Raw genomic sequence first — 72,089 nt, forward strand, 5'->3', positions numbered from 1 at the left:
CTGGGAATGGAACCAGGACCACCGAAGCAGAGCATGCTGAACTTAACCACCGGCCACCGGCCCAGCCCCCTCCCATTTCTTTTAAGACATAATTTCTTGTGTTTATTCACTCTAGTCTTCATTTTTGAAATGACCATTTTCATTTATTTCTGATCTTTCCTGGGTTTTTCTTATCTCTCTTTTTGAATCTTTTTTCAAATCACTTCATTTCAGAGTTTTTCTCATTGTAATCTATCTTTTATAGTTTCTGTCATTTTCTTTTAGCTCATTCTGGAATATTATGATGGCTATAGTTTTCATTTCTTTTTCGGATATGTTTTTCTGGTGTGCTTTCATTGTCCATAGAGTCATTATTCTTCTCTCATTCTCTTTATTTATTTATTTATTTATTTATTTATTTATTTGAGGAAGATTAGCTCTGAGCTAACTACTGCCAATCCTCCTCCTTTTGCTGAGGAAGACTGGCCCTGAGCTAACATTCATGCCCATCTTCCTCTACTTTATGTGTGGGACGCCTACCACAGCATGGCTTGCCAAGTGGTGCCATGTCCGCACCCGGGATCCGAACAGGCAAACCCCGGGCCACTGAATTGGAACGTGCGAACTTAACCGCTGTGCCACTGGGCTGGCCCCTCGTTCTCTTATTTAACAAAAACTGTTTGATTTTTTTTACTGTATTATTTAGAAAAAATAATTAGAAGATATTGGACTAGGAGTAAAAGTTTTAGTCCTACCACTTAAATGAAGTGAAATAAAAAGATGGTGGTAATAAATACAAGTACTATAGAAAATAAGTTAAGCAGAGAAGGAAGATGAGGGATAGTTCATGCTGCAAATTTAAATGAAGTGGCTAGAGAGGGTGACCTTCGAACAAAGCTCTGAAAGGCTTTGACGGGTGGGCCTGTGGCTATCACGGGAAAGTGCTGTAGGCTGAGAAGAGCCAGTGCAGAGCTCTGAGGGGTGTGCGCTTGGAGCAGAGGGAAGAGGAAGAAAAGTCAGGAGAAAAAGTCAGAAAGACATGGGGGTGGGAGTAAGGTTGGGGGCAGAGTAGGAGGGGATCTGGGAGCTCATTGTAAGGATTTTAGCTTCTTTGAGTGAGATGGTGAGACGCTGGGGGTTTTTTTGAGTAAAGTAAAATGGTTTGACAACATTTAGGGTCTTTCTGCAGCTGGCTGAGAATGGTCTGTATGTGGCAAAAGCAAGAAGGTCTCTTAAGAGGCTTTTTAAATAACCCATATATGGCCCAGGGTTCATGGGTTCGGATCCCGGGTGCGGCCCTACATACCGCTTATCAAGCCATGCTGTGGCAGGCATCCCACATATAAAGTAGAGGAAGATGGGCGTGGATGTTAGCTCAGGGCCAGTCTTCCTCAGCAAAAAGAGGAGGATTGGCAGCAGATGTTAGCTCAGGGCGAATCTTCCTCAGGGAAAAACAAAAAGGTCACATCCAACCTGTGAGGCAGGTAGAGTATCTTTTCCATTTTGCAGATGAGGAAATTAAATAACCCAGGTAATACCATGCAACTAGGTGATGACAAACCTCCCTGCTGGTTCAATTGCCCCATCCTACACTCTAAGGAATGTTACCTTCAAAACAGAAGATAGAATCAGTTTAAGCTCTGAGTTGACTCAGAAACAAACAATAGTTTTCTTCATAGAAAGCACAGTTTTGTTTTTGTTTTTGTTTTTTTTTTGGTCCTTAGAATAGATCCCATTAAAGATGTATAGGAAATTTGTGTTCAAAAGCTTCAGAATCTAGAAACTTAAACCATACCCCAAATGTAATGTAAGATGTAACTAAGAAAGACATTACAGTCCTGATATGAAAACTATCAGAAGGAACTAATGAAAAACTTTTTTCTTATTTTAAAAGTCCTTTATGTTCATGGTAAACACTCTCAATAATATAGGAGGGTCTAAATTTTTTAAAACAGCTTTGTGTGTATTCTCCCAGAAATGTTATGTGTGTGTATATAAACATTCTATAATGCATATAATATTATATATATTCTATGATATGTAAATTCTACACTCTGCATAATCTATATGTCATTGTCCCACCAATGGCATCACAGATTTCATACATACCTGCTACCATCTGCATAATCTCAGAGATGTCTCCTCTTTGCAGACAACCTGTCCTTGCCCAGACCTCATAGACTTTAGACCTTTGACTTCCTCACCCCCAAGGACCTATTTTCTTCCACCTCATCCAGCCACCCCAAAATCATTCTTTTGAACCCCACACTCTGACCTCAACTGCTACTGACTTCTACCTTAGTTGCTACTTCTCTTTTTGGTTTACATCTTTCCAAATGTTGTTAAGCTCTACGTTCATCCACTCTCTTCTCTTGCTTTCTTTGTTCTTGTGGCTTTGTACTTGTTTTATTCCTTTATTGCCATTTTGGTAGAGTTTCAGGAGGATACCACGTGGTCAGAGCATTCATCCTTTCATAATATTTTCTCTTCTCCTGGGTATTTCCCCGGTTTTCTGCCTTCTTTGCCAGCGACTTCTATTCCATTTGTCCTCAAAGGGCTCCCCAGGACTCTTCCCTGATCCCTTTCTCTGGTCTCCATGGGCGATGCCAACCTTTACCTACAGCATCTACAGTTGAAAACTTCCAAATCCATGTCTCAGTCGCAGACGCCTCCTCAGAACTTTACCTTTTAATGGCGCACATGCAACATGTCCAACACTAGTCTTTGATTTTCTTGCTTTTCCCTTAGGTAGAACTGCCATCCTCCAGTTGCTCAAGCCAGAAACCTGGGAGTTTTCATCGGTTCCTGCTTCTCTCTTACGTCCTATAGCTAAGCCCTCAGCAAGTGTCATTGGAAATCCCCCCACAACATATCTAAGAATGGATGGCTTCTTTCCATTTCCACCTCCCCTCTCTAGTCCACATCACTGTCACCGCTCACCTACATCAGTGGAATGCAGCCTTTTATGATTTGTATCCTGTGAGAAAAAGAAACTTGAGCATGCACCTCCAATGTATTTATATTTTTATATAATGTTTATATTTTATTTTATATTTTATGCTATTTACTTTATATTTGATGTATTTATATTTTTATTTAATGTTTATTTATTATATACATGTGCTATTGTGCTAACATGTATATTGTAAAACATGTACAAAAAGATATTTAAAAGGATAAGATTCGAGGGCCAGCCCCGTGGCTGAGTGGTTAAGTTCACGTGCTCTGGTTTGGTGGCCCAGGGTTCGGATCCTGGGCGCAGACATGGCACGGCTCATTAGGCCATGTTGAGGTGGCGTCCCACATGCCGCAACTAGAAGGACCCACAACTAAAATATACAACTATGTACTGGGGGGATTTGGGGAGAAAAAAAAGCAGAAAAAAAAAAAAGAAGAAGATTGGCTACAGTTGTTAGCTCAGGTGCCAATCTTTAAAAATAAAATAAAATAAAAGGGTAAGATTAGAATATAACATTATTTTAAAAGTAATTCTTTAAATGTAATAATCATATAAAAACTTCTGCTCCATGAGAGAAAGGTGTTTGAATATGGTTCTTTATTTTTGGAAATGTTGGTTTAACACTTTGTGATAAAGCAATTTGAAAGATCAGTCCTAAGTTGAGTGTGTCTCAACGCTGGGCTTGACCGTCATGCTGAGAAAGACACGCCACAAGGCTCACTGCTCAGTATCCAAAATTCGCATATGGTGAGGTTTGCTGTTAATTATAGTGGACATAAATCCTTATCTCAAAGTTTTCTTGATAATTTTGAATTTTTTGGCTTACTCCAAATAAGACCTGCTTAGATCACCGTTGTTTTTGCCTCCTTATGTGGCTGATTAAGAGCTCATACTGGGTGGAGGAGAAGTGCTCTGGTATGTTCTTGCTCCCTTGTGCTTGGGTTAAGAGTATTATCCTCAGTCAGATGTTTCTTTACAGGATTTTCTTTTAAAGCCGCTTGTCCATTTTGTGAGGATTGGTTTTAGAAAGCTGCTAATATAATCGGTGAGGCTACCTAACAGGGCACACACAACCTGAGATGCATGGCCACAAGTTCCATGTGAGCAAAAGTGGAAGGCCCTGTCCCAGTGTGGCACTTGGCTGTCTGAGGACCGGACCATGTGAGCAGTCAATGACAATTCACATATGAAATTTTGGTAAAGCTTTATTTTTTTTTAAGACAAAATTAGTAGAAATTTTCTAGTAGCAGTTTCCACACCAAATGGGACGTCTTGCTCCCCTCCTACGCCAGGAGTGTGCATCTCACTTTGGAAATGACCAGTCTGGGCCCCTGCTTCCTCTCTTGCTCAGGCCATCAGTATGGATAGAGTGAAGACTGATTGTAAGAATGTGGTTGCTAAGGCAAATAGGGCAAAGAATAAAAAGCCGTTTGTTTGAAGTCAAGAAGTACACGCATATCATCAAACTTGCTGATAAATTCAGGTTCCAGTGGGGCAGTGTTGAGGTAGGGTAACCAGAACTCCCACTACCCACTGCCCATGGTGTCCAGATGGTACAGGGATTTGGGCGAGGGATGAAGGGATGCCTTTGCTGTCAGTCAAGGTCAGAGTGCTTCGCAATGTGACCCAGGCAGGGGGGAGGGTGTATATAAGGTAATGTGATAAAAGGAATAAGACTTCTTTGTGTAGATCAGATGTGGGGCTTCAGAAGAACATGCATCCCTAGGTATGGAGGTGTGTTTGATTTTGTGCCTGAGAGAAAGCCAGCATGGAATGGAAGTCTCGTCTCACTGGCATCCTAGGATCCAGAGCTCACCCCTTTTTCAAGTAGGGGGATGGGAGAAACAAGCAAGGCCTGAGCTTACCTTTCCTCTTTGTGAGCCAGCAGAAATGGGGTTAAGGGCTCAAGAGAAGATGCTGATTTTCAGTAGAAGGCAAGGATGCAAAATTTGCAAGACACAAGAAAGAAGGGGATAGGAATTCCATTATTTTTGTTAGGAGGATTGGTTTGCTCTGGGTAAAGGAGGGTGTAGTGGGGAAGGAGGGACAGAAAATAGGGAGAGGTGGGGCCACCTGGTGCCCGAGTGGTTTAGTTCACGCGCTCTGCTTCAGCAGCCCAGAGTTTCAGTTCGGATCCTGGGCACAGACCTAGCACTGTTCATCCAGCCATGCTGAGGTGGTGTCCCACATGCCACAACTAGAAGGACCCACAACTAAAATATACAACTATGTACTGGAGGGCTTTGGGGAGAAGAAGGAAAAATAAAAAATAAAAAATAAATAAAATCTTTAAAAAAAAAGAAAAGAAAAGAAAATAGGGAGAGGTTAAAGAGGGGACTTTGGGAAATAAGGAGACAAGAGTTGAAGGAGAACCAGCCTTTACATCCTTGCCTTTGTGCATCCCAGAGAATGGGACCTAGGCCCTGATTATCCGTTCTGTTCTCCTTTGCTCAGAAAAGAAGTTTTTAAACCTTTTCAGGGGCTCAGTGTGTATGTGTTTTCCCAATAAGGAGGTAATCTATAGACACTTGCCAAAATTCCTTAGTTAGGCCTAATTCAGTTCTTTTTCTCTCTCTCTCTCTCTCTCTTTTTTTTTTTTTTGCTGAGGAAGATCAGCCCTGAGCTAACATCTTCCTCCACTTTATATGTGGGTCACTGCCACAACATAACTGTTGAATGGTATAGGTCCACACCTGGGATCTGAACCTGCAAATCTGGGCTGCTGAAGAGGAGCATGCCGAACTTAACCACTACGCCACAGGACCAGCCTAATCTTTTTTTTTTTTTCTCTAAATAATATGGTGGAATTTTCAGGACAGCATGAGATCTAGAGACCAATCAAAGGACTATTCAGTTGCCCTGGCTTCTCTTCACAAAATATATTACATAATGTTCAGATATTACCACCTGGTTTCTACCCTCTGCAGTAAGATCTTTTATCTTCAAATATCTGAGCAAATGTGGCTCCTTACTCGAACACATACACACCTTGCAGGTGGTGGGCACAGCAAACACTTGGCTTCAGAAAGGAGAGGCTCCTGACCCTTTGTGTGTGTACTCCTGGGGCAGAACAATCAACCACCAGGACATTAGTCATAACTCATCTCCTCCCTGAAGCTGATTCGACAGGCAGGTTCTTTTCTACTCTCCAGGTGCATCAGGAAGCAGTGTGCTGACTTGGTTTTAGACAGAGTGTTTCCACATAACTTTGTAATTGTAAGGAATCTCTCTGAGAAAGGTCCCCCCAGATCCTGGGGTGACTTATTAGAGATCAATAATTTATAGCCATAATGTGCTAATCCCATTTGTATCCCTAGAGGGAAGAAAAATGTTGATTATATGGAAGGTGTAGGGACTTCAGGCCTGTGTAGAATTGACCCAGAATTGCCCCTCCCTGCCCCAGGGTCATCTGATGGGGCACAGCTCCCTCCTTGTGGACACCTGGGGATCAAGGAATAGCTGGACACCCACAGATGGTGTTCCCATTGGACAAACAGGGAGCTGATACTCCTCAGACTGGCTAAAGGACAAGCTTTCACATTCAGAAGGGGGATTTGCTGGGTGACATAGGGGCTTGAGATGGCTAACATTTCTCTTAAGCGTCTTGATTCTAAGTGTGATGTGGAGGAAGGGAAGAGAGGCAATGCTATAGAATATAATTGTGATAACACTTGTCCGAGTATAACTGTATTATGGTATTACGATTACTACATTTCAACTGCTGTTACAGCGAGCATTTCAATTACACAAAAAAGTATTCCTTAAAATAGAGGATGGTTTTATCTACCTATTTGGAACTGACCACAGCTGACTAGGAGAATCCATGTCTTACAAAGATGAGTGAGAGAGACGATAAGTGAGAAGAGGAGAGAAAGCAAGAAAAGAAGAAAAGAAGTGGAAGTAAAACACCACCTTTGATCAAGGCATTCTGTAGTTCAGGGCTGAGCAGAAAGCAGTCAAAAGATCTAAGAAAACTGACAGTAAGGGGCAAAAGAGTTCAAAGTGCAAACTGTCGGGAATCTAGGAACTCAAAAAATGGGGATAAATTCTGGATGAACTCCAGCTGATTTCCAGAAGAAAAACCAGTTAACAAAGCTCTGAATCTGAAACTCTGGGTACGACAATTCAATTATATCCCGAAAAGGAAGCAGAAAGGTTCCTAAACAGTTGTGCTGTTCATTATATCTCCTGTAACAGACGTTGTTTGGTTAGACTCCAAACCAACAGTTTCAATTCAGTAGTCCATATCCCAACACATTTCTAAGGCAATAATTTTCTCACTGGCAAGTGACACTCCAGCCGTCCGGAGCTACTGCACGGCCTCGACAAACCTTGCACCCCTCGTCTCTGTGGCTGCGTGCTACTCCCCCCGCCAGGACCTCCCCCTTCTTCCCCTGCCCGAGTCCAGGGGTCTGTGCATCTTCCCTCCTGCCACTCCCTGAAGGGGTCTTTCTACACCTTTTACCTTAGTATTTGGACAGGTGACAGGCCTGACTGTCCAGCGTCACACACACTCGCCAGCTCGGAACCTCTCTTTGTTCTGTGGTAACTGATTGTGATGATGTACCCTTGAAGGCATGACTCAGCAATATAGGAAGCGCTCAGGCTGTATTTTTGAGTGAATGATTAATGAATAGATCTATAATAATCAAGCACGGCATGTTTCAGTAAACATCTCAAAGTATGTCTCTAAGAATAACTTTTTCCTGACACCATTACTTTAACCTTTATATGAATGTAACCCAAGAATATTTACTACCAACTTTCCAATTTCAGCAGTCTTCTTTAAAGTTTTACTGGGGGCTTTTAATTCTTTCATTTCAACTAGAGAGCTAGCCTATAAATAATCTATACAAAATAATCAGAATGCCCCACAATACATACTAATTCAGTCAGTCAGCAAGAACTTAATCTGGGTACTGAGAATACGTCGGCAAACATAAAGAGCCTCTACCCTCATGGAACTTACATTCTAGTGCAGGGAAATAAGCAGTATAAAAACTACATGCCAGCCGATTAATAAAGAAAAATAAGCAAGGAAAGACGGTAAAGAGTGACTGGGGAGAGTTTGCCTAGAGTCAGGGAAGGTCTTTCTGATAAGGGGACACTTGAGCAAAGACATGAAGAAAGTTAGGTGTGTGGATACTGGGAAGGGCAACTCAGACACATGAACAGCAAGTACAGTGACCCTGAGGTGGGAGTGAGCCTAGGAGTCTGAAGAACTACAAGGAAGCCAGTGAGGCCAGAGCAATGAGAGATGGGGAGAGTTGTAAGAACAAGGTCAGACAGGGAGCAGAGCGCAGAGCCCATGGAGCCTTCCAGGCCAAGAGAAGACTTTGCATTTTATTCTGAATGAGATGGGGAGCACCAGGAGGGTTGCGAACTGAAGAAGGACTTGTGTTTTAAATGGTCACTCTGGCTGTTGCATAGGAGACCAGTGAGGAGGCAGTTCCAATAATCCGAGTGAGATGATGGTGGCTTGGACCAGAGTCGCAGTGGAGGAGATAATGAGAAATATTTGCATTCCAGATATATTTTAAAATTAAAAGGATTTTAGGGGCCGGCCACGTGGCACAGTGCTTAAGGGCACACGTTCCACTTCGGTGGCCGGGGGTTCACCAGTTCGGATCCCGGGTGCGGACATGGCACCACTTGGCACGCCATGCTGTGGTAGGTGTCCCACATATAAAGTAGAGGAAGATGGGCACAGATGTGAGCTCAGGGCCAGTCTTCCTCAGCAAAAAGAAGAGGATTGGCAGCAGTTAGCTCAGGGCTAATCTTCCTCTAAATAAATAAATAAATAAATAAAATTAAAGGATTTTAGTGTAGAGTGTGAAAGAAATTGATTGAGTCCAAGGATGAAGTTTCTGGCTTGAGCAACAGGACAATGGAGTTGCCACTTACTGAACTGGGGAAGATTTGGGAGCAAATGGGTTTGGGGAGTTAGCAGACACTATTGATGCCCTGTCCTGCCTCCCGTAGGCCTACTTCTGAATTTGGAACTTGGTGGACAGTTCCTCCCTCATCCCTCTATTTCTCTGTCTCGGGGATTTCTCCATTGTGGAGAATTATTCAGCCTGGCTGTAGAGCAGCCTGGAAGTACTGGGAACCTAGATCCCCCAGGGATCTCTCTACCGGTAGGAATGGGGAGGGAGTTATTGGATAAATAACCCAGCTTCTCTCTTCCTGGGTGGGACAACTCTGAGACGCCTTCTACAAGATTCCTACCAGGGTATCCAGCAGGACTGAGCTTCAATTGCCCACAGTAGTAACTTGTTCCTTAAAACACCCTTTATTAACTTTTCTCCCTTCTTTCTTGCTTCCCCTATTTCTTTGCTTGTACTTCCTGGGCTAACCTCTTGTATAAGTTTTCTTTTGCTGTATAACAAACTGCCCCACAATTTGGTGGCTTGAAACAACGGTGATTTTTGCTGATGATTCTGTGGGTCAGCAATTTGGGCTGGACTCAGCTGGCGATTCTTCTGCTGGCCTTGCCTGGGGTCACTTAGTGGCTACAATCGTCTGGCAGCTTGACTGAAGCTGGATGGTTTAAGACGACCTCCGCTGATAGATGGTATGTGCTAGCTGTCAGCTGGTTGATTTAAGAGGCTTCAGAGCGAATGGCTCATCTGCTCCCCATGCCCTCTCATCCCCACTAGGCCAGACTGGGACTCTCCACATGGCAGCCTCTAGCGGGCAAAAGTGGAAGCCACAAAGCATCATGAGGCTTGGGGTAAGAAGTCTCACAGCGTCACTTCTACCACATTCTTTTGGTCAAAGCAAGTCACAATGCCAGACCAGATTCAAAGGGTGAAGAGATATATCCCACTTTTGATGGGAGGGATGTCGAGGTCACATTGCAGAGGGGCAGGCATACAGGAAGCGAAGAAAGTTTAGGCCATCTTTGCAAACAGTTGACTCATCTTCCCTACTCCCCTGCTAACCAGGGCTCTAGGACCTTGTCTCAGAGTCGGCTCCCGGAGGAATCTAAACCAAGATGGGGTGGGTGGGAATCAAAGCTCTGGTTTGGACATGCAAAGTTTGAGAAGCTTATTGGAGAAACTCAAGAGGAGATTTTAAATTAGCAGTTGGATACATGAGTCTGGAATTCAGAACAGAGGTCTAGGCTAGAGATACTAAATTTGGGAGTCATTGAAATATATATATATTTTAAAGTCACGGACCTGCCTAAGAGCGCATAGGGAAGGTGTGTAGAGAGAGAAGAGGTGAGAAGACCTAGTCCTGGGCCACTTCAGTGTTGAGAGGTCACGGAGACGGGGAGGGACCAGCAAAGGACACTGAGGAGGAGCAGCCAGTGAGGTCCTGGAGTGACAGTGGTGTCTTGGAGGCCAAGGAAAGAGTGTTTCCAAGAAGAGTGATGAATAGTGACAGGGAAGAGCATTCCATATACTCTCTGTGTAAAGTGACTTGGGGATCATTGTTTCATATGTGTATTTTATATCCATCTTCATTATTTTCTCATTAATTCACTTACAAGAATTATTTTACAACTCAAACATAGAGATAAGTAGAACACTTACCTTTGGGGCAGGTCTGTAAACATGGAGTTGAGAAGGAAGCCAAGGAAAGGCAACAGCCGGCAGAGTTCGCACAGTAACAAGTTTAACTAGTCTCTGCAGCCCTGGGGAGATATTCACGATTTTTATAGAGTTTAGTCCTAGATACAGGAGTTACCATGGGCCCTACATGGGAACTAGAGGGTCAAGCCATTTTAAAGTTCATATTAAAAGAAAGTCAACATTATATTGCTTGTTTACAATTAGCTTGTGATCTGGTACTATCCACCCCACTCAAATCCATTCTGTTAATTGCTATTCACACCTCATTTTAAGAATAACAATTTACTTTTCCCCTCCAAGTCTTCCCAAACCTGTTCTTGTCATGCATTCCAGATCTAATAATGCTATAATTTCCTGACTAGTACATTCTATGCCTAAAAGAAAGAAAAAGAGCTCACCTTAAATCCCAGGTTCAGAGCATAGTCAGAAAAATTTTTTCCATTGTCTGTAAACAATCACTAAGGAGCTTTAAATATGTTTACTGTTAATAACTGAAATTCAAACTACTTCTTTTGAAAAGACAAGGCAATTTCCCTTCTCCCTCCTTTCAGTGATTGCCAGATGGTGGCGGCCACACGGCTGCCCTCTTCCTTTACTGAGCTCCTGGGGATCACCTCCCAAATAAACACTTGCACCCAAATCATTGTCTCAGGGTCTGCTTTTGGGGGAGCCCAAACCAAGACAGTGCTCTGAGTACCTGGAACATCTCACAGCCCTGGGCCAGCACTGCCCCTGGCTACAAACGGTGTCACCCAGAGGCAGCTCACCCTTTCATGGCCACGTGTCCCCCAACTTTGGACAGCCCTCTCTGGGGTTGGCCAAGTAGGCATCTGAGTTTGCAATCCTGCACATGTAAGACAAAGGCAAGGGGAGTTATCTCTTTTTTACATTTTCAAGCAGTGAGAGAAGAGACGTAAGGAAGAGACATATTTTACAACTTCAGAACCATAGTACAATCTATGCAGTGCATGTAAATGAAAAAGCTAAATATAAAAACAAAAAAATACTTCCTTTCATAAGTATCTCATAATCCATCATTTTTTCTTTTTCTAGTTTTTTCTCTTCCTGATTCTTTTTTTTCTCAAGTTGGAGTTTCAAGAGTTTCATTTCAAGAACTAACTTGCTTTGCTTAAATTTTGTTCTCTGGGCTTTTGTTACCTCATTAGCTTGAAAGCTTTCAGGAGGATGTTTAATCCTTCAACTTCAATTAGCAAGTTCTCCTGGAAGAAAGAACACACCACTGTCATTTCTAAATTAATTCCACAACCTTGCAAAATTTGATTTCCATAAAAGCATGTGAAAATCATCTTAGATAATTTAGGCAGCAATTTCATCTGACAAATGTGAGATTTGGTTCTTTCAAATGAAAAGATGTGTAAGGCAAAATTGCTTTCATGTGAAAAATATCACACATGATTTAAACTTTTTAATATCAATTACTCATTAAATCTTTCCCTAGATTTACTTCTGAATAAAATCTGAGAATTAGTATTAAATTTTCAAGACCATTAGCCCTTTATCTGATGTTAAGGCATGGTTAATGGTCCCATTCCCCAGGTGCTTAAAATGAACATTTCACAATGACAGTGATAGAATAATAGGGGGCAACTGCAGTTGCTGCCACATCTGAAGCCTGCTCATTGTAAAGTAATGCCAGATTCTTAAACTGGGACTAAAAAATAATGTGAGTTTTTAAATAGAACCTCAACATGCATTTACGTAAGTGGTGATGGCTCCTTCAAAAGAATGGTTCTCAACATATTTTGAGCCACTGTGGATCAAAACATGCTTAGAACCATCCCTCTGGATTGAAATTGATTTCTGAGCCCAGGGTGTAATCTTTTGAGTGTCTCAATAATGCCAAATATTTCTTCTTTGAGAACAGGTTAATTTGTTTAAAAACTGACAAAAGTAATTTGATAACAAGTCTAGTGAAAAAGATAGGTGATCGAACTAGCAGCATTGGTTTAGCAAAAAAAGCCTAGCAGTAAAATAATGAGACTGGTGTTCTTGCCTTGCTCAGAAACCGGCTTGGAGACGAGTCCGAAGTACTCAGTGTTTTGGACAGTGCAGTAGCATCATTGGCAGCTGCAGCTCCATGAGGGCAGGGCCTCTGACCATTTTGCCACTTACTGTCCCCCAGTATCTACCATAGTGACTAGTGCACAGTGGGTGCTCAATAAACATTAGTTGAATGAATGAATAAATGTGTAAATTCACAGAGTACTAATTCAAAGTACCTGACATTTCTTGAATGCATATATTTGAAATAGTTGTTTTTAAAAGAAAATAATTTCCATAACTTGCAAATATAACAATAATCTGCTAGTTTATAGGAAATGCTCCAAGCTACTCAATTTTATTTCTTTTGACATAATACCATCTTCTAGATATAGTCCATTTTGCAAAATAAAACATCACTTTCACAGCGATTATGTTGGATGGGGAAGACACCATCACTCCCACTCTAGAGATTAGAACACTGGGATGCTGAACAGTTCAGTAGTTTGTCCAACATTAGTGTTATTCATTAGAATATTTCTGGCCACTAATAATAGAAATCCTAAGTTATACTGACTAATGCCCTTTCCTGACCAAACTACTGGGAAAGGGGAGGGGGTTACTCGTGGTGCTGGGGATGGAGTTGGCTGTTCCTGAGGTACTGGGGCTGTATGGGGCAGGGTGGATGCCTGAGCAAGACTGGAGTGTTACTGGCAAAGAGGAGGGTGGCAGTGGATCCTGGCTAGGTACTGTGTCCCCCACAGTCACCAACTAATAACTGGAAGAATTGGCACTCAAACCCAGCTCTCCTGAAATCACATGCAGTACTTTTGTTTTAAGGGGACATGCTGTAACGAACAGTTCATTTTACAGCAAGTTTTTAGGGATTAACAAATTTTACCCAGAGAATATATTAGCAGTTTTATTCCGGTTGAAAGTTAAATTTGATTTATATCTTATGTATTTTAATTCAGTTTAATACAGTTCACAAAGAGTTGTGGGGAGGATGCAAATTATACAAGTTTTTGTTTGTTGTTTTGTTTCTTCATTTAAAGTTGCATCACATTCCTAGAGTCCTTCTGGTAGCACTATTCTAAGTCCCTTATTAACATTATTTAAGAGACTGCAGAATGTATTCCAGTAATTTTTGAAGTGGTGTTATTTAATATTTCCTCAAAGAGAAGAATTAATGTTTCCTAAGTGAGCTTCTACACTAAATCCCCTGAGAAATTCCGGAGTTCAATAAATATCAGATTTAGAATTAGCATCCTTAAGATACATATGATGCCAGTGTGGCAGATATTGCAAGTGGCTTGCCCAGTAGCCATTCTCCCTATTGTCTTTACTCACAGAATTCAATTCTATTCTGAGCATAGAGTGTCCAGTTAAAATATTGAACTCTCAGCCTCTCTTGAAGTTGTGGGTACCATATAACATGGTTCTAGCCAATTCTCAATTCTGTAAACAGTGGCTTGTGGTAGCTTCTGGGGACATGACCATTGCCCATCCCCTCTTCTTGCTGCCTGACCCATGGATATGATGCTTGCCACTATGAAGATGAAAGAAATATCCTAAAGATGGAGAACCAGGGAGCTAGGAGGAACCAGGGCCCTTGATGACTTCTTTGAACAGCTGCAGCAGACTGGACTGCCCACCTTTCAACTCTTACCTTGGGAAAAAGAAATCCCTATTTGGTAAAGCCACTACAGTTAGATTTCTGTTTACATGCATCCAGATGCAATGCCTGACTGACACCTTCAGCATTTCCATTTTTTTGCATTCTTTAAAGCTCCAATAGGACCATTACTACAAAAAATCCTCCCCTGCCTAATCTGCTGATTTTTTTTGCGGGGTGAGGAGGATTTGCCCTGAACTAACATCTCTTGCCAATCTTCCTCTTTTTTCTGCTTGAGGAAGTTTAGCCCTGAGCTAACATCTATGCTAATCCTCCTCTATCTTTTGTATATGGGATGCCTCCACAGCATGGCTGATGAGTGGAGTAGGTCTACACCTGGGATTCTAACTTTAGCCACTCGGCCACAGGGCAGCCCCTACCTTACTGAATACAATTCATTCTTCTATGACATGTGTTTCTGTGCCAACAGTTAGCTCATATGCAACTGGCGTATAGGGTAATGAGGACAGCATTACACAGAAGTCACATTTGTTTATATGCTATTTTTCACAGCATATTAATATTTCAAAGCAACATATGAAGGTCTTAAGGGAAACCTGAAGATCCTGCAGAAATGCCTGCCTTTTGTGCAAGCGTTAGCAATTTAGTGACTTTAAGAACCACCAATCTTTCTGCAATGTTAAGCTATCTGGCAAGAGGCAACTGAAGGGCAGCTGAAGAAGCTGGGCATACATATGATTCATTTAGCTCCAGAAAACATTTTTCCTCCAGCAAAGATGATCTCTAATTCTGTCATGTTTCCACATCTCAAGGAGGCAGCGTGAGCCGCAGGATTGGCGCTGTAAAGGCTGACAGGCGATGAAGGTGGGTGCAGCTGCACGTCCAGATTGAACGTGCTAATATTTTTAGCAGAATTATTATTGTTTTTATTAGCTCTCTGGTTACAACATTGCAGAGAATTTAAGAAGTTTGCACCAGGTCTATTTTCCCCCTAAGTCTAGTTGATTTTAGGGCGTGATTTTGTAAAATTCAATTTTTAAAAAAGGAATGCATATATCCACTGAAGCAGAAATGTCTGATTCTTAGAAACAGATATTAACCCTTGCCAGGTGCCACTAATAGTCTGGGTATATAAAAAAATCGTCTCATTAGAACTTAAAAAAATGCAGTGAGCAAAGGAAATAATACTATGACATGAATAGCATAGCCGCAGAGAAAAGTCTTGTGCATAGTAGTGTTTTCTATATAAAGAAAATCATATTCACACCTTTGCAAGTAACCATATGTTCTATTTACAATGAATTCTGGAAACAAATAACCCCACAGAGCAAGTCTTTTCGAGTTCCTGTCTCCCTAAATAGTCTCTAAACAAAGCAACCAAACCTGGGCTGAGCAGAATCTCTCCTGAACCTCTACTGTGTCAGGATGAACAACAACACTACTTGTTTAAAGACAATGCCGCTAACAGCCTGTGGAAGTCCAAGCTCCACTCCCACTAAAAGAGACCACCTAACACCATCCACCCATACAACCAAACAACTCACTGAAAAATGAGAGCCTGGAAGAAGAAAAGCGTGAGAAGAAAGGCAGATATGTGAAACCTCCCTTTTTCTTTTAACTAGATAAAGTTCAGAAAATGTATGATCACTTATAAATTATTTGTAGAGAACTAGATATAATTTTTTCCCCTCCTGTTTCAGCCAAGTCCTAACCAAAAAGGTCCCTTGTGATCTGGCTCCTGCCCTGCCCATGCCCACCTCTCTGATCTAATTTCCCATAGTTCCACTGTTACACATTCCACTCCAAAGCCACGCTGGCCTTTTTGCCGTTCCTCCTGTTCCTCCAATACACCAAGCCCTTTGCCAACACAGGGTCTTTGCATATGCCTTTCCCTCTGCCTGGAACACTCTTTCCCCAGATAGTCACCAGACTTGCTCTTTCACCTCATTCAGTCCTCTGTTCAAGTGTCGCCTCCTCAGAGAAGCCATTCCTAACCCCCACATCTAAAATGGTGCCACCTTGCATTCCCAGTCTCTACCCCCTTACTCCGTTTTTCCCACATAGCATTCTTCATTACTAGACATTGTGTAATATACTTATTTGCTTATTTATTGTCTCTCCTCCACTAGAAGGTAAGCTCCACAAGTGCAGAAGTGTTGTCCATTTTGTTCACTGCTGGATCCTAGGGTCGAGAAGAGTGGCTACCATATATCATTCAAAACTATTTACAGAGCATCTGCCACGTGGCAGGCACTGTTCTAGAGGCTGAGTACAGTAGTGAACAAAACAGAAAAATCTCTGCCCAATGGAACTTACGTGTTAGTGACATATAGTAGGTGTTTGATAAATACTCGTTGAACGAATTCTCAGCATTATAACCAAAATCCACTAAAATAAACATTTTGCTCCACTAGCTCATTATAATGGATGTTAATAAAACTCTAGTTGTATTAGTTTCCTGTGGCTGTGTAACAAATTACCACCAACTGAGTGGCTCAAAACGACAGAAACGTATTCTCTCATAGTTCTGGAGGCCAGACGTACGAAACCAGTAACATGGGGCCAAATTCAAGGGGTCAGCAGGGCCCTCGTCCTCTGGAGGCTCTGGGGGAGAACCCATTTCTTGCCTCTTCCCACTTCTGGTGGCTGCTGGCATTCCTTGGCTTGTGGCAACATCACTCCAGTCTCTGCCTCCACCTTCACATCACCTTCTCCTCTGTCTATGTCAAATCTCTATTGGCCTCCCTCTTATAAGGATGTATGTGATGGCATTTAGGGCCCGCCGGATAATCCAGGGTAAGCTCCCCGTCTGAAAAGAAATCTGAAACAAATCACATCTGTGAAGACCCTTTTTCCAAATAAGGTAACATTTACAGGTTCCCGGGATTAGACCTGATATCTTTGGGGGCCATCATTCAGCCCACTGAACTAATTTCTTGTAGCTGGAGGGAGGTTCTTACCAGGAGATTACCAGGAGGTATCTTTTTCTTTCTGCTTTTGTCCTCGCCTCCCTTTGGAAAATACGTTTATTTCTGGAAAACTAAGACAGGTGATGACTCTTTTTTTCGTATATAACAATAGAATTATATTTTCCAAAGAATCAGTTTAATAGTATTTGTGACTCATTCAAAAAAGTGTTTGATTGTCTTCCATCAAGAAACTCCCACAAAATTAAGTTAATGAGCAGCGGAGGTGGCAAAGCAATATTTGAGAAGAAATTGTTTTATAGCTTGTACCATGAGATCCCATCATGATTTGCAGACTGAATATAAAATCCTTACAATTCATTACTCAAAAACATTATCTCCATCCACAGCACAAAACCAGTCTCTGACTGCAGGGTCCTTGCCAATGTCAGTGAACAGAGTAGTGTCCAACTTCACAGGTATTGCTGGAGCCCCACAGTCTTTGGGATGTCTGGGAGTCCCTACAACGAAGGGACGAATTGGCATCATTACCAATAAGGTCATTTTAATGCTATTAAGCCTTTCTGAAATTTGGTTTGGAGGCCTAGAATTTAAACTTGTGTTGCTTTTTCCCTCTTAAAAGGAAAAAAGTATTCTATAACTTTATTCGAATAAAGTATTTTTCACAGCTTCTTTAGTGGGAAAGGATATTCTTTGTTTAGCGGGATTTATTTAAATTTGGCCAAATTTAACCTTCATGTAAATTCACACTTATCTTTTCCTAGTAATATTTTACTCTTGCAAAAAATCTCATTATTAAGTAGTATATTCTATTGAGAAAGTCATGTCTAAGAAAAGAAAGATTTGAATGATTCTCATGAGTCTTATTTCATTTATAATGGATTCAGGGGAATCATTTAATTTTATTTCTTGCATTAGTATTTTTAAAAGACAATTGTGAGAGTAAATCGTGAATTTCTCCTTTCTCAGAAAGCTTAGTTTTAAAGGAAGGCTTTGATTCTGATTTAGCTCATAAGATTGACAGCATACATATTTTTTCTTGGGAATTGAAAATGCTTCAAATGTGCTATTTCACTTATTCATACAACATTTATTTTTTGAGCACCCATGCACTGTACTAGGCCCTGGGGATGCAAAAGTAAAGAATACCCAACCCCTGCCCTCAGGAAGCCTGTAGTGTAAAGGGCATGGTGACAAAGACATGGTTTCTCACAAACAGAGTGATGGTGCTCTGCTGGGGCTGGCAGGGAGCCTGAAGGTGGAGCAGAGCCCTGCCAGCCTTCAGGAGGCCAGGTACCCCTTGTGAAAGGAAGCTGAAGTCTAAAGAATGGGTAAAAGTCAGCCAGTTGCTCAAACAAAGAGACTGCATTTTGTGTGTGTGTGTGTGTGTGTGCGTGTGTGTACGAAGCCCAAGAAATGAGAAAGGATAGCGCTTAGGAAATGGAGGTGGTTTAACATGGCAAGAACCGAGAGTGACAGGGAAGGGTTAAAAGAAGAGGTGAGGCCAGCCTCTGAGTGACCCCTAAGCTTATTAAAATCTGGACTTCAAAAACCATTGAAGGATTTTAAAGAAGGGCAGTGGTATGCTCAGATCTGCGTTTTATGATGATCATTCTAGTTGCAGGGAGAGAATGGATTGCAGGTTGGCAAGACTGGAGGCAGAGACCTGTCAGGATGCAAGGAGAGAGGTCCAGGGGACAGTGTAGTTACCTGATCTGGAGCTCAGTAAGGAAGTTGACAGATTTGAAAAATAATTTCCCCTAGCAACATTCTTAAACAACGAAATTACTTTCACGGAGCTGTGACAAATTTTAGTGGTTTAGTGGAATGAGTTTTCAAATCTCTTGCTTATAAGCCTAGTTTTATATCTATAAGAACAGGCTTGAAAACAGCTTTCTGTAATTTTATTCCTAAGGTCATCTGACACTAGCCTGAATAAGTAAACCTAACCTGTCCACAGAGTATAGAAACATATCAAAGCTGTTCTGATCCCAACAGCTGTAGTATTGAAGTAGCCAACATTATCACCACTGGCGCTTCTCTTGGCTCTCAGAACCAGTAGGTGAATTCACCTGCTCTTATCTCAGCTTGTCCTGTTGCCCACTCTCACACCGGCTATCACCTGGCCTGAAGGGCCACATGAAGGTCGCAGGACACACCTCAGGAATGGAAAGGTCAGAGAACCCACTTCTCTGGAGTCATAACACACATTCCTCTGCCTTCACCTGGAGCAAGAAAGGGCGACTCCTTTGATGGCATGATCTGATTTCCACCGCTGAGAAGCAGTTACCCAAAAGGCAAGTATTCAACTGCACTTCCTCTCTTCTCCAGCAGGTGGCAATGAGTAAGTGACAAAACTCCAAAGGGAACCACATAGCCAAAGCCAGAAGGGGACTGAATATTTAAATTTCTTAATACCAACTTTAAAAATATTTAAATTTTGTTTAAATTGGCATAAGATCGGGGGGGCCTATAAAAGGTCCTTATAATTACAAACAATTGTAGCAGAAGAAGGCATCTTAAAATTTTAATAAAAACAAAACCCTAAATTGTATGGCTTTTTGCATAAAAAGATGATGATACTGACCAGTGCCAGTGGTGAAACAGACAGAATAGTCTGCAGATGACCCAAGGAGATCACACTAGGTTACCTGGACAATGAACCACCTGTGACCAATGGCCTTCCTATTTCTTCCAAATTCAGTGTCCCATGGCACGGATGGCTTTCTCCCTCCTAGTAGAAGGGGTTGCAACTTCCCATGGACACCCAAGAAGTCCAGATACAGGCAGCTGGCTCTCTCAGATAACTCCTGACAGTTGACATCTAAATCCAGACAGCCTGATATAGTTCGTGTGGACCCCACTGACAAGGATGTTCACAACTTTGATCTTGAAGAGAGAGCAAAAGGGAAGAGGATGTCCCTTTGCTGGAATGCTCACTTATGACATGTCCAAGAGAGTACCCTGGACCCAGTATGTCCCCTGTGCCTTCTTTTACAGACCCTTGGCTTGTAACTTTCCCAGTAAAGCCTGTTCCTTTGTCTATGATGCTGTGAATCTGCCTGAGCCCTGTTGCACGACAACATATGCTTTAAGTTGCTTTCCAGATGGCAAGCATTCCTTGTGCCTTCCATGGCCTCACCACTGTAATCTCTCTGGGGATCAACAATATATAAAGTGAGACAGAAATCTTTCTAATTAGAAGAAGGAAGTAAAACCATGATCTGTTTTCTAGTGGAATGTCTTTAAAGAGCTTAAAAAACAGTTAGGATTTGGTGTGAGACTTAAGAAATGTATAATTTTCATTTCTCTGTTCCTATCTATGGAACACTATGGGTTTAATTGATTTATAAAATATACCCTGTCATTTTCTGCCCTACACATCTGTGGAAAGTCAAGTTAGCTGAATACCCCCTTTTCTGTGGATTTGATGAAGGTACTGAGGCCGAGATCAGCTAGAGGAAAGGAAGTCCTACACTGTGATATCCACTTTTAGTCTTCAATGCTTCAAAATAAAAGTGTAAAAGACCTTATCAATCATACAACAATAACAAAATGTCATGACTTCACAGCGCCTTGTGATATGTTTGTATAAGCAAAACCTTTTATCTTTGGCCTACTCAACTAATGACTGCAAAATGGAAAGATAATAGCTCTCTACGTTAAATTAGGAGAATCGCTATTGTGTCAATGTGTAAAAATGATTATTCTCTTGAATATGATCAAGATATTGTGTTTGTGAGGGTTTGAGGGCTCAACTTATTTTTTTGTCACACCATGTAACTAAATTCCATAAGTTGCTGCTGATTATCTTAACACTTAAAACTACACAAAATATTTAACTTTTAAAAAATTTTCTAAAACTCCTCATACTATAAGTTTAATTGCTCACTTTTTCAGAAAAAGATATTAGACTTTCAGACAGAGTAATTATTGAAAACCCCAACATAGTTCCAGTTGAATAAAGATAACCTACCTAAATACAAAAAAACCCCACCAAATATACAAACTAAAACAATTAAAGCTATGAATTTTAGTAATAATTTTAAGAAGTAAATTAACAGCTACCTGTTTGCATACATAAAGGCAATTATTTTCTTTTCTTTATTTACTTGTTATTTGACTTACAAATGGAACCCTACTGTTTTATAACGTGCTTTTTCCACTTAACAATATATCTTAGCCATCTTTCCATCTCATTCTTTTAAAAGACTATGTAGGATCCCAATATGTGAATATCATTATGTGAACCAATTCCATTTTTATAGATATTTGCATATTATGAACAATGCTGCAATAAATAACCTGTATATTTATCTTTGTGCCCTTGAATGATTATTTGTATAAGGTCAATTGCTAGAGGTAAAATTGCTGAGTCAAACAGCATGAATGTTTCGATTTTAATAGATATTGGCAAATAGTCCATCCAAAATGTTGAAGCACTATATATTCTTGTATAAACACTCTATCAGGGTAAGGCAGTGATTTTCAGACTTTTGTTACGTGGGAACTCTTTCTTTAAAGGAAATTCTTTTCAGAATCCAGAATGTAAAGCAGAAAAGGAGCTTCGGTTTTGGTGGAAGCTGATACAGGGGTGGGAAGCCTGCAGCTCTGCCCACATGGCCCTCACCTTAGCCTGTGTGGCAGCTCCATGTGGCCTCCTGCAGCACAATACAATATAGGCAGTTCCTTCCTTTCAAACATAATGTGTCCTCAACATATTTGACTGTCTGAAGGTAGAACTATCATGACATAAGACCTAAAAGTTATTATAAAATCCCTAATTACACCTCAATTTCAGACAGAATTTTCAGTAATTTAGCCCTAGCACTTTATATGTGTTTTTTCATTGGTTTCTTTTCCTTTACAATGAGCATCTGATTATGGCTAAATTCTGTTCCTTTTAGATAGTCAAATGATTTCCATCTTGTCTTAATTGTAGTAAGGATATGAAATCTAACCTTACTATCACTGGAATCAGCACTTTCATTTTTGTTTCCCTTTATTTTAATAAGAGAAGGGCAAAAATGCAATAAAATATTCAAATATTTACATAAACTCATCAACAAAGTTAGTGACTGTCAAAACTGAACTGAAACTCTTGGCTGTATCACCATATAATATTTCAAAATATTAACTCATTAACTGATAGATAAGAACTGGAACTGAAGGAAAGATGGCTTGGGGTATGACTGTATAATACATAGAAGGGCAGATGGTAAAAATGTGAAGACCCACCTACATGTCATTGCAATCAGTGACTCCAGTCAGTGGTTTAGAAGCCTATTTTTAATTTTTTCTTAATAGTTTTATCAGACTTTAACAAGTCCATCGTTCCCAGGGAAGCAATGGCAGAAGAGTGCGCAGGTAAAGAATACACAAATGTCCCCTAGGCTAGGCAGCCATTTGTACTGGTAATCTCCCACAACTAGATGTTCCTCTCAGAGCTCACTCCAGATCCAAGCTTCTGTGAGATTCCTCGACATGCAGGCCTCGGCTTCCCCTGATTTTCCAAGAGAATGCTGGTCTTTTTCTTCCTCTCTAAACCTTTTCACTTTGATTCTGATTTTTGTCAGACTGAAGAGAAATCATCCAAGGTTTATTTCAAGGTCATTTCACATAGGCATAATTAGGCTTATTATTTTTAGCCAACCAGGTATTGTCCCCCTTTTCATAATTATATGCTTCTTAAAATCAACCAGAAATCCTGGCTCTTAGAGACAAGGACAGAAGACATTCAACTATCTAAAAGGAGCAGATCTTTAGCCTCAATCAGACGCTTATTGTGAAGGAAGAAAAACCTCAGTAGAAAACGCACAGAATGCTAGAATGATTTTATTCATTGATTCAACAAATATATGAGTCTCTGTGAAGCAATGTGCTAGTTGCTAAGGGAATACAAAATATATAAACCGTCATCACTACCCTGAGTTTACGATCTCACTGGGGCAACTAGGCATATACACCAAAAAAGTTACATGATACTATAAGGTAGTTTATGAATAAAATGTGAACTGCGTGGTACAAATTACAGACTCACCCTTTCATGTTCTCAGTTCATTAACCTCATTATGATTTCACGTCCTTGTACTCACTCTAGACCACATGTCCAGCCACTTTAATTACATCAGCATCTCAGAATCCTTTGCCCATTGGATCTTTCCTATCTGCCTTGTCAATCTCCAATGCTGGATAAACTCCACTGTCTGCTTTCTCAGCTTACTCTCGCAGGGTGCTAAGCATAGCTGGAGAGAATTACGTTCTTTGCTTTACCCGATTCTCTACACGATATCTCACAGTAGCTCTTTCAATTTTTCCTACTCTGGAGCTCCTCATCCCAGAGGCTCCTTCATCTCAGCGGGTGACCTGACTTCCTTTGCTGCAGGAATCAAGGAAGTCTGGCTTGATTTCACCTTCCGTCCTTCCAATCTGAAATTTTGTCTGATCTGCACTCTTCCTTTCTAAAAATAACTTCTCCAACCTTTCTTGATGATCCTCTTCCCTACAAACTTTCTCCAGAATTTGAGCTAACCATGATTTCCCCTCCCCTGTCAGATCTGCACTCTCAGTCTCCACTGGCTCCTTCGTCTCAACCCACAAACATGTTTAAGACTGCCCTTCCCACACCTTCTGCATTAGTTATTACTGCATAACAAATTACCTCAAAATTTAGCAGATTAAAATAACACACACTTATCTCACAGTTTCTGTAGGCAGGAATACACAATCAGCTTAGTTGGTGGTCATTCTGGCTCTGGGTCTCTCATGAGTCTGCAATGAAGATGTCAACCAGAGCTTGACCTGGGGCTGCAGAATCCACTTCCAAGCCTGAGTTTCCTCACAACATGGCAGCTGGCTTCCCCCAGAGCAAATGACCCAAGAAAGCAAGGAAGAAGGAAGCCCTGATGCCTGTTATGACCTAGGCTCAGAAGTGGCACACCATCACTTCTGCCTTATTCTATTTGCTGGAAGCGAATCACTAAATCCAGCCCACATGCAAAGGAGCAGAATTAGTCTCCACCTCTTAAAGAAAGGAATTTCAAAAAAGGTATGGATGTATTTTAAACCTACCACATCCCTCACACCATTTTTCAAGACTGCTAGATCTTCAAACTACGTTGGTACTTTCTTACTCCTTTCAATGCCCTCTTCTCAAAATGGTGAACTATTCCCTTCCCTTCCTTTATCACCACCCAGTGTTCAGCTGTTGACAGTCCAGATGATTTTCACTTAACTGAACACTACTGCTTTTGAGCATCGTATCCAAATTAACCTGGCATTCAAGGCCCTACAAAATCTGGCCCCACAGCCTACCTTTTCATTTTATCTCCCCCAGTTTCCCTTACACCTGAGCTGGCTGGACTTCTCATTCTCCAAGCATGCCATCTGCTTTCCCACCTCTGTGTCTTTGCTCATATGGTTTCCCTCACCAGAGAGGCCCTCTCCTCACTTTCTCATTGTTCAACACCCAGTTCAAATCCAACTTCATCCAAGATTTCCTGATTTTCTCAACCAGAAACATCCTCTGCACTCCCAGAGCACATTGTCAACTTTACTGTCATCATCCCATTTTACACCATTATTGTATTGTATAGTACATCTTTGTATTCCTTCCAGCACCCCAGCAATACCTGGCTCATACTAAGTCCTTAATCTTTTTTGAATGAATAAATTTACCTAAATCATTAAGATTTAATTTTACTCTCATCAAAAGGCAAATTAAAGTCCCCATAATCTCTAACTCTATTAGATTAATATATTGAGCTAAGGGAAATTGCAGAATGGTCTCCGCTAAAGAAGAATACAGTCTTTTTTTCTATTATTTGAACAATTTTAATGGAGTGACTCAAATTAAATCACGATTATTCTCCAAAAAGGTTTGCTTCTGAGATATGTTTGCATATAGTATTTTTACAATTCCTGGTCAACATGAAATTTCCATGGAAACAGATCACACACAGTGGAGAAGAAAGGAATTGAATTGTGTTTGAGCTGCGTTTTGTCATCTCCATGGAGCTATTTGTGCTAAATATTTTAGTGCACAGGGAAACTATAATTTAAAATCACCTAAGAAAAGACATAATATTTAATGCTTTTAAAAAATGATATCTCCTATTCATTTTAAAGATTTTTATTAATATGTGGAAATAATGGAAAAAGTTTGAATATTTCTCAAATCATACATTAATATCAGCAAATAAAATACTCTTTTGCCTCTTTGCTAGTGCAGAAAAAAGAAAGAAATTCAATGCTGACCATGGAAAGGGTAGTGTTCCTGCTTTTGGTCTGGGTAAAACAGTTTCTTCTGGATATCATTCAGCGTCTAGTCTAGATCTGTTGTCTAGAAATGAGCTATCTAACAATTTTGATTTCAAATATGACTAACCAAATAGGAACAGTTTGTTTAAAATACATGTATAGAAACTCAAAGACGAAAATATTTTTCACTCACTAAATAGTACTATGATTTGAGAAATGTATTCTTTCCCTAAGCATTGTAAAAACTTACCAGGAACTTAAAATCCTAGAAATACTTTATCTTGAAGATTATCTTTTTCTAATCCATCTTTGGAGTATGAGTCTATCTTTGTAAATAAAAAATCTTAGTCATCTATTCAAAGAACTCAAAATGTTCAGTGAGCATCGGAAGCACTTCAGGATTTTCTTTAAATTCTCATGTACCGAACATCAACTGTTGAGTTTTACATTTCAGCAAATATAATCAGAACAAACATAACATAGAAAAAAAGAAAAGAATTACAAAAGCTGTACACCCTGTCCGTTGAAAATGTGCACATAAGCTATTAACATAAAGAGGTTACATCACACTTATATGTTCCACAATCATAACAATTGTTGGTTTTTAATATTAGCAAAAGAAAGCATTGGTGGAGGGCAGTTTAAATGTATCAGTAACATACTCAGCTTGTTCTTTATAGACCAACTCTCTACACCAAAATTTACCTTGCAAAAAAGGATCACATCTCTTACTCTGTCAGGGGCAAAAACTGTGAAAAAGCAAGAAGGTGAAAGTCATAAAAGCAGTAGAAAGGTGCCAATGGAGTATCTCTTACATATGGCCAGTTTTAATTCTTTTCTGATAGTTATACTCCAGTGAAAATTTGAATGAAGCCTCTACCTAGTTGGGCAGAATAAGGCTGAGTGACAATACCCTGTCAGATAGGTTTGCTGCGTGCTCTGTTACTTTCCCCAGTTGAGCGAGCGCTGCCTCCTAAGGCTACGATTCTGTTGCCTCACAGGCCTTTGTAGGACTGCCTATACCGTCAACTAAATTACTGGCAACCATGCGCAAAGGAGTAAGAGCTCCAGTTATAGGCTTTGTCTCACTTACAGGAACCAGCTTTCCTTTTCTGGAGCATCTGGGGCTTTGATTGAAATAAACAGCAGCTCAGAGGTTATTACACTTTGACTCTTCCACAGGGAATGTGAGTTTAGTGGACAGAGGGCCATACGCCCAAAAGAAAGGAAAGCCTAAAATCCAAGACGTGATGACAGAGGCAAAAAGAGGATGAAAAAGCCAAAATACTCAGGCCTGGAACGTGACACTTTGATTAAGTTTAATGAGAATCTACACACCATAGATAATCTATTTTTCTCTTCAGATTCACTCTCCAGCCTACTCTGTGCCTGAGAGGCTGACCAGTATGGACTACATCATTAGGCTCTCTTGCCCTCCAGCTTCTAGTTCAGCAAATGTGGAGGAGGGCTGGTACTGGTAGGAACTTGGTAAGAGAATGAGGAAGGGATGCTTGTTTCCCTGGCTCTCAACCGGCCACATAGCCATAGGTTGGCTGTTTCCCTCTGCCAAAATTACAACTCCTGTCAGGTGGCCCTCACAATAGTTCGCCCTCAAGGGTTCAGCAACCACTTCTCCTTGCCCTTTCAAGCTTAAGAGTGGCAATAGCTCCCTGCTGTTAATAGCCTTGGGGTACTACAACATTCCTTCTTGTTTTTTCTAAACGCTGCCTTTATAAATAACCCCTGTATTAAACTCTCCCTAATTACCCAGTTTGACAGTGCCATCTGTTTCCTGAATCCTGACTGATACAGATGGTATTGATTTTCACCAAGAAATCTCAGAAACATGATTCTACATTGCAATTTAACTATACAATAACATTCATATTACAGAGGCATTTCCTTTTCATGGCATATTTTATGACTAAAACCTTCCCAAGCCCCCACGCAGATCCTTGAGGTACACTGCTTTCTCCCTCTGCCCAAGTGAGAAGGATTTAGAACAGTCCTTCCTTCCTTCCTGGGAATGAACTGAGACCCTGGGCATATTCATGAACAATGAGTCCGTAGCTTTCCCTCAGGTTGTGGCCAGTCTGTCTGACTAAGCTTCAGTCCTGCTAATTGATTTTCAAATTTGGCTCCCTGCTGGGACTGGAGGCTGACCTTGAACCTCAGCCTTGTAAATCTTGCCAACACTTTCCCAGGAGATCTGCTTTTTTTCCATTGTCTTTCAGTGGCTGGCTGCTTCCTATGTCACCGAGATGGACCTCCTTGTCACTATGTCTTTAGCCTGCTCCTGAACCTAAAAACTGTCTAGAAATCCCTTCTATTATACTACTCCGTCCCTCAGATTGGAATCATATTCACTGATTCTCCTGGAATTTTCTATTTGGACTGCTAGCCCCTCCTTGGAGGCTATACCCATTGGGTGAATTTATTCCCGGGCTCTCATGCCTCCTACATGGGCTCCTGACAATGGGATTCTGGAATACTTCATGGCCAAGGTTATATCACTCACGATCAGTGCAAACTGAAAGGGAATGGAGAATACAGTATTCAAAATAGAGAGACAGAATTAGAATTAGAGAAGAATTAGTAAGTGTGCTTTCATCAAAATACTAAGGATCCTGCATTCTAAACAACAAATACAAGTATTGCCCAGTTTATTAATGAATTGACATTTTGATTTACAAGTCAGCCTTCAGAGGTCAATTCCCTAGGGCTTAATCACCCTAAATGAACTTCAAAACATGGAATTTAAAAGCCTGAGGATCAAGATCCTGAAAAAGGGAGCAATAACAATTCTTGGATTCCAGTATGAAGACTCTGTCAAGAAGTAATCTTAAATGTCCAAAAATAAGAGAAAGGTTAAAATTATGGTATTAATAACAGCTAATTTTTGGAGCACTTACCATCACTTTACTTAATTCTAACATCCCTGAAAATTTTATTTTACTGATGGCCAAGGCTGAGAAAGGTTAAGTGCCTCTAGTCACACTGCTAATATTTACAGAACTAGAATTTGAATTCAGGCTGGTCTAAAAAGTTCACATTCTTCTCTATATTATGCTAATATATCAATGATAGAATACTGGGCAGCCCTTAAAATAATACATATGATGATTTTATTGATATAAAAGAAAACATGAAAAATGTAAATGCAACATAATATAAAAGCATAAGTATTCAATGATCTTAAAATAATTTACATAAGGAAACTTGCAGAAATTAAAATAGTTGCCACTTTATAGCAATGAGATCATGTTTTGATAAATTTATACCTAAATATTTCATTGTTTTGAGCTACATTATTTTTAAAAGTTTCATTTTCAATTCATTATGAGTAAATAGAAATAAAATTGATTTTTTAATGTTGGCCTTGTTTCCTGCAACCTTGCTAAACTTACTTAGTTCTGGATTTTCTCTCTTTTTTTGGTAGATTCCTTGGGGGTTTTTTTGCAGACAAGTATGGCATCTGCAAATAAGGAAGGTTTTATTTCTTCCTTTCCAATCTGTTTGCCTTTTATTTCTTCTTCTTGCTTCCTCTGGCTAGGACTTCCAGGACAATGTTGAATAGGAGTGGTGAGATAGACAGTTTTGCCTTGTTCTTGATCTTAAAGGGAAGAATTCAGCCTTTCATCATTAAGGATGATGTTAAGTTGTAGGTTTTTTGAACATGCCTTTATCATATTGAGGAAAGTCCCTTCTATCCCTAGATTGCTGAGAGTTTTGCTTTTTGGGTTTTTTTAACCATGAATCAACATTTTTCAAATTCCTTTTCTGTATCAATTAATACAGTCACGTGGTTTTTCTTCTTTAGACTGTTAAGCTAGTAGATTAATTTTCCACTATAGAACTGGTCTTCAGTTCCAGAATAAACCCCACTTGGTCATGAGTGTTATTCTTTTTTTATATTACTGGATTCAATTTTCAAATATTTTGTTGAAGATTTTTCTATGTTTATGAGGGACATTGATCTGTAGTTTTCTTTTCTTGTAGTGTCTTTGGTTTTAGTGTCATGGTAATGTGTTCTCATAAAATGAGTTGGGGCTTGTTCCCTCTTTATTCTTCTTTATTTTATCTTGAGTGAGTTTTGGTAGTTTGTGGTTTTCAAGAAATTGGTCCATTCCATATAAGTTGTTGAGTTTATGTGTGTAGGGCTGTTCACATTATTCTGTTATTATCCTTTTAATATCTGTAGAGTCTATTGTGATATCCTCTCTTTCAGCCTGGATATTAGTAATTTGTGTCATCTCTTCTTTTGTCAGTCTTGCTGAAGGTTTATGAATTTTACTGATTGTTTCAAAAAAGCAATTTTTGGATTATTGATTTTCTCCATTTTTCTCTTTTCCATTTAATTGATTTTTATGCTCTTATCATTATTATTTCCTTCCTTCTGCTTGCTTTGGGATTATTTTGCTTTTCTTTTTCTAGGTTCTTAAGTTGAAAACTGAGTCATTAATTTGAGACCCTTTTTTTTCTTTTTTAGGCCAATGGTTTTATTTTTTTATTAGTTTTTTTATTGAGGTAAAATTAGTTTATAACATTATGTAAACTTCAGGTGTACCTCATTATATTTCAGTTTCTGTGTAGACTACAATATGTTCACCACCCAAAGTCTAATTGGCATTAATGGTATAAATTTTCCTCTAAGCACTGCTTTAGCTGCATCTCACAAATTTTGATATATTGTATTTTCTTTTTCTCACTTCAAAATATTTTCTAATTTCCTTTGAGACTTTCGCTTTGACCTATGAATTATTTAAAAGTATATTGTTTAATTTCCAAGCATTTGGAGATATTCTTGTTATCTTTTTGCTATTGATTTCTAATCTAATTCCATTATGGTCAGAGAACATACTTTGTATTATTTTCAATTCTTTTAAATTTATTAAGGGTCATGACCCAGGATATTATCTATCTTGGTGAATCTTCTCTGTGCACTTGAAAAGAATGTATATTCTGTTGTTGGGTGGAGTGTTCTATAAATGTCATTTAGATCTAGTTGGTGGTGATGCTATTCCATATCTGTCTTCTATGTTCATGCTGATTTTCTGTTCACTATTTTATTTATTACTAAGGAAAAGGGTACTGAAGTCCACAACAATAGTTGTGGATTTGTCTATTTCTTATTTCACTTCTGACAGGTTTTGCTTCAAGTATTTTGAAGCTTTGTGGTTAGGTGCAGAAACAATTAAATTCTGATGTCCTCTTAATGAATGGACTCCTTTATTGTTATGAAATAACATCCTTTATCCCTGGCCATTTTCTTTGCTCTGAAATCTACCTTGTCTGATATCAACATAGTCAGTTCAGTTTTTTTTATTAGAGTTTTCAAAGTATATATTTTTCCATTCTTTAACATTTAATCTCTACATCATATTTGAAATGAGTTTCTTATATACAGCATATGTCAGTCATGGGTTTTTTGGTTCATTCTGACAATCTCTTTTTGTTGGTATTATTAGGTCATTTACATGTAATGTAATTATCGACATGTTCAAGTTTAGGTCGGTCATCTTATTGTTTATTTTCTGTTTGATTCCTCTGTTTTTCATTCCTTTGTTTCTCTTGTCCTGTCTTCTTTTGTTCTTTATTTGAATATTTTTTAGTATTACATTTTAATCTATCTATTGACATTTTACTATATCTTTGTCTGGGTTTTTAGTGGTTGCTCTAGGGATTATAATATACATACTTAACTTTTCACTGTCTACATAAAATCAGTATATTACTACTATAAGTGGAATGTAAAAACATTACCACCATATAGCCCCACCCCGTATGTCGTAGTTGTCTTATGTATAACATCTCTATATATTGAAAACTCCATCAAATGTTGTAATTTTTGCTTTCAACCATTAAACATTTTAAAGAATACAAGAGAAATTTTATATTTATCATTTCTGTTGCTCTTCCTTTATTCCTAATATTCTAAGTTTCCTTTTAGTATTACTTCCCTTTTGCCTGAAAAACTTCCTTTAGCAATTCTTTTAGAGCAGGTCTGCTAGCAACAAATTCTCTTAGTTTTCATTCACCTAAGAATGTTCTCTTTCATCTTAATCCTGAAGGATTTTTTATGTGGATATAGAATTTGGAGTTTAATTTTATTTCTTTCAGCACATTAAAAATGTTCTACTGGGGCTGGCACCATGGTCAAGTGGTTAAGTTCACATGCTCCGCTTTGGCTGCCCGGGGTTTCACCAGTTTGGATCCTGGGCGTGGACATGGCACCACTTATTAAACCATGCTGAGGTGGTGTCCCACATAGCACAACCAGAAGGACCTACAACTAGAATATACAACTATGTACTGGGGGGCTTTGGAGAGAAGAGGTAAAAAAAAGAAGAAGATTGGCAACAGATGTTACCTTGGGTGCTGAACTTAAAAAAAAAGTTCTACTTCCTCTGGACTTTATGTTTTCTTATGAAAAATCCACCATCATTTGAATCATTGTTCCGCTATATAATGTGTGGTATTTTCCCCTTCTGGACTTATGGATAAAAATCTCTTTCAAGAGATTTTCCTTTATCTTTAGTTTGCAGAAGTTGACTGTGATGTGTCTGGGTGTGGATTTCTTTGGATTTATCCTTTTGGGGGTTTGCTGAGATTTTTGAATGTGTATGTTTATATCTTTCACCAAATTTGAGAAGTTTTCAACCATTATTTCTTCAAATATTTTTTTGCACTGCAGTCTTTCTCCTCTCTGGGACTCTGACAACACACACGCTAGACTTTTTAGTACTATTATCCAACAGATCCCTAAAGCTCTGCTCTTGATTTTTCAAAGCTTTTTTCTCTCTGTTGTTCAGATCATTTTTATTGATCGACCTTCAAGATCACTGACTCTTCTATGCCACCTCCATTCTGTCCTCAAACCCATGAGTTTTTAATTTTGGTTGTTGTATTTTCAGTTTTTTGGTCATTGTGTTTTTCTCCAATTTCTACTTGGTCCTTCTATTTCTTTGGTTTTTTTTTTCCGGAAGATTAGCCCTGAGCTAATATCTGCTGCCAAGCCTCCTCTTTTTCTTGCTGAGGAAGACTGGCCCTGAGCTAACATCTGTGTTCATCTTCCTCTACTGTATATGTGGGACGCCTGCCACAGCATGGCTTGATAAGCAGTGCATAGGTCCACACCTGGGATCCAAACCGGCGAACCCCAGGCCACCGAAGCAGAACGTGTGAACTTAACCACTGTGCCACTGGGCCAGCCCATGGTTCTTCTACTTCTTTAATGAGATTTTCTTTCTTTCCATTCAATTCAAGAGTGTTCTTGAAATATTTTTATAATAGCTACTTTAAAGTCTTTGTCAGATAACTCCAACATCTGTGTCATCTTAGCCTTAGTGTCTCTGGATTGTCTTTTCCCAATTTAGATTTTTCTGGTTGTTTGAATACTGATTTTAGATCGTACCCTGGACATTTTGAATATTATGCTATGAGACTCTGAGTCTTGTCATATAAAAACATCCTATAGAGAATGTTGATATTTTTGTTTTAGCAGGCAATTCATCTGGTTGGGATTAGACTACACATTTCAACCAGACTTTCTAGGTTGTGATTCAACATCAGCTCTGTTTTCCAAGACTTTGCAGTGTTATTTGGATCTGTCTCACATGTTCACCACCCAGTGGCCAGTCAAGGTCCTGGACAGTGGTCTATCTTGTACCTCGGTTCTCAAAGCCTATAGTATGGGGCCAGCCCTGTGGCCAAGTGGTTAAGATCACACACTCTGCTCCTGTGGCCCAGGGTTTCACCAGTTTGGATCCTGGGCGGGGACATGGCACCACTCATCAGGTCATGCTGAGGTGGCATCCCACATGCCACAACTTGAAGGACCCACAACTAAAATATACAACTATGCACTGGCGGGATTTGGGGAGAAAAAGCAGGAAAAAAATGATTGGCAGCAGTTGTTAGCTCAGGTGCCAATCTTAAAAAAAAAAAAAAAGCCTATGGTATGACATTGAGGGTCAGTGCCACACATGCAAGCTTGGAAGTTAGCTCAGAAGTCATTAACAACTTTAGTTTTCCTGAGCTTTCTCTCTAGTCAATCTCTTTGGTTCTTTCCAATTCAATGGGGCTCCATTTTACAGTCCTCAGATCATAAAGCTGGAGCTGTATATACCCCATTTTGCTGTTTAGTTCCTACAACTGTGCCTGTGTCTGGGGCCAAGCACTGAGAGGAGATTTTAAAAAAGGCAATACAGTATTATTCACAATAGCCAAGACATGAAAGCAACCCAAGTGCCCATCAACTGATGAATGGATAAAGAAGATGTGGTATATATATATATATATATATATATATACCACATTGTATATATATACAATGGAATACTACTCAGCCACAGAAAAAGACAAAATTGTCCCATTTGCAACAACATAGATGAATCTTGAAGGTATTATGTTAAGCAAAACAAGCCAGACAGAGAAAGACAAACACCACACAATTTCACTCCTAAGTGGAAGATAAACAAACACATGGACAAAGAGAACAGATTAATGGTTACCAGAGGCGAAGGGGGTGGGGAGGTGGGGTAAATGGGCCTATATGTATGGTAATGGATAAAAACTAGACTGTTGGTGGTGACCACAATGCAGTCTATACAGAAACCGATATATAATAATGTACACCTGAAATTATACAATGCTATAAACCAAGATGACCTCAATAAAATAAAATAAGTACTTGAAAAAAAAAAAAAGGCAGTGGGCTTTGCCCTAGCATCAGAGTTTTGGGAGCACACCTTCTCTGGTCAGGGAGAAAGTTTCTTTTCCCCGAGTTTGAGGCTTTTCACTGTTGCTTTTCATTGCTGCTGCTATGGGATTACTTGGGAGTTGGGGTGCTAGAGAATGGGAGGAAAAAAGAAAATAAAACAAACCAACCAAGCACATGGGATTTCCCCCAGTCTCTCCATTTATTAGGAAACTCCTTTCCCATTCCTCCAGACAGAACTAGAAGGTTTCTCCTGGAGCTCTCTCTGTCCATACTAATATGCACTTCAGGCTTTTGGGCTGCACTGAGTCCTGGCTAGGGCTATGAGAGGGGAAACAGTGGTAAACTCTCTGCACGTTCAGTGATACTTCAAATTCATGTCTTCTTCCCCAGTAGTCCTGTTTCTATTTACTTTTCCAAGTCCTCAGATAGCTGATCTACCTATTCTTTCCAGGTTTGTAGCTATGCCCAGTGGGAGGAATAAAGTGAGATGTGCTTACTTGGAACTGGAAGCTTCCCAAAGTAGTAAAGTCATGAGAAGATAATTGGAATTACAAATTTTTAGTTTCACAATATTTTAATGCTGATTGAATATAAATAATTTTAAGAGAGATTTCTGGGCCCAAATATTAAAATTATAATTTGAACTATTAGATCCATAATTGATTCTTATAATAATTGAAAGGTTTAAGACTCCAACATTCAATACATTAGAAAAAAAATTACATTCATGCACATCTCTCTATTTTGTGTTTCTCTATTTGCAATGTAACACATTTGCTAATAATGCTCATTTATGCCATCAAAAAGGTCACACAAAAATTCAAGTAATTCAGAACTTTGGAGTGGAACTCATTTATGATTCTTAAGTCACATAGTAGAATTTGACTTATAAGGAAGCACACAGTGAAATATACATAAGGTTTAGTGTTAGTATGTGGCTAAGCTATGACTGACAAAAACAAAGACAAAAATAACAATAGGTTACACTATATATGTCTATTTTTCTCTCACATAAAGCAAGAAGTAAAAGGCCCAAGTTGTTATATAGTTGAAGGAATCTAGGTTCCTTCTTTCTTGATGCTCTGCCATGCATGACTTTGATTCCATCATGATTACCTCATGATCCAAAATGGTTGTTACAGCTCCAGCCATCACAGGAAGAAGGAAAAGTAAAGGAGAAGTAACATAGCACCTCTCTTTAAAGGATACTTCCTGAAAGTCACACATAAAACTTCTGCTTCCATCTTTTTGGCCAGAATACAGTCACAGGGCCATAATTGTTACAAGAGAGGTTGAGAAATGTAGTTATATTCTGGGCAGCTATATCCACCTAAAAATTGGGGATTCTGTAACCAGTGAAAGGGGAAGAATGACTATTGAGGGTCTGCTAGCATTCTCTCCCACAGGACTGTATCCTTTAGAAATCTTTATGTTGTAAGCAACATGAACTAAATTCAAATTAGCATAGACAATAAAGGAGATATATTGGCTTATGTAACTGGAAAACCCAGAGGTACAGAGAGCTTTAGAGTTAGTTTGATCCAGGGAATTTTTGATGTCATGATGGACCCAAATTCTTTCCATTTTTCTGATTAGTCTCCTGCTCTCTCAACTTCATTATAAGGTTAGCTTATTTATGGCAAAAAGTCTTGAGAAGTTATAAGCTTCATATCCTAACATCATACTGCCCAAAAGGAAAGAAAGCATTGTCTTCTGGTAGCTATAATGACTATCACAGTTTGCCCAGGACTGTCCTGGGTATAGCATTGAAATTTCTATTTCCAGGGAAACGCCTCAGTTTCAGGCAAACCAAAATGGGTGGTCATCTACTTGCTCTCTCAGAAGGATTCAGGATACTTGTTTTTGTTTTTATTTTTTTTATTGAGGTCATAATAGTTTATTAACATTGTGAAATTTCTGTTGTACATTATTATTTGTCAGTCACCATATAAGTGCGCCCCTTCACCCCTTGTGCCCACTCTCCAACCTCCTTCCCCCTGGTAACCACTAAAGTGTTCTCTTTAGGACTTACTTTTTCAGAGTCCCCCAGCTAACTTCTCACATTTCATTGGCTCAAATTCCTCTTTAGCCAGGAGAATACTAGGTACTGATCTGCTTGAGCCTGGCAATTATTGTGACAAGAGGGATAGAATTGCTTGACTGGGTAAACAAATCAGACCTAATCTCAGGAAATTAGTAGAACTGAGTCTACCCTACCCCACAATCACATGGCTGCTACACAGCTGGGGAGACATGCCCACCATGTCCACAATAAGATTCAACTAACATAGCACTAGAAACACTTAGCGTTTATAAAGCTGAACCCTCAAATGACACTGGATGACTTTGTATCCCAAAAGAAGGAATAGAAGTTCCATAGAGGGGAAATTGTTCTGCTATAGAAAAGTGTGCTAATGTTTTTTTCTGAGATACTATCTTAAGGATAGGCTGGCACAAAACTACACTCTTGTATTCAAACAACAATAGCAGTTGTATCGCTTGATATTTTATTTTCTTTGGTCATAGGCTGAGGCTGGAGACAGCAAATAATTTGGTCAAAGTATTTGTGCTGAAGTAAAGTTAAAGGTAACCTAAAATAATTCCACCTAAGACCGTGGTCTTCATGTGTAGATTCTATCTAGTGACTTACACTTGTTGCCCTTTCTGTGGCGTGTTTCCTGCAGGAGGGATTATATGTCCCCATCCTGCTGAAATCAGGCAGTCATGTGATTTGCTTTGACAAGTGAAATGTGAGCGAACAGGACATGTGTCAACTTCCAGGAGGAAGTTTTAAGACCCAGCTCACTATGTTCTCGTTTCTCCTTGCCATGATGACCAACAGTGTTCCAATGTAGCATGAGTAAGAAACAAATCTGCTCTTGTTAAGTCTCTGAGATTTTGGAGGCTTTTGTTACTGCAGTTACATTCTGCATATGCTTTGCTGCCTCCAAACTTTCCTTTCTAGCCTCTTCTCTCTCCTGCTTCCATTCTTTTGTGCTTAGTTTCTCCCTTTTTATACCTTTGTATTTCACCAGAATCCTGCCCTTGAGAATTTGAATCAATGAAAAGCAGAGAAACAGTTAACTCACCTGGAGCCTTGAAGGATTTTTCTCTTGTCTAACAAAGGCCAGGTAGGTTCTAAAAGAATCTCCGGCTGACTACCTCCTAGACAGAAAACTAGAAACTTGAGAATTAAACATTTCACACAACACTTAGATTTAACTAGCATTGTAAGTACTTAAACTGGCTTTTAATTCACTTTATAGTAAATATTTAATATAAATCTATAAATGTAATTTAAAAATTATAAACATAAAGTAATTTAAATTATATAACCCCAACAGCTGCATTCTATTCTCTATATCAATAATACTACTATAAGTTTGAAATGAAGGCTTTAAAATTTTTTTAACACTCTAGTCACTTCAAGAAAGAGAATGTCAACAAATAAACCTCCTTCAATTCTCTTTCAAGCTCACAAGGACAATAACTCCAATGGATCTCATATCACTTTATGAGTTTGTTTAAAGATTCCTGTGTACCTCCTCTAGAGATTCTGATTCAGTAGGTACGTGGGACACCATTATGTTAAATGACTGAATCATCAGTATAACTGGAACAGAGATGTTTAGTCCTCAACCCTCAAACTGTATTTCTCTTTCAAGTACTAGTCAGGAAATTTTGGAATGAATGCCTGATGCTGTGGACTGAATGCCTCCCTCCCTCCCCAGTTAAAATGTTAAAGCCCTAATCCCCAGTGTAATGGTGTTTGGAGGTGGGCTTTTGGGAGGTATTAGGTTTAGACGAGATCATGAGGTTAGAGCCCCCATGATGGGATTAGTGCCCTTATAAGAAGAGGAGGAGAGGGGCTTGCTGCGTGGCGCAGCAGTTAAGTTCGCACGTTCTGCTTCAGCAGCCCGGGGATCGCTGATTTGGATCCCGGGTGCAGACATGGCACTGCTTGGCAAGCCATGCTGTGGTACCCCTCCCACACATAAAGTGGAGGAAGATGGGCATGGATGTTAGCTCAGGGCCAGTCTTCCTCAGCAAAAAGAGAAGGATTGGCAGCAGTTAGCTCAGGGCTGATCTTCCTAAAAAAAAAAAAAAGAGGAAGAGAGAGAGATCTTTTTCTCCACTATGTGAAGACACAGTGAAAAGGCTGCTGTTTGCAAACCAGGAAGAAGGCTCTCCAGATGCTGAATCTGCCAGCACCTTGATGTTGGAATTCCTAGCCTTCAGAACTGTGAGAAATAAATGTTTGTTGTCTATGCCACCATGTCTATGGTATTTTTTATAGCAGCCAAACTGAGACAACTGCCTACTTAAAACTCTATGAGAAACTGCCCTGTACAGCCAAGAAAAGTGGCTGAGCTATCCCTGGAGTACTCATGTTCTCTTTCATATTAACTCTTCCATTTTGTACTGGACCAAGCGCAGCTAAGCTACCCAAATAGGATTTAGCGAATGGCAACTAAGACAACAGGATTCTTTCTTCTGGCAATTGGAACTGACAAATATGAAGAAATGTTAGTTGGTAGTGAGAGAAGAAGGGGAAAATGCCCCAAAGGGAAATAGAGATCAGAGGATAGCTGAATCATGTCAAAGGTGGCATACCACACTGAGTCTCCAAACTCTGCAGCTGAGGGATAAACAAAACAACCTGGTTTTAGAGACGGATACTATGACTTCTGTCCCCTTGAGACTTGGCTGTGCTTTGATTCCTGCTCTAGGATTTCTGTGGGATTCTTATTTCCCTTATTGACTCACACAGTCTTATAATAAATCTCCATTACTTGAGAGAGCCTGAACAAGTCTCTATTGCTAACACACACATATTGTCATTCATTAGGTCTTCTACTTTCTGTGAACCTCTATGTTATTCTAAACCTGCAGTGTTTCTCCAAGTGTTTTTGTGAGTACCACCTACCTCAAAATGATTCAGATTATTAATAATTTAGATTCCCAGTTACCCCTCTAAAATTATTTGATACACAGGTAGAACACAGAAATAAGCATTTTTTAAAAAGTTAATAGACTTTTTAAGAACAGCTTTAGAATTACAGAAAAATTGAGCTGATAGTACAGATAGTTCCCATATCCTTCCCTTCCCCCTACAAAGTTTCCTTTATTATTAGTATCTTACATTAGTATGGAACATTCATTACAATTAATGAACCAATATTGATACATTATGATTAACTAAAGTCCATAGTTTACTCAGATTTACTTAGTTTTTACCTAATGTCTTTTTACATTTTAGGATCCCATCCAGGATGCCATGTTACATTTAGAAAGTGTCATCTTAGGCTCCTCTTGGCTGTAACATTTTCTGCCTTCCCTTGTTTTTGATGACGTTGACAGTGTGGAGGAATATTGGTCAGGTATATTGTATCATTCCCCTTTACTTGAATTTATCTTACTTTTCTCATGATTAGACTGAGGTTATGAGTTTTGGGGAAGAAGTTCACAGAAGCAAAATGACAATAAGCATTTTTAACAAGCACCCAGATGATTTTTATGTATACACTGTAGTTAGAGGCCCTGATGCCTAGTAGTTGTGACTTTGGGTGCAGCTTTGAGTATTATACTAGTATACTGATATTTTCAAGGACAGAAACCATGTCTTACTCATCTTTGAATTCTTAGGGTTTAGCACAGGGCTTATCACATAGCATATATTACAAATATGTTACTCATACTTGTTATAATTATACAATTCTATTCACAGCAGAAAAGGTGACTAAATATAAGCAAAAAAAAAAGAGTTGTTTCTCTGAAAATGAAGGTGAATCACCAAAAATAACTGGTATGGACTGAATATATCCCCTTAAATTCATATATTGGAGCCCTAACCACCAAGATGACTGTGTTTGGGATAGGGCTTTTATGTAGGTAATTAAGGTTAAATGAAGTCATAAGCGTGGGGCCCTGATCCAATAGGATTAGTATCCTTATAAGAAGAGACACCAGAGGACTCACTCTTTTCCCTCCTCACACCACACCATGTGAGGACACAGGCAAAAGGCAGCCATCTGCATGCCAGGAAGAGTTCTCACCAGCAACTTACCATGCTGGCTCCCTGTTCACAGACTTCCAGCCTCTAGAACTGTAAGAAAATAAATTTTTATTAAGCCATCCAGTATTGTGTTATGGCAGACCAAGCAAAGTAATAAAGATTTTGGTACCAAGAAGTGGAATGCTGCTGTTGTAACAAAGAGCTAAAAATGTGGAAGTGGCTTTGGAACTGGGTTATAGGTAGAGGCTGGAAGAGTTTTGAGGTACATATCACAAAAAGACTAGATTACCCTGAAGGGACCACTGGTAGAAACATGGATGTTAAAGGTGATTATTGTGAGAGCTCAGAAAGAAAAAAGAAGACCTGGACAGAAAGCTTCCATCTTCTTAGAGAATATATAGTCATGAACAGAATATTAGTAGAAATATGAACATTAAGGCCATTCTGGACAGGTCTCTGACAGAAGTGAGGAACAGGATATTGGAAAATAGAAATAAGTCAATCCCTCTTATAAAGTGGCAAAGAACTTGGCTGAATTGTGTTCTAGTGTTTTGTGGAAGATCAATAAAATTTTATTGTGAACAATAAAATTGGATGTTTGAGGAGATTTCTAAGCAAAATGTTGAAGGTGTGGCCTGGGTCCTCCTGACTACTAATAGTGGAACGTGAGGGGAAAGATGAACTGAAGAAGGAATTACTAAACAAAAAGGAACTGGAACTTAAAGATTTGGAAAATTCTCAGCCTATCGATATTGTAAAATATGAGAAAACTGTTCTGAAGAGATCACTAGGGGTATGGCTGAACAACCACTTGTAAAGAGATTAATATGGATGTGAACCATGAATTTAATCAGCCACCTCAGCAGAAACCAGGAATAGAGATGAGATTATACTAGCAGAGACACTGCCAATTTGAACAAACGGGGACAGAGAAAACAAAGACAAAAATGAAGGAAAGCTGCTGGACGTCTTGGATTCTACAGAACAGGATGATAGAGCTATTCTGCTGTGAACACGCTTTATCCTTCAAGAAAAAGGAAGAATAACCCTGAAGGTCGTTCAGAGATCATCAGGGCTACCACTCCCACCACAGGCCCAGGGAGTAAGGTTGCTTCCTCCTTGGTTTCAGAAGGTGGTGTCCTTGCAGAGCATTGGATCAAAGAGGATTATTCTCAAGCCTTAAGATCTAATAGAATTATATAAGACAAATAAGTCCTGGGGATGTAATGTACAGCATGGTATACTGTATTGTATATTTGAAAGTTGCTAGGAGAGTATATTGTAAAAGTTCTCATCACAAGGAAAAAAAAATTCTAACTGTGTGTGGTGCTGGATGTTAACTAAACTCACTGTGGTAATCATTGCACAATACATACATGTATCAAATAATTACGTTGTACACCTAAAACTAACACAATGTTCTATGTCAATTATATCCCAATTAAAAAATTTTAATTAAAAAAAAAGATTTAATGGAATTTGCCTTGCTAGGTTTTGGAACTGCTTGGGACTTGACACTCCCCTTTCTTCTTTCCTATTTCTCCCTTTTGGAATGGGAATGTCTACCTTATACCTGTCCCACCAATGTGTTTTGGAAGCACATAGCTTGCCTGGTTTCTCGGGTTCACAGCTGGAAAGGAATTGTGCCTCAAGATGAATTGCACCTCGAATCTCACTAGTATCTGATTTAGATGATATTTAGATGAGACTTTGGACTTAAGACTTGATGCTGGAACAAGTTAAGACTTTTGGGGTTATTGGGATGGAATGAATGAATTCTGCATTCAAGAAGGACATGAATTTGGGGGGCCAGAGGCAGACTGATACAATAACTGTCAAATCAGGTTAGGGCAAGAGAATAAAAAATGAGGGAAAAAAATTGTAGAAATCTAGAATTCTGTAATCAGATTACTCTGTATCTTTAAATTCTTACCCCACATGAAAGAAATTCAAACTTGCAACAATAGACAATGCATTATGGGAATGGTTTATGGAAGTACACTGATGAACTCCAATCAGAACCCAAATTCAAAAGTCTTGGCCTTAGATCAAAGCATTGGGAGCTAAATATTGATATATTTTTAAGTTAAAATAAAATGTTTAAGTATATATGTATCAACTAGGAATTTCATTTGAGTGCTAGTATCCAAGATCCAGACTTATTGTTTAATAAGTTACACAAGGGTTTATTTTCTCACTGAAAAAAAGGCCCGAGATATGCAGCAAAGTTATCAGCAATCGGGCTCCTTCCATGCCACTCCGAGTAGCATATAAGATGGCTGCTAGACCCCTAGCCATCATAAATGAATTCCACACAGGAAGCAAGAGGAAAGGGAGAAGAACAAGAAACATCTTTCCCAGAAGTTACACTCAACAGAGTCCACTTGTATCTCATTGACCAGCTCTAATTGCAAAGGAGGCCGAGAAGTATCTTTCGGTTAGCACAATGCCTGTGCAGAATAAAATCTGTTTTATTGGTAAGGACGAAGGGAAAAATGACAATTATTTAGGCAACTAATAGACACTGCCAGTGTATATAATTTTATAATGATTCCCTGCTTTAGTGAATTGACCAATTAACCAGCCCTAATGGCACTGGATAGGAGAGCATCTACTCTACAACATATTTAAGTGGGATACTGGAAAGCTGACTGGATTTTTTTTTTTCTCGTGTCACATCCAAAAGGTATAGACTCAGTGAAAATGTGAAAACATGAGACTTGAAAGTTGGTCAGAATTTAACACTAGAGATGCAGATTTGAGAGTGAGTTCTAACCTGTGACATGACAGTCTGTTGGATGAACTCATAGAAGGGTAGAAAGAAAAGTCTAGGACATCAGCTCAGACAATCATAGTTAAAAAAAAGACTGAAGAAAGTAAAGAAAGATCGGAAAGGACAGAAAATGCTATCACGAAGACGAAGGGTGAAAAAAGTGGGTAATCAGCATCAAATGAGATAAAAAGGTTAATGAAGACTAATCAACCCTTTGGATTTAATGGGACTTGCTGGAAATAGTCAAAGGAATAGTTTCACATCTTAATATTTGTATTGAAGGCTTTCCTCAAATGTCTGGTGATCGTTGGTCTTCCATTCATATTTAAAGGGTAAGTTAATCAGGCTGTGTGGGCAGTTTATCAATTAAAGGACTTTACTATAAAATTGAGGGGGTGGGGGGCAGGGACCTGGTCATTTTATCGAGGGTACTCCCAAAAATGTCACCTTGAGATATTTCTTCTGAGAGTGGGGTGCCTGACTCAGAAACATGGCTACCAGTGTTCTGAGAGCCCACAGTGGAAAGGGGCTGGAGCGGGTCTCACTATTCAGTATACAGACTTTTAGTTAATCTGGCTTTTTTTTTGCTTGACCTAGTACCCCTGAATCTGGGGGCCCTCTGGTTCAAACTCTCCACTAACTAAACCTTCTATTTCACAGAAGTGACTAGGGGTGACCTAGTCACTTGGCTACTTGTTCTAAGGATGGTGACCTAGAAGTCTAAATACTCTGTACAAATTTTCAATCAATCCTCTGGTCTTTCCTTCTATACCCTCCCATTAATGTGGCACCTTCACTTTATTAGCCTGTGGTGTAAGACAACATATATTTGGTCTTTGTCCCCAGTTCCTGGCACACAGCTCCTAAAATCTTTGGAATTTTCTGAGTGAGCACTATCTTTTGTTGTTCAGAAGGGCACATGGAGGTGCTGGGAGGGTAGTGCACAAAGAGAGGGCTTGGAAACTCTGAGCCCCTTCCCTCCTACCTTGCCCTAGGCATCTCTTCATGTGGCTGTTACTGAGTTGCATCTTTTTATAATAAACTGGTGATCTAGTAAGTGAAATGTTTCTGAGTTCTGTGAGCCATCCTAGCAAATTATTAAACCTGAAGAGAGTGTCATGGGAACCCCAATTGATAGCTCAGAACAAGCCTAACACGTTCTCTCTAGCTTACAGGTAACCACAAAGAAAGGAAGAAGATGGCTGAGACGTAGATCAAACCCAGTTAAAACTGGCTGACGACAATAAGGCAGTCATACCTGACCTGACACAAATCCGGCAGCTCATTATATGCTTATTGTACTATATTACCATATTATAGGACACACCCACCGACGCCATGACAGTTTACAACTGCCGCAGCAACAGCAGGATGCAACCAAACAAGGAAAGAAAAGAGGTGGCCACCTTGCTCCCCAGAAAAACCTGCCCATTTCCCAGAGTAACTATGAGTATTCCTCTCCTTCAACCTAGACCCCTTATAACAGCTGCCTAATCACCCCAGGAGCTGAGAAGTTGATTTGTGAACTCAAGTTCCCGCTTCTCCATTCCTTGGCCATCGAATAAAGACTAAAGCTTGTGCTGTTGAACGCTCAGCTTCGGTTTCATTTCAAATTCGCGACACCAGTTAAGAACCCACCGAGGAAGGGACGGGTTGTGCGTAGGACGCCCACCCACGGGCCCCTCCTCGGAGCCCCTCCGAGTGTGGGTGTGATTCCCGCCCGAGTGAGGTGGAATCGGTACCACTGACAGTCTCTCTCATGTGTTTCGCCGTCCCGCGGGGGCTGGTGGGACAGGCGGTACCTCCCCTCGCTCTTTCCCGCACAGACCTTCCCAGCCTCTCGCGGCGCAGGCAGTGGTCCGCGGCTGACGCGACCTTTCTGCCTGGGCCTTGCCTCTCCCTCCTCCTTCTCCTCCTTCTCCTCCTCCTCCTCCGCAGTGCTACACCCGCCGCGGGCCCGGGCTGGGAAGGAAAGCGTCGCCTAACGCCTGGGGCCTGCTACTTACGGGCGCGAGGAAGATTAACTCGCTGCCTTCTATAGGCCAGGCATTAATCACAGCCCGCACTCCGCCCACTTCCAGACGGGCGCCCCCACAAGGGGGTGGGGGAGGCGGGCCGGCGCACTGGGACGCCTCTGCGCACGCGCAAGGTCCCTCGGCTCTTCCCCGGGCGCGCGCGGTCTCAGGAGCCGCGGGCCAATCACATCGTGCTTCGCCTCTACGCCCCCGTCCCCGTTCTGCCAGCCGTTTGTCCTCTTTTCAGGGTGGCGCTCGGGACACAATAGCCGTTTTGCCGACGTTCTCCTCGCCGCGTTTCTCGGTCGTCACCCGTAGAAACGACCTTCCCAGGGGGGGCTTCAAAGCCCGTCCTGGGTGAGGGGAAGCAGCGGCGGCGGGGGGCGTGGGGGGCGGGCGGGAAGCGAGGACGGCTTTTTTATTTTCAAGAAAAAACTTTCGCCCTCTTCGCCTACCCCGGCCCCTAGATTGCGCTCGGGCTAGTAGCCAACGTTGTGTTAAAGGAAAGAGGTTTTAGTCTTCTTTTAAGTGGTAACAGTTTTCTTCCTCGTGAGGTAGTGCGGCGTCCGGCCTTACCCACAATTCCCACGGCCCCTCATGGCGTCTTTCCGGCCGCTGGGCACAGGTCACCCCAGCGCCGCCCCGGCGGGGCCCTCGCGCCAGCCCGGTTCCCTCCGCAAGTTAATAGTTTCCTTGTGTTCTGATTGTAAGAAGAATACTGCTTTTTAAAAATGCCTGCTCCCTTAAAAATTGTCCAGTAGGAAGTACATAAGGGTATATAAAAGAAAGGTAAACTCACCCACGATCTCGCCTCCCCGAAATAGTAGTAACAGTGCTGTAGAAACTTGGAGACTTTTAATATATACGTGAAAAGTCTTTTTTTAATAGAACAATGTGGACATGTTATGTTTTCCCGATTAGGTTTCATCTTCCTAGGTAAATTAAAATAGATTACATAATAATTTTTAATGGCTGTATGGGTGTAATGGCTGTATGGATGTAATTTGTTCAACCAATCCCTAAATTATTGGACTTCTACAGTATTCACAGCTGTTCACTTGTACGAACAATACTTGATGACTATTTTTATACGTAAATCTGTACATATCCCTGATTGTCTCCTTACAATAAATTCCTAGAAATATAATTATTGGATCAAAGGAAATGCACGTTTGAAAGATTCTAGCTGATGTTACCCGACTCTCCCCTCGAAATGTATTTAATACTTTTCCACCAACAGAGACTGTAAATGACAGCTGTCTTCATCGCCTTGCTAATCTTGAGTATCCTCAATCTACGTGATCACCGTCTTAAAATCTTTTATCATCTTTAGTTTGCATTTTGTTGACTAAGTGTAAAACTGAACATCTTTCGTATATTTATCGGCTCTATTTTTGTGAATTGCCAGTTCGTAATTTCTGATTTTTAAATCAGAATATTCACATTTTTTAATTACGTGCTTTTTGTATATTAGGAATATTAAACTTTGAAATATGGTTACAAACATTTTTTCCATCTTGTAATATGACCCGTGATGTTTATTTGGTGAAGGAAGTTTTCCTTCCTTCCTTCCTTCCTTCATTCCTTCCTCCCTCCCTCCCTCCCTCCCTTCCTTCTTCCCAATAAAACTTTTATTGGATGAAAAAGGAAGTCTAGCAAAAAGGAAGAACATACGATGCCAGATGGACTAAAATAGCAAAGGATACAATTCGTCTCTAAGTTATTTGCATATTATCAGTTTCAATTAAAATGCAAAAAAATAGATACTTTATAGATCTCAAGAAAATGATACTAAAATTCACGTGAGAAGAAGTAAATGGTCATAACTTTTGGAGGAAGTTATTTGTAAAGGGGATGGGGAAGCAGAGTGGAGGAAGATGGACTATCCTGACATGATGTGTAGGCTACATAGAAAGATAAGGAGTACAAGAAAAGTTACATGATAACGTTATATAAAATGTATACCATAAAATTATATGTGTACAATTTATACCATGTAAAAACTTGCTTTGTATAGAATTTATCAGAAACAGAACCCCTAAATAAGTGCAAATGGATAGAAGTTTAAGGTGATGGGGTTGTGGGTGTGAAGTTTTTCATTTTTATGTAGGCATATCTATTAGTCTTTTCCTTTATGTTTCCAGCTTTGATGTCATGCTTACTTCTGTGTATTTTCTTCTAGCATTTTTAGGTATCTTTTAAAAATATTTCAATATTTAATCCATATGAAATTTATTTATGAGGAGGAAGGGAAGAATCTAGCTTAATTTTTTTATTTTCTAAATGACTTGCTGGTTGCCCCACATCATTTATTGAATACTCAATCTTCCCTGTTGATTAAAAGTGGTACCTTTATACAGTACTAAATTTCTATAGGTATTTTCTGTTCCACTGACTTAATCTTTTACTGGACAGTAATATTATTTTAACATACTTTTAAATTATGTTTAAATTTCTGGTAGGGTAAATCCCTGCTCAATAATCTTTTCAGAGAATTTCTTTAAGAATTGTCTTCTAAAAATATGTTTGATATATATAAAAGAAAATTTCATAATAACTGTAAGTTAAAAACATAATATGAAACCAACCCCCCTACCTAAGACCAATAACTTGCGTCCATCTGTGTGCTTTTCCCAATTCTGCCCCTGCCGTCCTCTCTAGAGAGACATTATTTCTTCTATAGTAACTTTAAATTCATTTTGTCAGGTTAAAAAAGAGTTATTATTTTGATTGGAATTGTGTTCATTTCATAGGTTAATTTAGGAAGAATGCACATCTTTATAAAAGTAATAAATACTTATGTCGTTTTTACTCCTGCTTTGTTTGTGTTCATTGAATTCACATAGCCTCATTTTACAGATGAGGGAACTGAAATATAAAGAGATTGAATAACTTGTCCAAGATCAAGCAGCTAATAAGCGGCAAAGTCAGGAGTGAAACTCAGGCAGTTTGGCCCCAGAGCCTGTGCTCTTAACCTCTATGTTACATGGCCTCTCCACAATATGGAATCTGCTCATCTATAATGGACATGCCATTGAGTTTGCCTCCACCACTCCCCCAACAGATACCCACTTGACCCTCCCCTCCTCTGCCATAGCTGATTGGATTGGGTTAGGTGGCAAACTAATTTGCAGTGGTCCAATCAGATTCTCTCTCCTAGAAATTTCCAATTAGTCTTACCTAGTCTCTTGACCTAGTAAATAAGGACACAAGAGTAAAGCAGGGAGAGACGTTTGGCTCACATGCAGGTAGTGCAGAGAAAGCAGGCATGCAGAGAGAGGTAGATGCACAGAGGGAAGCAGAGCTAAGAAGTCCTGTGGCCCCAGAAGAGGGTAGTGGGTAGTTGTCTGGGGTTCTGGGGCCTTCCAGGTCCTGTCCCTACTAAGGCCCTACTGCCCTTTCTGCCCTTGGGGATCTCAACAAGGTACCTCTCCTCCTTCGAATAAACTTCTCTTTCAGTTTACGCTCACCAGAATGACTTTTGCTTTTGAAACCAAATATGCCATCTAAAAACAAATGGCCCTCTATTTACCAATGTTTTAAAGTTTCCCAGTAGCATTGTTTTTCACAGAGATACTGTACATTTCTTGTTCAGCTCGTTCCTAAATGTATTTTAGGTGTTTTTTGTTCTTTACAATGATAATATCTGTTTATTATTGTCCCCTTTACACCTTAAGCTACAAAAAATTCTACTTTCATCTGCTGAGAGTGCCAGATGTGAACAGCTTGTAAATGTGACGTTAGTCTTTCAAATGTGTTCTGAAATAACATGTTTTCCACTAGATATATTTTTTAGTTCTATATTTTCAATTGTTCTGGTGATGATTCATGTGAGGATGACGATGATTCATCTGATGGAAATGAGCCACAAAGATCCTAAAAAAGTATAGAATTTCCTATACTTTTTTAAACAAGTCTCATATATGAATAGGAACATTGAATTTCCAAAATATTTAGCTGATATTAAAACAGATGAAATGAGTAAAGCTATTTTCAATAAGACCAATTTTTCAGATACAAAACAACAGAGGGCATTATTTGGATTTTTTTTTTTTTTTTTTTTGCAGGGGAAGATCCACCCTATGCTAACATCTGTTGTCAATCTTCCTTCTTTTTCCTTCTTTTTCCCCCATAAAGCTCTAGTAAATAGTTGTATATAGTTGTAAGTTCTTCTGGTTCTTCTACGTGAGCTGCTACCACAGCATGGTTATTGATAGAGGAGTGGTGCGGTTCTGAGCCAGGGAAGCAAACTCTGGGCTGCTGAAGTGGAGTGCGCTGAACTTTAACCACTAGGCCATCAGGGCTGGCTCTGGATAAATGTTTTGAATACAGCAGACAAAAAATAGAGATTAAGAGAAATTTATATCTTGCTCTTAATATAGACACATAATCATTTATCCAAACCCTTTGAGCCAGATGTGTTTCAGAACTCAGAATTGTTGGGATTTTAGACAGGAATGTAATGCATATACCACATAATCTCTAACACCTCAGCAGGATCTGGAGTACCATCTTGTACCTTTAACATTTGTGCAACAAAATGCATTAGTATTACTAACTAGGATAAATGAAGGCTATCTAACCTATATAATAACCACATATCTGTTTATGTCAGATTTTGCTGCCAAATAAGTTTACTGCCAACTTATAAAAAACTTCAGGTTTCTAGAGCTTTTATGGATTTTGGAATTTTAGATAATTTAAGCAAATATGTTCAGATTCAACATCTGGCCAGCTCTATGGGTCAACTAAGGAGTTCTTTGAAGTCCTGGCTGTGTTAGATAGCCTTGTGGTTTGGGGTGTTTAGTCTGAAGGCAAGAGAATACACTTTTAGAAGAACAAAATACAGGCTTTGAAGTAATTATTGAAAAAGTAATGGGTAAAGTACCTTAACTTGCATTCTTGACCTTTGTCCTCAGTCATCATTTCAGTGTGTGGTATTTTGGTTTAAAAGAATTGCAATAAACCCTACTGCTTCTAGAAAATCTTAACATAAAAAGCGTCCACATTTTCTTAAATCTATCTAAGGAGATCCTTGCCTTGATGTTTTCATCTTTATTTCTAGCACATAGAAGCACTTCCTTCTAAATGTCCTATGACTGTACAGATATCGTTTCAGTAGAGTCTTTTGAAGTATCAAAATTAAGGAATTTATTCAGTCATCATATACATTGAGTGCTTACCGTGCGTCAGACTGTGCTAGGTGCTGAGGATACTGTCTGGTGGGAGACAAACACAAATAGATAGGACATTACAAAACTGTATGATAAGCAATGTGATAAGGTAAGTGTTCCAGTGTGTCATGGAACACTATATCTGGGGTGAGGGAAGGACTGAAGGTTAAGAACTCAGGCAGGTGAAGGTGGGAGGAAAATAAAAAAATGTTCTAAGACAGTGATTTTCAAAGTGTGGTTCATGGACCAGCAGGATCAACATCACCTGGGAACATGTCAGAAATGCCTCGTCTCAGGCTGTATCACAGACCTACTGAATCAAAAACTCTGGGAGTGGAGACTACCAATCTATGTTTTAATACGCCTGACCAGCCAGGTGATTCTGATGCACATTAAAGTTTGAGAAACACTGTTCTAAACAGCAAATGTGAAAAAAATCAGAGCAAGTAGGCAATCTTGCCATAAATGTCAAGAAGCTTAGTGTATCAGAATGGCGCTATTCACTATCTGGTGTATCTGGATGGGAGTGGGGTGGCAGAGTGGAGGGTCATGGTCATGAAAGATCAGGTTGGAAAGGTAAGCAAGTTTCATTTAGGGTCTTATAGGTCATATTCAAGAATTTGGAGAAATTTATTCATTTATTTAACAAATATTTATTGTATGTCTACATTATAAGTACAATGTACAAAATAGATTCTCTGCTCTCAGGGAACTTAGCTTAATAAGCAAATAAATATATATGTCAGCTGGTAAAAATGCTATGACACAATAACTTAGATGAATCTCCAGGGAATTGTGCAGAGTGAAAAAAGCCAATCCAAAAAGGTTAATACTGTATGATTTCTTGTATATAACATTCTTGAAATAACAAAACTATAGAAATGGAGAACAGATTAGTGGTTGCCAGGGGTTGAGGAGGGGATGGGGGTTGGAGAAGGTGACCACTGAGGGAAACTGAGTAAAGGGTACACAGGATCTCTCTGTATTATTTGTTACAACTGCATATGAATCTATAATTATTTCAAAACAAAAAGTTTTTTTTAATGCTATGAATAGTAAATCAGGCTAGGACATCAAGAGAGATGAGGGGATTTATTTTGTATGGGATAGTGGGGAAAGGCCTAGCTGATAAAGGAAGTTAGGGTATTATACATGAACATCTGGAGCATTTTAGAAGTACAAAGGCCCTGAGATAGGGTGTGCTTGATGTGTGTAAGGAATCGCAAGGACACCATTGTGGATGGAGTAGGGAGAGCAAGGGAGAGAGCAATAGGAAATGAGATCAGAGAGCTGGTACAGATGGTGGTGGTAGAGACAGATCATATAGGGGCTTATAAGTCACATTAAGGACTGTTTATTTCATTCTGAGTAAAATGGGAAGCCATAGGAGAGTTTTAGGCAGAAAAGTAACAGGATTGAACTTATGTTTTAAAAGCGTCACTTCACTGGTTAAAAAATCGACTGAGTCAGGGGGACATGCGATGATGGTGGTTTGGACTGAGGTGGCAGAGGAGGAAGTAATGACAAGTAGTGTGATTATGAATAAGTTTTGTAGGTACAACTAATAGGATGGTCTAATGGATTGGATCTGTGATGTGAGAGGAGAGGAGTCAAGAATGATTCTAAGATTTGGGCCTGAGCAAGTAGAAGAATGGTGTTACTACTTTTATGAAATGGAGAAGATGAAGGAAAAGCAATATGGGGCAGAAGATCAGCAGTTTAGTTTTGGGCTTATTGAGATGCTGGTACACATCCAAATGGAAATGTCCAACAGCCTATTGGTTATGTATACATGTCTGGAGTTTGAGTAGGAGTTGGGCTAGATATGTGAATTTGGGAGGCAATAGCATATATATGCTATTTAAAGTCATGGATTGGATGATAATTCCAATGAGTGAGTGTTATGTAGATAGATAAGAGAAGAGGCTTATGGGGGCTGGCCTGGTGGCGTAGTGGTTAAGTTCATGCACTCCACTTCGGCAGCCTGGGGTTTGCAGGTTCAGATCCTGGGCACAGACCTAGCTCGTCAAGCCACTATGTGGTGACATCTCACATAAAATAGAGGAAGATTGGCACAGATGTTAGCTCACGGCCAACGTTCCTCACAAAAAAGAGAGAGAAAGAGAAGAGGTCTATGGAGTGAGACCTGGACACTCCAAATTTTAGAGGTTGGGAAGATAAAGGAGAACTCAACAAAGAATGCAGAGAAGAAATGGCCATTGAGGTCGGAGAACCCAGGAGAAGGGTGTCTTGGAGATCAAGTGAAGAAGTGTTTCAGGAAGAAGAGACCAACCACATAAGTCAGTTGCTACTGATAGGCAGAATGAGATAAGAACTGAGACTTGTCCTTTAGATTTGACTGCATGGAGGTCATTGGTGATTTTGATAAGTGGAGTTTTGGTAACACAGTGGGAGGAAGACCTGATTGGAGTGGGTTGAAGAGAGAAAGAGGGCCAGTGGAAATTAAGTAGAGACAATTCTTTGCAAGAACTTTGATTAGGAGAGAGGAGGTCCAAAAAGAAGAGGCAGTAGCTTTATCCTAAGAACAATGGGGAGTCAATGAAGAACTTGTGGTGTCCACCCTGTCAAAGACAGTTTAAAATACTTGATATGACTGCTTTGTTAATGTCTTTATTAGCTATTATACGCCAAAAGAGTGATATACTAGCAAACATCTTAATTTTGTGTTCTATGAAACAATATCATTGAAAGTGAATAACTCACTATTTAAGGAACATTAGATTTTAAGTTATTTTGTTGTTTTTTTTTAAAGATTGGCCCTGAGCTAACATCTGTTGCCAATCTTCCTTTTTTTTTCTTCTCCCCAAAGTCCCCCAGTACATAGTTGTATATTCTAGTTGCAAGTCCCTCTAGTTCTGCTATGCAGGATGCCGGCTCAGCATGGCTTGATGAGTGGCACTAGGGCCGCGCCTGGGATCTGAACTGGTGAAACCCTGGGCCGCCAAAGTGGAGCACGCGAACTTAACCACTCAGCCATGGGGCCAGCCCCTGGATATCAATTTTTTTTTTTTAAAGATTTTATTTTTTTCCTTTTTCTCCCCAAAGCCCCCTGGTACATAGTCGTATATTCTTAGTTGTGGGTCCTTCTAGTTGTGGCATGTGGGACACCTCCTCAGCGTGGCTTGATGAGCGGTGCCATGTCCGTACCCAGAATTCAAACTGACGAAACACTAGGTTGCCTGCAGTGGAGTGTGTGAACTTAACCACTTGGCCACGGGGCCAGCCCCCTGGATATCAAATTTTGATTGTCTGCTTTAAGTAATGAGATTTGTTCTACACCTTTATGTGTGTGTGTGTTTGTGTGTGTATATGTGTGTGTTTGCCTTAAAAAACCCTTTAATGTAGATTAATGTGAAAATACTCCTTGGTTCCAGGGGGTTGGCCCCATGGCCGAGTGGTTGGGTTCACACGCTGCATTTCAGCAGCCCGGGGTTCCCTGGTTCGTATACTGGGTGCGGACCTATACACCATTCATGAGGCCGTGCTGTGGCAATATCCCACATAGAAGAACCAGAATGACTTAAAACTAGGATATACAACTATTTACTGGGGCCTTGGGGAGAAAAAATGCTCCTTGGTTCCAGAAAGAAATACAGAAGTGAAACCAGTTTTAGTAATTGTTTTCCAAATTAGCCCATTGTATTATTGGCTGGAATTCTGCTTTTAATGGACAAATCTCTTAAAAGGTACAGATATAAAAACTAGAGATGGAGGGGAGGGGAGCTCCTGTGATGCAGGAGTTCTGGACATTTCTGCCATGTGGACTGAATTGTAGACAGAGCCTGTTTGCAGAGGAAATAGTTGTACGTAACATTTACCAAAAATTTACTACCAAACTACCAGGTAGTACACAGAGGTGCAGAGGGGTAACCGCCCAAAGCACTACAGCTTACAAGTGGTCGAATTGGGATCTGAACCCAGAAGTCTGGCTCAGGAGCCCAGGAGCTTCACCAGCACCCTCAGCAGATAAACAGAAAGAAATTGAGACAACTGATGGCAGGAATACTGCTTAAAGTTGTTTAAGGAGAAAGCAAAAAGGGAAGTTTATTATAAAGACAAAATAAACCTGGCTATCTCCCGGAATCCAAGAGCAGGACCTGGGCAAGGTTTCGGGAAAGACTGTGAATTGGTGACTCATCATGAAGCAGGCAGGATGGTCTCATTCCCAAATGGCAGTCTCCATACACAGTTCATGCAGCATGTGTTTGGGGCTTCTACAAATAATGTTTTATCTTCAATTATGTTTTTTTCCATAAGTATACAACAGGTGCAAATAACATACAAAAGCATAGACTTTCTTCAAGTAGAGAGAAGCAGCACCAGCCTGGGAGTCTGAAGATTTGCTTTTTGTCCATTCAGAAATGTTCATGGAAACTTTCAGGAGTGATGGATATGTTTGATATCTTTAATATCTTGATTGTGGGGTTGGTTTCACAGACATATACATATGTCAAAACTTAACAAATTGTACGCTTTAAATAGGTGCAGTTTGTTGTATGTCATTTACACCTCAGTAATCTGTTTAAAATGTTTCTGGAGTAACCACAATGTTGCTGACTCTGGGCTAGCCTCGCAGGTCACAAAGAGGACATAGCTGGGACCCCAGCCCTCAAAAGGCTTTGAGCCAAGTGTGGGGCCCAGTCGTGGAAGCGCATAACTCACAGCACGACAGGGAGGGGCCAAAACATGGAGACAAGGTGCTGTGGCGCAACTTCCTCTTCTGTAATATCTGCCCGCCTACCTCAAAGGACATGGTAAGGATCTAATGAAAACACTTTGTGACAAATGCTACACAAATATAAAGGGGTTGTTTTCAAAACAAGATGGTTGCTGTTAAACAACCTATTTAGAATCCTTGCCAAGCTGTCTAATTTCAAATAATGCCAATGTAAAATAATTACTGAAGATGTTATATCTATACACAAAGTGATGAAACACTGTCAGACGTGGGTTTGAATCTGACTTTGCTGTTATTATCGTAGTAACATCATTTGTGTGACTTTGGGTAGTAACTTCACCTCTCTCAGCTTTCTCTATAAAATGGAAATGTTAAAACTGACCTTAAGGGTTGTTGTGAGGAGTAAATTATGTATTATAAGTGTTTATTACAGAGCAGTAACAAAAGGTACATCTGATTTGAATTTTTTAAAGCAATAACCATTAATTCCTTTTGAACTAACCAGTTCACATCTAATATTTCCTCTTGTCTCCTGTTAAACTATTTTTACACGTAGGAAATTTTTAATAGTAATATTCACCTCTGTAACAGTCACAATAATTCCAAATTGTGTTCCTATTTTATCGTAGTTAGGATTTTAGGTTGTGGGTTGGAGGATGGAAAAAGATGAAGGGTGGGCTGAGACTGGTTGTCACTCTGCTGTATTTGAATAATTCAGCCGGTTTTTATTCCACTTTGATGGCCCCAAATCATTCTAAGAAAATAGTTTTACTTGTCTTGTAAGAGCCTTATTTATTTCTTTTGTTTGTTGCCTTTGATAGTGGAAGAAATACAGATAAGGTCAATAGGGGTAAAGAAAATAATGTAGACTCAACCCATGCAGTTAGTTCGACACCAATGGCTGACCCATCAACTGAGGGAGGGAATGCGATTCAAGGGTATTCACTGAAGCTTATTTAAGTGAGTGGCAGCCCCTAAAAATAACTGAAGAGAGATAATTCATTACTTAATATTTCCACAATCCAAACACTAAGGACCATATCTTACTTCCTTTTTGATTTGTGAAAGTTGTTTAAATCTATGCAGAATATTTTTCACGTTTCTAGTGCTGGTGCCAATTTAACAAAGAGGCTTCAAGAATTTCCCAGAATAAAGCCTTGAGTTTTATTTCTATTTTAAAACCTGCTAAGCACTATGTTAACATTCCTGGAGTTCAATCAGACACCTACCTGATCCTTCTATTGTCAACTTCAGTCGTCAAAGTCATAGAAATATAAAGTCCTGCCTGGTGGATGTACTTCACTCTAGTTACACTCATATTTCTAGGGTTATTCTGTTCAATTTTTTAAAAATTATATAAACAACAAACTCCATACCACTGCTTCTGAGCTCCGGTGTGATCTGACTGGTCCCTGCCTATTTTTCCAAACTCCTCTTATCCACTCTCTTCTCCCCTCCTTCATCACTTTGCTCCAGGCACACCGGTCCCTTTCAGGTCCTCAAACACTCCAAGTTCTTTCCCACTTCAGAGCCGTTGTGCATGCTGTTTCCTCCACCTGGAATGCTCTTCTCTTTGAACAGTTAGCATCCTTTGGATTCAGCTTATGTATTATCTCCTTATTCATTTATTGAGTGCTTAGTGTGTTCCAGGCATGTTCTAGATGCTCAGGACAGAGCAGTGAACTGGACAAAGATCCCTGCCTGCGGAGACCTCCCCTAATCACCCTAATGCAGAGCTTCCTTGCCCCCTCCCCCATTATTGTCCACTTTCTGTCCTTGTTTTTCTTTTTAGTATTCATCTTTTTAGTACCCAGTTTGTAATTATTTTACTTCTTTGCTTGTCTGCTCCCTTCCCCAACTGAAATGTAAGCTCCCTGATTCCTGGGGCCTCATCTATCTGTTTGCTATTGTATCCCCAGCATCTAGCACATGCCTGGGATATAATCGGTCTCAATAGATATTGAATGAATGAATAATCAGCATCTGAAGAAATTTTAGCATGTCATTTGTTAAGAACTAAGCTAAAGAAGATGTAAATTATGTTTAGTGCAGAGTCAACATTGAAAATGAATAATCTCTAGCAAAGTGTCTAGCTCATAATAAATGCCCATCGAACTAGTTTTTAAATGAATAAATTTGAATTTATTGCCATATGTCCATATGGGGCATTTATAATGACTCATATATCAACTAGCAATTTTTTTCATCTCACCTGATTCTATCCATTTAAAGTTAAAAGTCCTAGCCAAAGAGCTAACAAAGGAAATAATTTTAATAAGCCCATAAGTTTATTTTCTTTGTATTTTCTTAAAGAACTTATGTCACATATACTATTAGCAGATTTTATAAACTCTGTAAAACTACAGTGTTATAGAGTACTTAGATTGATGGAGTCTCTTTTACTTAAATAATATTGAAAAATATTTATATATCTATAAACTATAGTGTTGAAAGGAAACCCATGTTGACTGAACACATTCTACATTCCAGATGCTTTCCTAAATTATTGTCTCCTTTAATCCTCACAATAACTGAGAGAGGTATTATCTTCATTTTACTGCTGCAGGAACTGAGGGTCTGTAAAATTAAGTAAATTGCTCCAGGACAAATAGTAGGTAGTGGAGTGAGGATGCAAATCCAAATCTTTGTATTGCATGAACCAGGCTCTTTCTGTCTCTTTGTACTTAGCAAGTCCCAGGCATTAGAAATATAAAAATGAATACGGCGTAGCCCCTGCCCTCTAGAAGCTTTGAAACCAGCCAGTCAGTTAGAAATGTAAGCAGATAATTGAAATAAGTTCTAAAGTGCTTTGTGTACTGGAGAGCTCTTCAGTCTCCCTGGAGTGGCTGTAACTTAAAGCAGATACCACATTGATGGTCTCTTTCTCAGTTTAGTATTATATTTGTTTTATTTTTCAAGTCCCTTTATAGTACTTACTATGTTTTAGTTTCTTTATAAATATTAACTCATATAATTCTCATTTAACAACCCTATGAAGTAGTTGCTATTACATCTCTATTTTATAGATGAGAAAATAAGGTACAGATAGGTTAATTAACTTACCCAAAGTCACATAGCTGGTAAGTAGTAATGCCGGGATCCATATCCAAGCAGTCTGGCTCAAGAATCTATATTTCAGCTACTAGATTATGTTGCCTCTAAACCTTTCTAGACTCAGAAAATTCGATGTTAGCATCCACCAAAGTAATCCAATTTTAGGGCATTGACCCATTAAGCGCCAACTTATTGCTTAACAACAAACAATACAACTATTGAGTAGACTGGATGCTCTTGTACATTTATTACTCTCTTACAAGGCATTTCTACCTAGGAGGGCAATTCATAATTAGAGGCTCTTTGGTGTGCTTAGAATTAGATCAAGGGGAATTAGCTGGATGGTCTTAAGGACCTGGTGATTCCATTTCCACTGTAGAGTTACATCCGTGGAAACCATTTCCCTGGGCAACACTGAAGGTATGCTGCTTTTCAGACTCTCTTTTCTAAGCTTACAGTGCTGACCAATCCTCCTCAAGGCTGACATATTCTTTCTTTCAGCATTATGTTAGTCAGGACTCCTCTGGTCATAAGTGATATGAGTCCCAACTCAAACAAGCTCAAGCACAAAAGGGAATTGTTTGACCCGTGTCCCTGGAAGGTTAAGAGGTAGACTGGCTTCCTATACCTTTGCTCAAATGAAACCATCCTCCAGATTTCTCTCTATTTGCATCCCTCACACTCCACAACTCTTGGCTCTGCTTATCTCTGTGTGTTGACCCCATGCATTCCTAGAGAAAGATATTTATTGGATCATACTGGGTGCCTATCCTGCTTTGGATCAATCAATATGGCCAAGAGAATGAGATACTCTTGTTTAGTTGGGCTTGGGTCGCTTGTCCATCTGCGTGACCTTAGGGCCTGGATTTATTGGTAACCCCACCAGAAGCACATATTTGGAGGGAAGGAGGATATGTTCTTCAAAGGAAGTAGGGATGATGTACAGACAAAGCAATAGGATCAATAAGCCATACTATAGCCTGAGGCAAAAGAAAAAAATCAGTAAAATCAATTCTGTCTTTATTTAAAATCTGGATGTTTTGTTCATTGTGGATTTTTTGCATTAACTTTGATTTTTAAAAAATATTGCATTAAATATTATTTATCTTGATTGCTGAGTTTTTTGGCATCTCTTAAATTTTGCACTGGAGGCAAGAATCTCTTGTGCCTGGCTTGCCTCACTCTGTTCTTGGCCCTGCCGTGAGGAGTCAATTTACTTGATGTCTTTACTTGAGATTAGCATAGTAGTCTAGCTCAAAATGAGTGCTCAATAAATGTTTGCAAAATGAATAGATTTATAAATAAATTGACTCAAGTTTAGTCACTGAGATATATGATAAAGCTACTTTCAATTGTGTTGTGTTTTTTTATGCATGAAAAGCAGATATTTTGTAAACTCATGTTAAACTCATAAGAGATTGAACGATATATCAGAATGTCAGTTTAAAATTTTGCAATTGGAAACGTGAGACAGTCGAATTCTTGGATAGAAAGGTAGAGGGGTGGAAAGGTTACTAATGTTTGTTGAGCCCTTACACTAAGTATGTACTATCCATGCTGTGAGGCATTTTGTATATATCACTTCGTTTGATGCTCACAAGCTTATGAGGTTTGTATTTTTATATTGTTTAAATATGGAAACCAAGGCTCAGACTAACTTGCCTAATAATTAATAAGTGACAGAGAAAGGATTTTAATCCAGATGTTTCTGACTGCAATGGCCTTATTCTGGCCACTATGTATGTTGGAGGCAAGGTAGGATAAAGGAGAAGAAAAGGACAAAGAAAAACATAATTGTATCTGTCCACAGTGCCAAGCCCATGTCCTATACGTAAGTACTCAAAGATTATTTATGAAATAATGTATAATAAATAAAATATAAACTCCAATTGAACTAGAATATTTATCTCAGCTAACTAAAGTATTATTCTTTTCTCAATAGGAAATCCTACTTTTTTTCCTTTCAAACAGAAACAGGAAATAACTTGCCTCCTCTCCACATTTCCCAAATCTAAAAGTAATTCACAAGAACAGATGGTGGACTGAGAACATGCATCTACACCACCTCTCACCTAAAATTCATGCATTCATTCTTCCATGCATTCAAAATACTCAGTATTTATTGGATACCTTCTATTTCCTTGGTTTTACTTTTCTACATGCTATACACACACACACACACACACACCCCAATTTATAACAGCTTGGAAGAACAAGAAAGAGCTTTATCAGAAATGTTGAGAAGTTCCTGAGAAATATCAGATAGGATCAGATATATACAGGAACAAAACTGAAGGAATCATAGCCCAAAAACCTGCAGGAGAAGGCTATAAAGATAGGAGTTTGGTGTCATACCAGCTCCAGAATCAATGGATTAAACAAGTGACAGGGACAAGCCAAGCCCTGGACATTCATCAAAGTGATTAATTGAGGGGCTATGTAAGAAGTAACTAGGCTGGTTGATCACCAACCTGTCTCCCACTCCTCCACTAAACAGCAAGCAGCGGCAATGCTCGTTCATAGGCTAAAGAAAGAAATATGGACACTGAAGCCAGAGAAGGCCATTGCTGCCTCAGCTAGATCCTGACCATCAGGAGGGACAGGAAACCCCACCCCGGAAAAGAAGTCATTAACACTGTCCTCCCAGTAGCATATCCCTTTCCCTTTAATTACAAAAGGCAAGCTATAGTAACATATACTGAATTTATTGAGCAGGAAACTAAGGGTTAATGGATACAAAGATAAAAAGATAAAAGAATCATCAAAATTTTGTGGAATACCAGTCCCATATAGGAAAAGCACTGAATTTGACAAGCAGAATTAAACACTCAAGAGAAGAGAGTTAATATAGCAAAAAGAAGGACTCATTGGGTGAATAAGCAAAATTAATATTTTCAATGTGATGTGAAAGAATACTACAACCATATTAAAGACTCAACTTGAGATCTTGGAAATTAAATTTTTTTATTTTTGAAATAAAAAGATCAATAGATATTCTGTTAGTAAAAGAGAGGTAGCTGAAGAAAAGTTAGTAAATGGAAGATAGAGGCCAAGGAATTCTCCTTTAATGCATTTCAAAAGATAAACGTTAACAGATGTAGAAGTTTCAATATCCATGTAATGGAGGCACTGGAAAGAGAGAAAGGAAAGAATATAGAGGAGAAAATAAAGTACTGATAAAAGTAGATTTCTCAGAGTTTAAGAAAGATACAAGCCTTCAAATCGAAAATGTTAACCAAGATGAATAAAACAGAGCCAACATCTAGACATGTCATGGCGAAATTTTAAAACACTAGGGATAAAGATAAAATCCTAAAAGCTTTTAAAGGGATAAACAGGTTAAGCTCAAAAGAACAACAATCAGTGTGGTATCAGATTTCTCCTTGGCAGCACTGCTGGAAGACAATGGAACAATGTGCATCTTCACAGATGTGAGGAAAAACAATATAGAGAAAAACTAGCTTTCAAGTAACAGTACAAACAACACTTACTTTTGCATTTCCAGAGATTCAGAAAATTTTACCACCCATGGTTCTTCACTGAAATAATTATTTGGATTTCATTGTTCAAAGTGAACAATGAATGCAAGGAAAGGAAGATGTAGGATTTAGGATCTAATGTGTGGGGAAGACTGGGTAGGTGTGAGGTACAGTGTATTCTCGGTTACTACTAATTACCTTGTATCCAGGACCTCCAAGGCCACCCCTCATAGGACCCATTCCAATCCCAGATGACACTTGGGATTCTCATCATCAACAAGATTATCTTCAATAAAGATAATCAGAAATTTTGTTGGATACAAAGGACTCTTCCAACTCAAACCAAACTCTGGAATATGGCTTTACTCTGTTACGGACCATCCCTGACTTAAAATTAATTTCACTTAGGATTTTTCTCCCACTTCATGATGATGCGAAAGCGATATGCATTCAGTAGAAACAGCACTTTGAATTTTGGATTTGGATCTTTCCCCGGACTAGTAACATATAGTACGGTACTCTCTCGTGATGCTGGGCAGTGACACTGAGCTGCAGCGCCCAGTCAGCCACGTGATCTCAAGGGTAAACAACTGAAATGCTTACAACCATTCTGTCCCCACACAACCATCTGTTTTTCACTTTCAGTACAGTATTCAATAAATTACATGAGCTATTCAACATTTTATTTTAAAATAGGCTTTGTGTTAGATGATTTTTCCCAACTGTAGGGTAATGTGAGTGTTCCGAGCACGGTTAAGGTAGGCTAGGCTGAGCTGTGATGTTTGGTAGGGTAGTTGTATTAAGAGCATATTTAACTTACAATATTTCCAGTTTACAATGGGTTTGTCAGGATGTAACCCCATCAAGGAAGTCGAAGAAGATCTGTATTTCTTATAGGGTAAGAGTTAAGCAAGTCACATTTGCTACAAAAATAATTACATGATATTTTACTTATCACTGCATTTTGCCAATTGCAAAAGTTTGAAGGTTGTTAAAAGGTTGTTCTTCCTCACAGAGACGTAAGACGGGAACGGGGATAGCAAAGTGTTCTGTGAAGTCACACTGAGCTGGGTTTGAATTAGGACTCTGTGATTTGATCTTGAGTAAAATATTTCACCTCTCTAATCCTCAGTTTATTCATATATAAGGATAAAACGACCTACCTCTCAGGTTTGTGAAGGATTTAAGAAGTTAACAGATGTAAACTAGCATAGTGTGCCAAGAGTTTGAACCCTGGTTGCATATTAAAATCATCCAAGGGGCTTTTAAAAACTATGGATACTCAAGCCCCACTCCTAGAGATTTGGTTTCAACTAGTCCCAGTTTGGTGTATTTTAAAATCTTCCTGGGGCGGGCCTGGTGGCCAAGTGGTTAAGTTTGCGTGCTCTGCTTCAGCACCCCAGGGTTTCACTGGTTCGAATTCTGGGCACGGATGTGGTACTGCTCATCAAGCCATGCTGAGGCGGCATCCCGCATGCTACAACTAGAAGGATCTACAACTGAAAACACACAACTATGTACCGGGGGGCTTTGGGGAGAAAAAGGAAAAATAAAATCTTTAAAAAAAAAAAAATGCTTCCTGGGTGATTTTAATATATTGACAAGGAGAACTGAAAAATATTGACAAGCATATATATGGCTGGCACAAAGTACCCACTGCATGGTAACTTCAAAAAATTGGGGGGGGGGGTGGATGTAATAGAAAGCTTTCAGACAGAGGTAGATTTAACTTGAAGGAAATGAGGCTTAAGTTTCAGGACCCTTCAAAAGCACAGGCTGCTTCGAAGACTCAGAGAGGTCTCCTTGGAGTGAGAGGAGGACATGAGCAGTGCCAGCCCACTGCTGGAGTGCTGCCCCAACCTGGGGTCACCTGCCTATGCTATCTAATTCTCTTGCACTTCCCTATTTCTCTTTCTTCTAACTGCAAATGGAACTTTAGATACTGGAAGAGGTCAGCCAGATTTCAGACAAGGATAAAAATTATTTCCATGGGAAGATCTCAGTATACCCCACAAATACGTAATTCTTGTTATTCTATTTTACTAGGGTTGAAACCAATACCCAAAGATTATATGACCTGCGTCAAGTCACAAATCAGCAAATAGTAGCAATAGCAGCAGTAGCAGCAAAGTAATAGAATCCGCGAGTCTTGTCTTACACTTCGGTGCCTTAGCACACTAATATATCTCCTGAGCAATTATGCAGGTCTGTGCTGGTGATCATGCATAAACTCCAGAGGATGGTGCCACTGACCTTTCAAAACTTGCCCCATTCCTTGTGTAATTGATATGTCCTTAGGCCTTCCTAGAATGTGACCTCAGAACAAGGCCAACAGCTTAATACCCAAACCACAGCCCTGAGCCCAAGGAGCTGGAAGTCCACTCCTCTGCTGGATCTACATGCTCCTCCCTGCCTCCCCCAATTCCACGGAGGGCTTAGGAGCTGCTTGTCCTCTCCATCAGTCCTTCACCTGCACAGGCCTCCTCTGAGGCCCTGGGAGAAGCCCTAACAGTGTATTCAAATGAGTGTATGTTTTTGTAAAATTTGTAAATATTTTGATCACAATCAGTTAAGACCTCTGTCTCTTCCTATTACTACTTCCACTCCTTCACACTCTCCCTGTCTAGGGTGGTATTGGAGTGGCTGTGGACCTTTTCATAGGATCTGGTCAAGAGGAAGGTGAATGCTATTTAAGTCGAATGTCAAAAAAATTTTTAAAAGAGGAAGTTAAGTTGGAAATATGCTATTTTTAGCTGCTTTAAGGCAGGTATTATTGATATACAATAAAAGGCACATATTCAAAGTGTGTAATTTGGTAAGTTTTGATGTATGTATAGCCTGAGAAACTATCACCAAATTGAGATAATGAACAGACCCATCACCCTCAAAGTTTCCTCATGTCTCTTTGTACTTCCTCCCTTCTGCCCTCACCCCCAGCTCCAGGCAACCACTGATCTGCTTTCTGTCAGTATAGGTTAGTTTGCATTTCTGTAATTTTCTATAAATGGAATCATACAGCAGAATCTCACTGTGATTTTAATTTACATGTCCTTAATGGCTCATGATGTAGAGTATCTTTTCATGTGCTTGTTTGCCATCTCTATATCTTCTTTATGAAGTTTTTCAAATCTTTTGCCCATTTTAAAAAATTTTGTGTTGTCTGTTTTCTTATTATTGAGTTTCGAGAGTTCTTTATATATTGTGGATATTCCCAGATGTGGTCTGGCACCATATGGCCAGGATAAAGCAGTCACCATGGACGACAGAGTGTTTCCAAAGCTGATTACTATGTCTTGAAGAATGCCATGTGTGGGACACCCCCACCCCTGCAATGTAGTCCATACAGCACTTGGCCAAACCATGCTGTACGGGAAAAACATTCCCTGTTTCTCCTTTACTCTCATACTCCACCACACTAAACTTCACTTCTGACTCTACCTGTGGTTTTCCACAAATCAAGCAATTCTCTGACACCAGCTGGGTGTCCTACAATTTAACTCAGTTCTGACACTATCTACCTGGAGATAGCATCAGATGCCACGGGTTAAGAGTTCAGTCCCACAAGACTGCCCCCCCCCGACCACCACCCAGGCTGTCACCTATACTTCTGACCAACCAGCTACAAATCAGGGTTCCCATGACCCCCTCCTTTGGTTTGATAATTTGCTAGAATGGCTCACAGAGCTCAGGAAAACAATTACAATGATCAGTTTATTATACAAGGATATGATAAATGACACAGATACAGATGAAAGAGATGTGTAAGGCAACATATATGGGAAGGGATGCAGAGCTTCCATGTCCTTGCATCACCCTCCCAGTACCTCCATTCTTCAGCAACCCAAAAGCTCTCCAAACCCTGTACTTTTGGGATTTTTATGGAGGGTTCATACGTAGGTATGATTGATCATTAAGTCAATTTCCAGCCTCTCTCCCTTTCCTGGAGGATAATGGATGGGGCAGAAAGTTCCAAAGTTCTAATCATGACTTGGTCTTTCTGATGACTGGCCCCCATCAGGAGCCCACCAAGCATTTCCTCATTGGAACAAAAGACACTCCTATCACTTAGGAAATTACAAGGGTTTTAGGATCTCTGTGCCAGGAACCAGGGGCAGAGACCAATATATACATTTTCTATTACTTCACACACTCTAAGTCCTTTTCACAGCTTTTCTAGCATGGGAGGAAGAGTTCAGACCTGCACATTATCCTGCCTGTGGTCTAGTCTTACAATCTCCCATGAGTAAATGCTTTAACAAAAATACACATGCATCTTCCAATCTCCCATGAGTAAATGCTTTAACAAAAATACACATGCATCTTCCAAGAACCATCACTTTCAAGGACACTCTAGTCTACATTTGCAATTAGAAAAACAGAAAACAAAAAACTGCTCTCTTGCTCGAAAAGCACATAGTCCTGCTAATGATACTCCCAATTTGTATCCCTGAATGAAAGGCTTAACATATTAAGCTTTCAGATGCTTTACAATTGCCCGCAGTTGTCTTCACAGTTGTCTCCAAGAACGATGGATGGATACCTGCTTGTTGTTTGCATTTTGCAGGTTCCATTTTGGTAGCTTTTCCCAAAGGCACAGATTTTCATCTCTGCTTCTAGAGACAGAACATTTATAGTAAATACCTCTTCTTGGCTTCTCAAAACACTATACTTACTTATCCATTGGATGCTGAAATATATATATATATATATATACATACATACTATATATATGTATGTATATATACATCAATAAGGAATATCTGCAACTCTCCCTTCCAAAGAACTTCTGGTTGAGGGGAGTTGGGGGGGTCTCTGGATCAATGAGCAAGCATTTTGGAGGTTCCTAATGCTCTAGATGTGTTGGCCTGTAAAACCATTTCCAAACACTGGTAAATCCCTGATAGAGGAGTGAGAGAGTGATCCTAAACAGAGCCAAGAAGTGGGTGAGAGAATGTTCTTTCCATCCTAAACTTTTTCCTCCTGCTATAATCTTTAGTTATGCAAAAACAAACAAAGATTTTATAGAGGGGCATAGAATAGGAAAATTCATGGAAACCAGAGCTAAAATTGTGTGAAGAACAGCTGTAGTTGATCCAAGATGGATAGAATACTACAGAGCAGAGAGGGAGCTGAAGGAAGTCACGGCTCGGGGAATCAATTGACAGTAGCATGAAAATTAGTTATATCTCTGGATCCTGGGAATATGAAAATATTTCCTGAAGTTTTGCCATTTTATTTCTGGCTTAACTCCTTTTTTGTTTATGCTACTTCTCTGCTCAAATTAGAAAATTCCTTAAGTCATTTTCCACTAGATTTTATTGCAGAATCTTGAAAAACTTGGGAAACTAAAACCAAGTCAACCAAAGGAATTCAAAAATCATAGTTGTTTTGGGAACATTTATTATACGACCAAAAAGCATTATACCCCTCAACATCCTCTGACTACCTTATCGTATTCAATATAGCACTGTCATTATCATCATCGCGTAACATAACTATAAGTATTATTCCTATTATTAGCATTAACCATCTGCCAGGCACCAAACTACATGCTTTATACATTATTATCTCCTTCGATAACTCAGAACAGCCCTGTGTGTTAGATATTATTATCCCCTTTTCACAGATCAAAAGCCAGCAGCACAGAGAAATTAAATAATTTGCTCACGATCACAAACTAGTAAATGTGAAGTTAGAAATCAAACACAGATCTATTCAACCCCAGAGTCATGCTCATAATTGGCTCACCATATTCACTCCTTCACTCAGTAATTAACATTTGTAGAAGCAGATTTACCATGAACTAGTAAAGCTTGTGTTTCAGGCCCCTTCATGTGTACAAGTCCCTTCCAAAGCCTTGGGAGTAGGGTCCCTAATGGTGTGTTCCCATGGCCATATGTCTTTGCAAAATTAGCAATCAGTTAGGACTGCTGTCTCTTCAGTCTGATTCCTCCTCCGTCACACTTCCCCTCACATTACAGAGCATTGGAGTGGCTGTGGACATCTTGGGGATTATGCTGAATTGGGGATTTGGGGATACATCTAATTTGGGTTTTGTGTGATATTTTGTGTAGCTCATAATCACTTTTGTGTACAGTTAAGTGATTACAATCTATGTTGGCATAGGAATCGCTTTTAATAATACTCTCACCACTGATTGTGCCAACTCACCTGGTGGTGTGACAGTTAAACTAAGTGAATTAAAAGATGGTAGGGGAGAGGCTGGCCCTGTGGCATAGTGGTTAAGTTCGCACGTTCTGCTTCGCCGGCCCAGGGTTCGCCGGTTTGGATGCTGGGTGCGGACATGGCACTGCTCGGCAAGCCTTGCTGTGGTAGGCGTCTTGCATATAAAGTAGAGGAAGATGGGCATGGATGTTAGCTCGAGGCCAGTCTTCCTCAGCAAAAAGAGGAGGATTTGTGGCAGATGTTAGCTCAGGGCTAATCTTCCTCCAAAAAAAAAAAAAGATGGTAGGGGAAGAATGGAGAGAATTAGAGCAAAAATTACATTTTTGACATTTTAAATTAAACTCATAGAGGTATTCCTAAATCTTAGAATTAAGTTCCTTATTATTAGAGTTAACTAATTAAACCATTAATGAAATTAGCTCCAGTATAATCTCTAGTACGTTTTAGAGAGATTTTTATTACATGGTTTATAGAAATGAGCATCATTTTTCTGGGTAATATGCTTATATGAAGCAGCTCATTCCCCTGGGGTGCCTGATGAAGCATAAATTTGATGAGCAAGAACTCTGGCATATGATCACATGTGATATGTGATAAATTTATAACATTGGCCATCCCAGCTTGAATTGTCAGGTGAATATTGAGAGACCTGCCTGGCACATACTTAAGGAAGCATTTGTCGAATGAATGAGCAAATGAATGAGTGAGTGAATCATTAGATTTATAGGGTTGTATGTCATCAGATGTACATATCGTTCTCTAGATCAAGACCCATTGGTTCAGAGAGGCTGGGTGATTCACCTCCTAACACTCAGTGGCAGGGTGAGACAAGGACTCAGGGTGCCTGACTTTCTATCATTTACTTCCTTAACAATTTCAGATTGTAGATATTTTCTGGAAGGCTTTAAATAAATCTCCACCATTTCTAACAACTGAAAGTACCCCTTCTATATCCTAGGGACTGTTGTCCTTCCATGGAAAAGGATTCCTCCTCAGGAAACCCAGGAAATAAGGCAGTGATTTTTAGATATGCCTTCGTGTTACCTGACCTGGTTCGGATAAACAAGATGCCAAAAGCATCCTGGGGGGCTCTCTAGATCAAAGGTTTTCAAACCAAGTGTCTTGATCCATTAATGGTTAGTGAAATCAATTTAGTGGCTGAGTTTTTTTAATAGAATAAAAAAGAAAATATCACATCTCATTGCCACATAGTAAGGGACTAAGTATGGTCTAGGGAAAACTTTGTATGTACCTCGACACAATGTAAAATGTACATTTTTACTGTGGCTTGTGGTAATTTTTTTCTTTTTTTGAGGAAGATTAGCCCTGAGCTAACTACTGCCAATCCTCCCCTTTTTGCTGAGGAAGACTGGCCCTGAGCTAACATCCATGCCCATCTTCCTCTACTTTATACGTGGGATGCCTACCACAGCATGGCATTTGCGAAGCGTTGCCATGTCCACACCCGGGATCTGAACTGACGAACCCCAGGCTGCTGAGAAGTGGAATGTGCGAACTTAACCACTGTGCCACAGGGCCCGCCACAATTTTTTTTTTTAACTAGGGTTAGTGACCAACTGCCTAGAACAGAGTAAGGGTATAACATTCAGCATAGAGTAGTCCCCCCTCATCCATGGTTTTGCTTTCCATCGTTTCAGTTACCCATGGTCAACTGTGGTCTGAAAATGTTAAATGGAAAATTCCAGAAATAAACAATTCATAAGATGTAAATTGCATGCTGTTCTGAGTAGCGTGATGACATTTCTTGCCCTCCCGCTCACTCCCGCCCAGGACATGAATCATCCCTTTGTCTAGTGTATCCACACTATATGTGCTCCCACCTGTTAGTCACTTCGTAGCCTATCTGTTATTGGATCAACTGTTGCTGTATCTAGTGCTTGTGTTCAAGTTACCCTTATTTTACTTAATAATGGCCCCAAAGTACAAGGGTGATGATACTGGCAATTTGGATATGCCAAAGAGAAGCCGTAAGGTGCCTCCTTTAAATGAAAAGGTGAAAGATCTCAAATTAAAGAAAAAGATCACATACTGAGGTTGCTAAGATCTACAGTTACTTTTATTACAGTATATTATTATAATTGTTCTATTTTAGTATTAGTCATTGTTATTAATCTCTTACTGTGCCTAACATATAAATTAAACTTTATCATAGGTATGTACTGATAGGAAAAAACAGTATACATAGAGTTTGGTACTATCCCTGGTTTCAGGCATCCAATGGGGGTCTTGGAACATATTCCCCATGGATAAGGGGGGACTACTGTAATGCGTTTAGGCAGAATAAGCCAGGGGGTGTAAATGTAATTGTTTGGGATTGAGACAGAAGGGAAGGAGGAGGACTACCACAATTGGGCTAGCCCTTAAATGATGCACAGAGGAAGAAAACTTCAGAGTCCACGTGGTAAGGCCTGAGGTGGAGACCTGGAGGTCTCTACAGAATGGATTGGAGACTCAGGATCCTGGGAAGCCTCTCATTAAGTGGACTTCAGCCTGAGTTTGGCCCTGTGATGGAATCCAACTGGAGCTGATATGGACTGGTTTGCAAGGGGCCAAGTTGGGGCAGAGATACCACTGGGCTTGGGGGAAGATAAACAGTGTTGACTTTAAAGTTCATTGAGCTCCAGTTGTAAGTGTAGTTGGTTTTATTCAGTGCTAGATTTTGAAGAAGAGGCATGAAGGGATATGTTTAGAGTCCACTGAGAGTGGATATAAAAACACTGCAGAAACTAGAACTGGGGCTGGCCCAGTGGCATAGTGGTTAAGTTCGCGTGCTCCACCTTGGTGATCCAGGATGCGCAGGTTCAGATGTTGGCTGTGGACCTACACACTGCTCACCAAGCCTTCCTGTGGTGGTGTCCCACATACCAAATAGAGGAAGATTGGCAATAGATGTTGGCTCAGGACCAATCTTTTTCACCAAAAAAAAAAAAAAAGAAGCTAGAACTGGGCACCTACTGAGTTGAGGAGGATCCTATAGGCAATGGGGTGGGGTGGGGTGGGGATGATACAATGGGTTTAGGAAGTCGTCACTATTACCTGTTTTTCTTCAGACTGCTTAGTCCATAAAACAGTTATATATTTACAATACTTCAGTGCTATACTGAATAGTATCCAAGTAGAATAATGAATATAAAAGTGCTATATCCACCTTTTCATTAGCATTTTCCTAGTGAAATTTTTTCCATTCCTTTACGTTTTACATTTCTTTGACATGTTATCTTAAGTGTGTCTCTTGTAAATGGGATGTAGTTATTTTTATTTAGTTAAAAATATATCAAAATGTTAAACAGTCGATTAGGAAGGTGAATAACCATCAAAGTTCAAATATCTTAAAAAAACAATTATAAGAAAATACTAAAATGTGTTAATCATATAACTGGATAGGTTAAAACAAATAATTCACTAAGTAGCTTGAAATACAACTCAGTAAATCTGAATCTATAGAATTATAATTACTTTAGAGTACGTGACCACAAAAAAAACAAAGGGTGGGAGCAAACAGTACTACCAGAGCATATTAAAACAATTCCAGGTTGTCAGGGATTTGACATCCACCAACTATAACTGAGAGAAAAATCATTAAAAAAATACGTGGTCTATTTTACAACTCATCTGAAGCCTTGGAAAAGGGTCAGAAATTAACCTGAAATTTTTATATAAGAAAAATTCTCTAAGAAATCTACATCTTAATGAGATATTGTCTTCTATCTGTAAGAAGGGAAAGTATCTCAGTCTTAAAATTACTGAAAAAATTCCTTGAACCATGGTTAAAATACTTATATAAAAATGCAATATTTGGGGGCACAGCAGTTAAGTTCACATGTTCCCCTTTGGCAGCCCGGGGTTCACCAGTTCAGATCCCAGGTGCAGACCTAGACACCGCTTGTCAAGCCGTGCTGCGGCAGGCATCCCACACACAAAGTAGAGGAAGATGGGCATGTATGTTAACTCAGCACCAGTCTTCCTCAGCAAAAAGAGGATTGGCAGCAGATGTTAGCTCAGGGCTAATCTTCCTCCATAAAAAAAAAAAAAAAAAAGCAATATTTGGCTCCACTCTCAAGAATGCAAGGAATTGAGTGTAGTTTTGTTGTTGTTATTGTTTTTACTTGTTGTATCCAGTAGCAGCATAGATTTGGGTTGAAATATTCATGATTTCTTACCTGTTCCACTTTGTCATGTCGTGAAGAAGGCTGGGTGAGGATTAGAACAAGGAAAATCAACTGGCGCACACTGGCCTCAAACCTGTGGGATCATGAGCATCACATAACTCTCTGAATGGACGCACTACAACGAGCTGTGAATTACATTCGCATTATGTGCACTTTCATTATTTAGGCACCTGAATTTTCTGTTCTAATTATCTTTGCAGAGGATAAATTTCTTTATGTTTCTGTGTTAACAGAAAAAGAGTTAAGATTGATTGGATGGTCAGTGTGGTAAACACAGACCAACCCAAGGAGGCCAACAGATACCAAACAGATTCGTTTTTGAACCCAAGCTAAGCCAAAACTTAAAACTCAGAACAATCCTGTTTCAGGGAAAACAGAAATACTTTTTGGCCTGTAGTGAGCTAACTTCAACAATAGCATTTAATAGCATACAAATGTCC

General features: G+C 39.6%; 1 long non-coding RNA gene across 2 annotated transcripts; it reads right to left on the reverse strand.

Annotated features, from left to right (window-relative positions):
- Positions 1-4,166: 4,166 nt before the first annotated feature.
- On the reverse strand, positions 4,167-44,881 carry LOC124240140 (uncharacterized). Of its 2 annotated transcripts, none has more exons than XR_006888784.1 (5): positions 44,859-44,881; positions 11,677-11,738; positions 11,286-11,362; positions 10,480-10,580; positions 4,167-4,335 (listed from the first exon to the last, which is right to left on the reverse strand). It is a non-coding gene; the product is annotated as an uncharacterized LOC124240140 (long non-coding RNA). The 2 variants fall into 2 exon arrangements; XR_006888785.1 differs by lacking the exon at positions 44,859-44,881 and adding an exon at positions 37,153-37,191.
- Between the last annotated feature and the right edge of the window lie 27,208 nt (positions 44,882-72,089).

Source organism: Equus quagga, chromosome 5, assembly GCF_021613505.1.
Source record: "Equus quagga isolate Etosha38 chromosome 5, UCLA_HA_Equagga_1.0, whole genome shotgun sequence".
Taxonomy (NCBI): domain Eukaryota; kingdom Metazoa; phylum Chordata; class Mammalia; order Perissodactyla; family Equidae; genus Equus; species Equus quagga.